Source organism: Apium graveolens, chromosome 7 (genome assembly GCF_009905375.1).
Source record: "Apium graveolens cultivar Ventura chromosome 7, ASM990537v1, whole genome shotgun sequence".
Classification (NCBI taxonomy): Eukaryota; Viridiplantae; Streptophyta; class Magnoliopsida; order Apiales; family Apiaceae; genus Apium; species Apium graveolens.
Window position 1 is genome coordinate 259,252,706 of NC_133653.1, and position 72,089 is coordinate 259,324,794.

At 35.1% G+C, this 72,089-nt stretch overlaps 2 protein-coding genes and 2 long non-coding RNA genes across 5 annotated transcripts; 3 read left to right on the top strand and 1 right to left on the bottom strand.

Moving 5' to 3' along the window:
• The first annotated feature begins 5,637 nt into the window (after positions 1–5,637).
• On the top strand, positions 5,638–44,478 carry LOC141671794 (uncharacterized). The gene is made up of 3 exons (XR_012555249.1): positions 5,638–5,677; positions 26,264–26,357; positions 44,421–44,478. It is a non-coding gene; the product is annotated as an uncharacterized LOC141671794 (long non-coding RNA).
• LOC141672804 (uncharacterized) lies at positions 17,352–20,088 on the top strand. Of its 2 annotated transcripts, XR_012555710.1 has the most exons (4): positions 17,352–18,549; positions 18,805–19,379; positions 19,677–19,882; positions 19,969–20,088. It is a non-coding gene; the product is annotated as an uncharacterized LOC141672804 (long non-coding RNA). The 2 variants fall into 2 exon arrangements; XR_012555709.1 differs by having other exon boundaries at positions 19,677–20,048.
• Positions 44,479–50,288: 5,810 nt separating the features above from the next.
• On the bottom strand, positions 50,289–52,809 carry LOC141674757 (uncharacterized). Its single transcript, XM_074481456.1, has 3 exons — positions 51,758–52,809; positions 51,289–51,613; positions 50,289–50,939 (listed from the first exon to the last, which is right to left on the bottom strand). Exons 1-3 carry the CDS (start codon positions 52,807–52,809, stop codon positions 50,289–50,291), a joined length of 2,028 nt encoding a protein of 675 aa, XP_074337557.1.
• A 5,222-nt stretch (positions 52,810–58,031) lies between these two features.
• LOC141674758 (uncharacterized) lies at positions 58,032–59,959 on the top strand. Its single transcript, XM_074481457.1, has 3 exons — positions 58,032–58,139; positions 58,719–58,760; positions 59,561–59,959. Exons 1-3 carry the CDS (start codon positions 58,032–58,034, stop codon positions 59,957–59,959), a joined length of 549 nt encoding a protein of 182 aa, XP_074337558.1.
• The last annotated feature ends 12,130 nt before the right edge of the window (positions 59,960–72,089 follow it).

Genomic DNA, 72,089 nt, shown 5'->3' on the forward strand with positions numbered 1-72,089 from the left:
ATCTGTGCATCGAACGGGTTAGAGACTAGTATATATATAGGAGTTACTCTAATAGAAACCAATTTTGGAATAGAAACTAGAAATCAAATAATATTTTATTTTAAATTATTTTGAAATATATCATAAATGGTATGCAAATCGATCATTGAGAGATGAAGAAAAATACAGTGAAGTCGGATTTTAAAACAAATTACCGTTTGACGTTAAAAATCAAATTAAAAATGGAGAAAAAAGGCTGAGATTGTGTGTGGCAGGGTGTAGATTAGTTGGGTGTGGTTCTTTTAGGGGGCCATTAGGTTAGATTGATCTAATGGCTTAGATTAGTTTCTAATTTCTATTTTAAGTTTAGGTTCTAATTGATCATTTGCCTATTATATATATGTGTGTGCTTACACTTATAAAATAACACTGATTTCCGATTGGTAACCCATGAACTCCCTAAAATGATACGACCAAGTTTTTTTGGAGTGAATATCACAAGTGCGTGTAATAACCTCACACAGAACATATAATGTAATTTCTATATCAATAATTATAATCTTTTGGATCCTATATATAATAATATTAGCACTTCCTTATCAAATAATACAAATTTTTTCTAATATCGTAATCTGGTAATATTATAATAAAATAGATAATTTGTTTTAGAAAACTTCTAAATATTAGGCTTGCAGAGTCTTTTGTTTTGCTTCCAAATAGTTTCAAGAATTTTAGAAATATGTCTAGTATTATTAGGAGTATACAGAGTCTTTTGTTTTGCTTCCAAATAGTTTCAAGAATTTTAGAAATATGTCTAGTACTAATAGGAGTATACGAGTCTTTTGTTTTGCTTCCAAATAGTTTCTTCGAGACTTTACACATATGTCTAGTACTAGTAGGAGTATATTTATCACATATTTTGACGAATAAATGTGTCGACACTTACAAAATGAGGCGCATCTTGATGGAAAAGCTATGGACTCCCCAAAATGATACGACCAAGTTTTATGGGGTGAATATCATATATGACCATGTTAGTAATCTTTCGAACTAAAAAATGCAACCAAGGAGAAATTTATCAATAAACCATTTTTTAGCAATATCATTGACTTTATTGGTATAGAACATATGAAATACATGTAGCTTAACTTGTTTATTGCATAACCCCAAGATAATTTATCTTCAATCATCCATGGTGGATATACATAGTTTCTACCACTATATGTCTCTTTGAAAGAATATTTTGGTTGAGGAACATGACAATTAAATATTATGTCTAACAATAATATTGTGAGTACTTGATTGTTTTGTACATGGTACAAAAAACACTTCATTCCTTGAACTGATTACTTTAATATTTATCCTCTTCATATCATGTTTAACTATATGTGCCATATGGATAAAATACTTTATAAGAAACATCTACTTTTATTTTTAGTTTTCTTGTGGTCTCAATCCCCGATCCTTAACTTCTTATTTATTGAGGTCTAATTATAGGATTCTTGCTTAGCAAAAATAAATCCACGGGAGAAGAATTTATGATTATCCCTCCTAAACCCGAGCCTGTCGCTTAAATGCGGTTACCTTGGTTCACGTGGTTTGCAGACTATTACGTGAACCCGTGGGGTTTATCCAGTGTGCACCCGAAGGGTAGCGACTGCGGGTTACCTAAGATAAAAAATAAAAATAAATTATAGGATGCTTGATAAGTGCTTGAAAAATTTTCGAATAACTTATTTTCGGCTGACAATAAGGTTTTTGGCAGGGTTGGAAAATATATTTTGTGAAGGTAACAACTTTTTCGGGAGAGGTAGTTACATGGGAATAAAGGTGAGGTAACTGTCAGCGAAGTAATGGATTCACCATTGATTATGTAGCAAAAATAGTGGCTCTGATACCAATTGACGGGGATGCTGATTTATAGAAAATATGATTTATGATATTAAAACTTTCGCAAGGTTTTTTTCCATTTAAATCAATATTTTTTCTTAAAAATAAAATTTTAAAGAATTACAATAATAAAAAGCTCCAAATTGAATTTGAATAAATTAATTTAACTTTTACTTCAAAAGATGATTTTTAAAATCACAAGATGATAAGTAGCATCCTTGCCAACCGGTCCCGAGATGTTCACTGGCAGCTCTACTCAACTTATATTTGTAAATCACCTTTTTGTTGATTCTTAATTTTATATGAAACTTGTTGACAACTTTTTTTTAAGGAAAACGACAATGTTGTGGATGAAAATATTAAAAGTTTTACTTTTTACCTTTTTTGCGAATAAAGTTAGCGGGTGATTGAGAATGTATTAACTCTGGTAGTTGTTTAATATTGAAGATTTTTATCATTTAATTGTGGTAGCTTGTTAGTATCAAGAACTACAAATTGATTAAATGTATTTTTTTAATAATTATGATTAGAATCAAGGATTTCATATATAAAATGAAATGTAATCTTAATAATTTTTAGACTTTGATCAACTCTTTAAATTAATTTTTTCGCTAAAATGAATTGTTATCCAAACAATGTTCGTCATGCATTAGGAAAATCCTTGGTTTAGTTGTTTAGCACCTGTTTTCACGTGAACCTTCTTTTTTGTTATTTTTTCCATGTTCAATTTTTAATCCTTTTTTGGCATTTAATAGCATAGACTTTCAAAACATAACTACATAAAATTCTAATACTGTTTATGATACAGTTATATCTTTTACCCCTCACCAACTTTTAAATAATAAATTGACAAAACAAGATGACCTCAAAATAATACCTAATAATACTGCATCCTCAATTGCAGAAAAGTTAGTGTTCCTTTTTTCATTCCCTTCATTTCTACTCTTCCGCACAACAAAGTGAGTCGATTTTTCTGTGGCCATGTCTTCAAAATGTCTTTGGTGAGTATTGTTTCACTTTGTTTTATGTTCTTTTTGATATTCGATGACTTATTTCTCTGAATGGTGCCTGTTCGTTTATGTGACACCATAGAATTACGTTGAAATGTAAAGACTAGATCGTTTCTAAATTTCTACATATACAATTTTTTGATTTCAATCTTTTAATGTTTAGTCCTGAATTGATTATAATCTAAAAATACCTAATTGGTAGCATTTGTTTCGTTCGTAAGCGCTGTACGAAAATTGTTAATCCACCCTTGGCTACCAATATCCAAATTATGTTTCTTTATAAATTTATCTAGATCTATATAGAATATATATGGTAAAATGTTTAAAAGGAACAAGTTAATATGGTTTGAGCATGTAGTCGACAATTGACATATATTACTTATATGATTATTGTCAAAATGCAATTAAATTGCTCCAAAAGTTTAACTGTCATGTAAATATATAATATTACAAAAACATAGCAAAACTAATTTTAACCCTGTGATTTGACAGGATTTTGCCCTCTTGATATATGAAAAACAATGAGATTAAGAAGGTAGTACGTTGAGGGAAATAATTAACGTGCCTATGTTGTTTTTGATGAATAATTACGAATCTTGTTTTTCGAAATTCTTGCCGAATTATTTTGTCTTATTGATTATTTTCTTACGAAAATATATAAAGTAACCTCTCTTTATCTTTGTAGTTTTTGCATATATGTGTATTAATTTAATAATAGCAATAATAATAATAATAATAACAATTTTAATTTATTTGTATTATTATATTAATATTAATATTTACTGCTACAGGTGTGATGCAAGAATCATTTCGTGGTTGTTAGGGCTAGAATTCAATATATAGTAGTGACAACCTCCTTACTAGTTACTAGGTTATCATGTATATTTTTATAGACATTTAATACGAACTACCAAAATATCAGTAACTCCAAAAATCTAACTCAAAATATAAGGTTTAGCTTGTTCTTTCAAGCTTGATCGGAGAATTCCCTTTTTAATGTTCAGAGTTGGATACTAACATTATTAAGGTATCTGGTATTTACTTGGAGAAAGATTCTGAGCAGTATGAATGTTTTGTAAGCATATACATGTTTTGGAGTACCAAATCAGTATTGCTAATTTGAAAGTCCACGCTGGAAGATTAATTTGTGTCTGTTTTCTTTTCAGCACATCAAGCGCCCTGTGTTCTGGATGCCAGAATTTGATGGGAAAAGGTTTAAACAATGGACCCCTAAATTTTGTTCCAGGAAATTGTGCGAAGCGGTTGATCCAGTATCACCAGTTGCATCTTAGTGCTAATGTAAAACTTCTTTTTTTTGAGTTGGTCTTCATCTGCATAGGTCATATTTACTTTACAGGCTAGCATAGCGTCCCAGAGGGAACTTGTTTGAGATTTTTTTGCACCCAGTGCCAAAAGGAGATGGTGCTTCTCAAGATGCAAGAATCGCCCTAAACAGGCTGCTCCTTTTGCTCAGGTTGGTGCTATTAAATTTTACCTGTATATTGATTAAAGTAAAAATGGTAAAAGAAATTAAGAATTGTTATACATAACATTCCATGTTGACTGAACAACATTTTAAATTATTTGATAAATTTTGTTGCAAGTATATTTTGCAATATTCTTCTTGTGTGACTAGTTCATCTTAAAAAGGCACTCTCTGGCATATATATTTATTGACTAGTTATTCTTAAAAAACCCTCCGGAAAATCTATATTGCTAATTATATTTTACCATGATTGTTGGAAGTGGAGTTCAAATGTTTACAATCATGGACTCTTAAAATAGCTGGAATACGGCATGTAATGAGTCTCACTACACTTCTAACTAGGCGATCTTGTGTTGTTTATGTCTTTTGTCTTAATACATTGTTTTTACTTGATTAACAGAGGGCGTGGCAGTGTCAAGTATGTAAGCACAAGCCATGTTGTGGTTATGGTATGTCATCTAATTTATTTCTCTGCTGTTTCAGATCTTTTTTCTTTTGTCCTGTGTTTCGACTTTTTATTCTTTGAGATGTTAAATTGGAAGATTCTACCTATATTTTGTTATATTATTCTATGATATATTAGTGTATCTAGAAGTTTATAACAGATTATTAGATGCTATCAGTTTTATGAATAGCCTGTTTTCCATTTGTATTTCATTTCTTGTTTACAAATTATTATAAACCTTAGCTCATTTTTTTCCAGCTACGTAATTTTTTTATTTGTGTACTTTCAGAAGTTACAGCTGAAACGCTGCCTGCACTATCCAAAATTGGTTTTGAAACTGGTATCCTGAAAGAGTTTTTCAGCTTTGACATGCCTAGCGAACACCAGACATTGTCTCGTGAAATTGTTGTTCATTCCTACAATGCAACGGTGGAGGCTGTGTATCAAAATTTGGGTGTAGTTCACGATGGTCAGCTTTGCGTTATTTTTACTCCAGATCTTAAGGTTAGGCTTACAAATCTGATGGTAATATAATTTGTGGCAAGATTTTGCTACAGTCAGGCTAAAACTTTTACAATTTAATGGGCAAGATCTCGTCGTGGGACTTTTGTATTCGCAATATTGAGCAATTTATATCTGGAAATACCTTGCTACCTCAGGTAATATACTGACCGTACTTAATAACATCATGCCTCAAAGTATATTGTTTTATGAGTGCACAATATATTTTTATATAATAAAAAAGGAAACTCTATTTTATCCTTTCCAGGTTGACAGGCTTCGGGTTTTGTCCTGCGAATATAAGCATGCTGCTGAAAATGATTCATCCTACTTGCAATCTAGTACATTGAAAAGATATTCTGATGCGTAAGTATGCTTCATATTTCCTACAGTCATCGGTCATGATTGTATAGTTAGCTCAATCTACTTTATAGTGGCCATTCAGCCATCTTGGTCTTCTATGTTAATTATCAATAATTGTTATATATACATATATAATTGGATGTGAATTTAGGTACACAATCCAAATAAAGCAGAAATTTGGTCTATGCACCGAGCTTTTTTATTCTGTTACAATTGATTTTTTTTTTTTTCTGTTTGTATAGTTTCATGTGAGGCAGTGTTACTTTCCAAGTCAACGTAATGTATGAATCACTAGTTACATTCACCATTCCAAAACTCCTGATCATTATAATATGATCTTCCCAGCTGGTTCTTATAAGTTGTGTCTTAACATTTATGAATCGGAGTACAGGGATGAACACTCAGATCCAAAACTCCAGATTAATATTCCTAGATGGCTTATATATAATGTGTCCTAACGTTTATGAACAGCAGTGTAGGAATGAATAATTTTTTCTTTACGATCTGAACTTGTTCGAATCTTGTATTTCAATCTCTGTAATTACAGCCAACAGGATTGTGTATGTTACTCGGACTCTTCATCTTACCTTCAAGTACACGTGTCGGACACTCGACACTCGGATATGGACAATCGAATTTGGACCCTTATTTTAGAATAAAAAAATGTATATTTTTCAAAATATGTCGAGTCCGATACTTGAACACGTATCGAGGTCAGACACTTCTATTAAATTAGTAATAACATAGAGCTATGATGTGCCTATTAACCACCTTAACTTTAGTTGAACACCTGAAGTACTCAACCTAAACAAAGAAATACCTCAAGATATATAAATCGTTTATTTCTGGCGGGCTTGGAAACTCCCCCGGCCCCCGCCTCCCCTTCCCAAAGGAAAAAAAGAAGATCCACCTTTGAGCAAAGAACACAGTATCATTATGTCACCTGGAATTAGATGGATTACATCCTTAGCTCCATTCTAAGGTTGATATGTAGTCAATAAGATCGGGCTATAAATGTTTAGTGCAATTTTTTCATAAAGTGACTGGACTTGCGAATTAGTGTAATAATGTGACCTTTATATAAGCCAATACATAACAGACATATCTTTTCTCCTAAAAGCACTACAATTGTAATCCAAAAATTTTCTAAAGATTTGGTCAACAGCAATCAATTATTAAAATATATATTTGAATTAAATGACGTATCATAATTCTAACAAGTGTGTTTTATATGGATGATGGCTTGTAAGAAAGGGACTCCATCATCATGAGAGCAGCACCTTACAATCTCTGACTACTTTGTCCAACCAAATGTTCTTTTCTGTAATTTTTGGTTTCACCGAGAAGTACAAAGCTCTATTCTTTCATGCTAACTAAAGTCTATCACAGGTGTCATGTATTTAAATACAGGAATAGTTGATGAAATCCATTTGCATGTATAGAAGAATTTCACACCAAACACTTTATCTGCCCTCAAATTTTCAGGTTAGCAAAAGAAGCTTACAAATTTGAAAGCGCCTTGAACTTGCCTCAAGTTACTGATGTTGGCTTTACAAGAAGATACGTGCCATATATGGAGGTATTATGATATTTGGGATAATTAAGTTTTTACAAGAACTTTTTCTTTTTGCAGCTTATTTAACAAAAATACTTTTTTTTGTACAAATAGTCTTTATATTTGTTCTCTGAAAACCCTCAATTATTTATCTGATCAAATCAATCTCGGCTCTTTATCTGAATTTATAAATGCATCAAATGAACAGACTGCAAAACTTGTGATGCTTTGAAGTACTATATTCAGTTTACTTTAAAATATATAATCTATTTCAGTTTGTTTGCAATACTTCACTTTTGAAATCATGTTAATTTTTATGCAACACTTTGCATTAAAAAAGTTTTATACGTTATAACTTGTGTGTTTATAACATAGTGGGTACCTAAATGTTATTGTGGTATTATCAAATAAATACAAAAAAATACCTCCGTAGGCTAAAGATTAAACTAAGAAACAACTGGCAAGGTCTTCTTAGTATGTATTGCTAAAATTGTTGCAAACATGTTGATGGTGAATTGGAGGAATGTATTTACATAATTGTTAATCCTTGTTATCTTTCTCCATTGTATAGATGTCAGAAGTGGTCAACTTAAGGTGGGACTTGATTGATCACAATTGTGCAGCAGGGATAAATTCAAGAAGTAAGTTTAATTCATTATTTATTTTTCTTTATCTTTTGTTACCTTGCTTTTGAGCTTTCTTCTTCAGGTTTTGTTTTAAACCTTCAAATTCTATTTATAATGAAAAACTGGACATATTTATCACGGAACCAAACTAATTCCTTAATCTGATTCAGTAGCTAGACGATAACTGTTGCAAGTCCGTTGTTCTATATTTGTGCCTATTGAGTATTGACATAGTTGACTGGGATGCACATGTGTATGGATCTGTAGATGGACGAATCCTTAGAGGTTTATTGGTTAAGGTTTTAATAATATTCAAAAAATAATCAAGGCAGGTTGTTTATTACAGCCATTCCTTGGGAATTAATATATAATATTAAGTGAAGAAACTAAGCATTCATCTACGATGGTCTGTCCTGCTTGCAAATTTTTTCTGAAGCTATTTGTGTACGACGCACACATGGTCACATGCTCACAACCAACATTTAACATAATCTGTAACAACTTTAAACAAATGACGTACGAATAATATTTTAATCAGTGATATGTATATGAAAGATGTTTCAAGTTTTCACAAATAGAGCTAAACTTGTTGATTTAATTTTTTTAATAAAATGATGTAGGACAACTCTAGTCATGATGGATTAATAAACTAAAAATGATAACGATGATACAATTTAGGCGGATGAACAGCATAATAGTCGTTATCCCAAGGGTTTCCGAAAAACAAAATGGAGAAGAGACCCAATTTAGGATTCAAAGATATTCGAGTAATCAAGTCTTATATAATATACCCTTGTGCTTACATAGGAAAGAAAAAACCTTATAAAAGAATTATGGAACAAGGCTTGATGACATTTAGGCTTATTATATGCTCATGGGCACACCACGGAAAAACGGTATTATATAACCTACTACATTTTGATAAACTACTGGCCCATATCTGAAAAAATTAAAGTTACGTGTTTGTCAGGCTTGATGGATATATGCTTATTTTTTTATTTGTAAAAGTTTGAAAATTGTAATATGAATTTATACCTCTTTTTTCATATTCAGTTCACTGATACAGTTTATTAGACAAGTTTTCGAGAAATCATTTTTAGCCGATGCTGGCTATTGATATGCCTTCCTAGAAACTATATGCGGTAACAGGTTTCCTCAACTATTATTTAGATTTCCGTTACAGACCATATTAATTTCCCTTTAGAAACATTGTCTGAGGAACTTTTTTCACAAATAAATATGTACATATGTAGTTATGCTAGATATTAATTAGATATCAGAGATATTAATAGAATTATTTTAGATATATGTCAAGTTGGACTTTTCAAAGTTTAAATTCCATGAAATATGCTCTTATTAAATATTAAAGTAAAAATAAGTTTGGAAAAAAAATTCTAATGTATTTTGGAGTTCTAGCTCGAATTCTCTATACTTGAGGCATGTAGGTTTGTTGTGTACTTCCTAGCAACCCTAATGATTTTTGTATTAATTTCAATAGGTGCTCTGAAGTTGCATTTGAATCATAATAATAAGAATATTATATTACCTAAGTAATGAAAAGGAAAACAAATAATAATCAGATTATAAGAGGGTTATTTCAAATAAAAATTGATAAATATTGGATAAATGTTATGATCGGTAGCTATACTGGTAGGCGCAAAATGAAAAGAGAAGTAAAAAGGAGAAGGCATCTTGTTACTTCACCCTGTTTTTGGTCAATGACTTTCACATCTGTTCTTGTGTTTCAGCTAGTCCGGCCATACTTGGTATGGTAGTTCGAGCAGTGAAGATGGGGAGGCCTAATATGCACACAGAGTGGAGTAGCCTACTGGTGCATTCTAGAAGATAACCGTAAATTTAGCACCGAATCGGGGCATAACTTGTGCATGTTCTTCATCTCGGATTCCATCATACTCAGCAATTTGACTTGGTGTTTATGTTAAAAAACATCAAAGTACTTTTTAATAGTTTTTTCCCTGTTCCCCTATTCCTATGTGAAAGCATCTTCTGTTCAGCTGGAGGTTCAATATTAAGACGGTATTTGTTTTTTGTGGTTACAGTGGTTTGTATTTTTGCATCATATAGCTTGCCTGTTTTTGTGATTTAATTTTAATCCTTTTTACATCATGCTGCTACTAATCATGACCTAGCTAAGCATAATATTTCAAAAACTACTAGCACCAAAAGTGATATAAATGAAGCTGAAGGTTCTGAGTTCACTTATAATATGTTCTGTGGCTGTGTTCTGCTGTGCTGCACATTTTGGTATGCATATTGAAGCCTGTTCTTTGCTTATATGCATTTTGACGCTCGTTCTTTGGTTTGTGCTTTCCTACAAATTTCTTTCGTTGTACTTTTCCACGGATATATTCAGTAGCTAAGGGGATATATATAGGCGGTGCCAATAGAACGATGACATGTTTTTTGCAACATCGGCGTGTTTGTTATTCTGAATTGGAAAAGCAGCTCAAAAAATAAAGAAGGGGATGGAAACACTTAATTAAGCACTTAATTAAGTCAGCGAAGGGAACATTTAAAAATCATTCATGTTATCATCATTTCATGTAAACATGTGTTCTCACAATAAATTTCGTCAATTTCGAAAGGAACGATTAATTTATAGAAAATTTTTACCACGCAAAAGCTAAAAAATGGTTAGGCATTCATATTCATCAGTATGTGGTGTTTTTTTAAATTCTCCGTTTTACTCCTAGATTCAGGAGTTCAGTTCTCTCGTGTGAAAGAAGGCTAGACAGAGATGTGCTAGAAGAACCCACACGTACTTTTTACTCTTCCTTGTAAGCATTACCACACATTGTTTACCGAGTGGGATTCTGATGTTTCTCCAGACATGGCGGTACTGAATTCCCAAATCTCATTAAAGCATTTTTGATTTGGTGGCGCCTTTCATTCTTTAGAGGATCGGAATCTAGTGCAGTAGAACCTGGACAGATAAATACTTTAATTCGCTATCTATCCGAAGAACCTAGGTGCCCTACCTATTTATTGCAAAGTGGTTGTCAGAGTCTTGTATGCTCTAAGTAGCTTATTTATGCTCCTAGCTCCCTTTCGGCTATAGAATAAGAGTTGCGTGGTCGGTGTGTCACTGGGTCGGTGGGGAAACCCCTAGGAATTCACATCAGAAACTTAGTAAAGTAATAACCACATAAGGAGGCTACAATGAATTTTGATTGCGCATATTATCACTTTTTTTTTCCGAGGGCGTTAACTGCTAAACATAAGAGAGAGGAGACATTGTTATCAGTGAAAGAAGCGTGGGAATGGTTCAGCTAAATTTTTTTCAGTGACTGGTCCAGTGATTGTTCAGATTAATGAGAATCGTCCAGCTACATGAAAATTTAACCAAACAATCAGAATAGTAAAATATTAATTCGTCCAGTTCAGGAGGAATCATTCTTCAGTAAACAAATGGACCCTTAGCAAATACAAGTGTTGGACATTACTAGTTTTGGGATTCACAATTTTAAAAACCAGATGCAGAGGATTGTTTTTTACTTTAGTTTTGAACAAGGAAAATGAAAACATTGTATTTTATGTTGGAATATAAGCTAGAACATTCCAGAAAAATTATTTAATTCCTTACATGAATGTGAAGTCACAGATACATGATTCTGGTGCATGAACCTTAGTTTACATATTCCTAGATAATTAAGTGTTCTATGTACTAGTTCGGTGAATCTATATCTATGTAATCCTATAAATTGTAATATACAATTACTCAATCATATTAAGAAATTCTAGAGAACAAATTTCTTCTCTTTGCATTTTATTATTCCCATCATTTTATTGATTAATAATAAGTATTACATTTAATCTTATAATAAAAATTAATAATAATATCCAACATAACCACTTCCTTTTTTTTTCTTTATTGTTTGCTTCTCATTTTTTGAACAATAAGCTTTTTCATTTTTCTTATTTTTGTCAAATATTCAGATTCTAATAAAGAAAAATTATTTTGTACACATCCTTGACCAGTGGACTGGATCGAATAAACATTTTGGATACTGCGACAACCATTATTAGAAGTAGTAGTTGCTATTTTCTTGCCATGTCCCTGGCAATTAGTTTGAGTATTAAACGTTGTATTTCCATTCTGTAAGAGTTATCATCTGAATGCATTTTGTTTTTCTCAGTTTTAGAACAAACACTTGTGTAGAATTACCCTAGTTTATTTTTCTTGTGCCAACATTTGGTATCAGAGCGATATCACCAGTACATGACCAAGTACATGTCCAAGTCTGCGACCTCAAAACCTATAGAACACACAAGCATGGACACACCCAAATTGAAAGAAGGATCACTAGGACTCAGTTATCCAATGTTGACACGGACCAACTACACTGCCTGGTCGGTAAAAATGAAAGCCTTTATGGAAGCACAAGGAGTATGGGGGGCCATTGAAGCAGATGATGTGAAGGAGAAAGGTGAAAAATTAGAACCATGCCTGGACAAGATAGCACTTGCAGCCATATATCAGGGAATACCTGAGGATATGCTGTTGACGGTGGCCGAAAAAAGGATCGCCAAGGAGGCATGAGAAGCCATCAAAACTATGAGCATTGGTGCTGACCGAGTGAAGCAAGCCAAAGTGCAAAATTTGAGAGCTGAGTTGGATCTGTTATCTATGGGGGAGACAAAATTATTAAATGACTTTTGTATGAAGTTGTATGGATTGGTAACCAACATTCGAGTGTTGGGAGAAACCGTGGATGAGACAAGTGTGGTCAAGAAATTGTTGAGAGCCGTCCATTCGAAGTATGTGACAATTGCAAGCACAATTGAACAGTTTGGAAATATGGAAGAGATGATGGTGGAAGACATCGTAGCTCGATTGAAGGCTCACGATGAGAGAACAACAGGAGTAGTTGAAGACAAAGGGGGCAAATTGTTGATGACGGAAGACGAGTGGCTAAGGAGTGAGTCACCTGATGGAAAGTTGTTGTTAACCCGTGAAGAATGGGTGAAGCGAGCAAATAGGGGAGGTAGTGATCAGAGATTCAGACGAGAGTCAAGTGGTGGCATTCGTGGGGGACGCGATCGTAGTAAAATGAGGTCTTTCAATTGCAATATACTTGGACACTTTGCATATGAGTGTCGAAAACCTCGCCGTGACAAGGAGCAGAAAAATGAACAGAAATCAGAGGCAAACTTGACGCAATATGAGGGAGATGAACCTGCATTACTCTTAACTGAATGTAGAGAGGAAGAGAGGAAGAGAATAATGTAGTGTTGCTTAATGAAGGGAGTATAACGCCACAGCTCAAGCCAGAAACTTAGAAGAAAGCAGAATCCAGCCTCTGGTATCTGGATAATGGAGCAAGTAACCACATGACGGGGTTACGCTCCAAGTTCTATGAGTTGGATGAAGCAGTGACAAGACGTGTAAAATTTGGAGATGAGTCAGTTGTACACATAAAAGGGAAGGGCTCAATGGCTTTTAAGTGCAAGAACGGAGAGAAACATATATTACGCGAAGTTTACTACATTCCGTCACTTTGCAGCAATATTATAAGCTTGGCACAACTCTCAGAGGAGGGAAATAAGGTGGTTCTCAACGGTGAATATTTATGGGTGTATGATGTGAAAGAAAGATTGTTGATGATACTACAAAGGTCTGCAAATCGTTTATACAAGGTGTTGCCAGAGGACAATGCACGTGTGTGTTTGAGCGCTAAGGTGGAGGAAGATTCTTGGCTTTGGCACTCCCGTTTGGGATATGTCAACTTTAAAGAAAGATACAAATGGGGAAATCTTGAAGCATAAGGCACGACTTGTAGCAAAGGGCTATGTGCAGAAATATGGGGTTGATTTTGAAGAAGTATTCACTCCGGTTACATGTTTAGAGACAGTACGGTTGCTCCTTGCTCTTGCTGCAAAGAATGGTTGGGGAGTACACCATTTAGACGTGAAATCGGCATTTCTCAATGGAGAAATTCAGGAGGAGGTGTACGTCACACAGCCACAGGGGTTCGAAAATAAAGGTGAGGAACATGAAGTGTATAAACTGTGTAAGGCATTGTATGGCCTTCGTCAAGCACCTCGAGCTTGGTACTCACGCTTGAATAAGTGTCTTACTAGCCTGGATTTTTTGAAATGCCCTTATGAACATGCAGTTTACGTAAGGCGTGGATAAAGTGAGTCGTTGATAGTTGGAGTTTATGTTGACGATTTGCTTATCACTGGAACTAGCAAGTCAAAGGAGATGAGCAGAATCTTTGACATGATAGACTTGGGAAAGCTGTCACATTACTTGGGGATCGAAGTTAAGCAAGAAGGTGATTGTATCGAGCTATGACAGACAACATATGTAAAACGATTGTTGGAGAAGGCTGGTATGAGGGATTGCAACCCTGTCAAATACCCTGTGGAGCCCAGAATCCAGATTGATAAAGATGCAAAAGGGAGGGCTGTAGAGTCTGCAGCATACAGAAGCGTGATAGGAGGATTGAGATACCTGATACACACCCGACCAGACATCTCATTTGCTGTTGGAGTGGTGAGTCGCTACATGGAAATGCCAACTGTTATGCATCAAGGAGCTGTGAAGAGAATACTCCGTTATGTGCAAGGTACGTTGGATTATGGGATTGAATATTGTCGAGGGACTGGGAATTATTTGCTTGCAGGATACTCGGATAACGACCTAAATGGTAACTAAGATGATCGAAAGAGCACAGGAGGGGTTGTTTTCTATTTAAATCAAAGCTTGATTACTTGGGTATCACAGAAACAAAGATGTGTTGCTCTCTTATCATGCGAAGCTGAGTTCATGGAAGCTACCGGGGCTGCTTGTCAAGGCATATGGCTGCGTAATTTGCTTGGGGAGATAACTGATAAGAAGCCTGGACCAGTAGTAATCTATGTGGACAATAAGTCAGCTATCGACTTAGCTAAAAATCATGTCTTTCATGGTAGAAGCAAGCATATAGATATACGCTATCACTTTATTCGCGAATGTATTGAACGTGGTGAGATTGTTATTCGACATGTAGCATCAGAGGAGCAGAGAGCTGATATACTTACAAAGGCATTTCCAGTAATTAAGTTTGAGAAGATGCGGACTTTGTTGGGTGTGAAGAATCTACAGAAGAATGTTTAGATTAAGAGGGAATATGTTGGATATTAATCTAAACATATTTATTTAAATAAAGTATTTATGTAGTTTTCTTTTAATTAAATACATGACCCAGTCATGCAGCAGTAGAGTAGTTTTAGGAGTCTGTTTGAAGTAGTAGTAGTGGGTGGTTATTAGAAGTAGTAGTTGCTATTTTCTTGCCATGTCCCTGGTAGTTAGTTTGAGTATTAAACGTTGTATTTCCATTCTGTAAGAGTTATCATCTGAATGCATTTTGTTTTTCTCAGTTTTAGAACAAACACTTGTGTAGAATTACCCTAGTTTATTTTTCTTGTGCCAATAAAGTGTTAGATATAAGGTTTGATTGGGATGTGTTTTTGATTGGTGATCGATTTAACACATTTGTTTGATTGATACCACTTAGATGAGTGCTACTTGCTAGGGTTCTGAACAATATTTCCAAAAAACAATCTCACACAACTCAAATAATATAACTTTAGTATAAATAGACAATAATAACTTGTTGACTCCATTAATTATATGTTATCCTAATAAAGTAAATAATGTAAATGTTGGATTTTAAGAACCTTTTATATTGCTTCCAAATAGGTTCCTAGGCCTTCTAAGTAGATATCTAGCTCTGCCACATGTATTCACCAATATATATATATCTATCTATACTATACTCGTATTATAGGCAGAACACCCTCTATTTTGTAGTTGGTTGGTTGTTTGGTACAGTTGTTTGGTACGGTAAATAACAACCGTCAGATCTAAAGACATAAAGACATATAGATGGGAACAGTTGAATATAATAATAAAATAATATTATATTAATATTTAAATTGCTCTGATAGGTTGAGGGTTCGAATTCCGTCAACAGCGTATTACGTTAAAATGTAAATACTAGATCGTTTCTAAATTTCTACATATACAATTTTTTGATTTCAATCTTTTTATGTTTAGTCCTGAATTTGATTATAATCTAAAAATACCTAATTGGTAGCATTTGTTTCGTTCGTAAGCGCTATACGAAAATTGTTAATCCACCCTTGGCTACCAATATCAAAATTATGTTTCTTTATAAATTTATCTAGATCTATATAGAATATATATGGTAAAATATTTAAAAGGAACAAGTTAATATGGTTTGAGCATGTAGTCGACAAGTGACATATATTACTTATATGATTATTTTTAAAATACAATTAAATGGCTCCAAAAGTTTAACTGTCATGTAAATATATAATATTACAAAAACATAGTAAAAATAATTTTAACCCTGTGATTTGACAGGATTTTGCCCTCTTGGTATATGAAAAACAATGAGATTAAGAAGGTAGTATGTTGAGCGGAATAATTAACGTGCCTCTGTTGTTTTTGATGAATAATTACGAATCTTGTTTTTAAATTTCTTGCCAAGTTATTTTGTCTTATTGATTATTTTCTTATGAAAATATATAAAGTAACCTCTCTTTATCTTTGTAGTTTTTGCATATATGGGTATTAATTTAATAATAATAGCAATAATAATAATAATATTATTAATAATAATAATAATAACAATTTTGTTGCAAAATAAAGGTGTTCTTATGAATATTGTAATGTGAACTGAGTAAAATCAAAAAGATGCTGGAACTACTTCTATTATGCCAAATGAATAATGCAGACTAAATAGAAAGCAAACAAACGTGAGAGTTAAAAACAAGGCTCCTCAACAACTACGCTCCTAAAATAGATGAACCACTAACCATTTATTTCCCCTACCTCTCCTAAACTTATGCTACTGTTGCAAGACTGAGTCCACAAACAAATTGCAAACGGTAATAAACCTAAACACCAACAAATAAATACAAGTTTAGATTAAAAGTTCCAACATATTCCCCCGTAATCTAAACTTGTTAAGATAGATTCTTCACACCAAGGTTCCGCATTTTCTCGAATTTGAACGCTGCAAGAGACTTTGTCAAAACATCTGCACGTTGCTTCTCTGAACAGATATGCTTCACTTCGATTTTCTCCCTTCTCAACACACTCTCTAATAAAATGATAGCGTATATCTATATGCTTGCTCCTACCGTGAAAAACCGGATCTTGGCTAGATCAATGGCTGATTTATTATTTATATAGATTGTTACTGGACCAAGAAGCTCGCCTGTATTTTTGATAATAGATTCTTCAACCAAATAGCCTGACACGCTGCAGCAGTCACTGCCATAAACCTCAGCCTCACACGAACTAAGAGCTACGCATTTCTGTTTTTGAGAGACCCATGTTACCAGACTATCGTTTAGATAGAAAGCCATTCCTCCTGTACTCTTACGATCCACAACATTCCCCACCAAGTCGCTGTCTGTGTATCCCGTTAGTATGTCATTCCACTATCCTTCGTGTACACCAGCCCATAGTTCAGAGTTTTTTTACGTAACGTAACACGCGCTTTGCAGCATTCAGATGCATAGAGGTAGGTTTCTCCATGAATCTACTCATAATACCTACCGAGTAGGCGATATCAGGCCTAGTGTGAACCAAATAGGGTAAACCACCAATCAAACTTTTGTAAAACGTTGCATCAACCTCCTTTCCTCCCTGATCTTTGGTGATGACTTCTTTTGGATCCATTGGATGCTTAACTGGATTGCACTCTGCCAACCCAGCCTTTTCTAGTATCTTTTCGCGTATGCCTGCTGCTTCAACTCGATGTGACCTTTGTTCTGCTTTACCTCGATGCCCAGGTAGTGTGACAAAAGTCCCAGGTCACTCATATCAAATCTTTGACTCATCTGTGCTTTAAACTCCTCTATGATGGCCTTTCTAGTCCCCGTAATTAGCAAGTCATGGACATACACTGCGATTATCAAAACATCATCCCCAATTTTCTTAGTATAAACAGCATGTTCATGAGGGCACCTAATGAAACCAAGCTCCTCCAAACATTTGTTCAACTTTGAGTACCAGGCCCTTGGTGCCTGATGTAATCCGTACAATGCTTTGTGCAATCTGTAGAGTAAGTGTTCCTTCCCCCATTTTACAAATCCTTCTGGCTGTGCTACGTATACCTCTTCCTCTATTTCACCATTTAAAAACGCTGAGGGCCTGGTACAAAAAGCAGCACAAAAAATAAAGAAGGGGATGTAACCTCTTACTTAAGTGAGCGGAGGGAATATTTCAAAATCATTCATGTTTTCATTATTTAACGTAAATATGTGTTCTCACAATAAATTTGTCCATTTCGAAAGGAAGTGTGGTAATTTATAGAAAATTTTTACCATGCAAAAGCTAAAAAATTGTTGGGCATTCATATTTCATTAGTAGGTGGTGTTTTTTAAATTCTCGGTTTTACTCCTAGATTCAGGAGTTCAGTTCTCTCGTGGCTACGTACGTGTGAAAGAAGGCTAGACAGAGATGTGCTAGAAGAACCCACACGTACTCCATACTCTTCCTTGTAAGCATTACCACACATTGTTTACGGAGTGGGATTCTGATGTTTCTCCAGACATGGTGGTACTGAATTCCCAAATCTGAGTAAATCATTTTGGATTGGGTGGGGCCTTTCATTCTTTAGAGGATCGGAATCTAGTGCAGTTGAGTCCAGGTGATGGTTGTGGTGATTTTCTAATTCTAGTTCAGTGTGTAATATTACAATGTAGTTTATTTGATATCAATCTGGAACCTACCATAGAAGTTAAAGAGAGATTAGTAGATATGTTGAAGTTTTACCCCGGTTAAAATATCTCTGAGCTGACACATCATTTCTTTGGAAGCAGGACAACTTAGAAGAAGGGTTGATTTTCTTTTGATTATGTGTACTTTGAATGTTTATAATCAATATAATATGTATCATCTGCAGGTGCAGGAGAGAGCATTAGGTGAGATTATTCATTCTGAACAATGTAATCAAGTTATTGCTGGGATTAAGCTGTAGCTCGACGAAGTCCAAGGCAGAGGGTAGATAGCAGATATGGATTCATAACTCTTCCTTAGTGGCTAACTCTCCCCTTTTTAGGTCCTGGATCGCCCTCTCCTATGAGCTTTTCTAATCCCGTTGATCTCGAGATGAGGTGGCCGAGTCCTGTTGACCTTGTCTGCATTGACATTGCCTTCTTTCTTGTATCTTGTAGACCGCTCAGCCTAAGGCTAAAGGATAAAATGTGCTATAAAAGAAGAAAGTCAATTACCGGGGTGAACCATATGGCCCCAAAAAGAACCGCCGTAATCGCTTCAACCTGGACAGAAAATACTTTAAGTCGCTATCTATCCCAAGAACCTAGGTGCCCTACCTATTTATTGCAAAGTAGCTGTCAGAGTCTTGTACTAGGCGATCCTCTGTTGTTTATGTCTTTTGTCTTAATACATTGTTTTCACTTCATTAACAGAGGGCGTGGCAGTGTCAAGTATGTAAGCACAAGCCAGGTTGTGGTTATGGTATGTCATCTAATTTATTTCTCTTCTGTTTTAGATCTTTTTTCTTTTGTCCTGTGTTTCGACTTTTTATTATTTGAGATGTTAAATTGGAAGATTCTACCTATATTTTGTTATATTATTCTATGATATATTAGTGTATCTAGAAGTTTATAACAGATTATTAGATGCTATCAGTTTTATGAATAGCCTGTTTTTCATTTGTATTTCATTTCTTGTTTACAAATTACTATAAACCTTAGCTCATTTTTTCAAGTTACATAATTTTTTATTTGTAATTTTTTATTTGTGTACTTTCAGAAGTTACAGCTGAAACGCTGCCTGCACTATCCAAAATTGGTTTTGAAACTGGTATCCTGAAAGAGTTTTTTAGCTTTGACATGCCTAGCGAACACCAGACATTGTCTGGTGAAATTGTTGTTCATTCCTATAATACAACGGTGGAGGCTGTGTATCAAAATTTGCGTGTAGTTCAACTTTGCGTTGTTTTTACTCCAGATCTTAAGGTTAGGCTTACAAATCTGATGGTAATATAATTTGTGACAAGATTTTGCTGCAGTCAGGCTAAAACTTTTACAATTTAATGGGCTAGATCTCGTCGTGGGACTTTTGTATTCGCAATATTGAGCAATTTATATCCGGAAATACCTTGCTACCTCAGGTGATATACTGACCGTACTTAATAACATCATGCCTCAAAATATATTGTTTTATGAGTGCACAATATATTTATATATAATAAAAAAGGAAACTCTATTTTATCCTTTCCAGGTTGACACTACAAGAATTTAGGCCATTTACGACGGTTTTTTTGAACTGAAATCGTCGTAATTGAGGCATTTACGACGAAAATATTTCGTCGCTTTTGCTCGAGTAGTAAGTTTATTTTCGTCAAAAAATAAAATTTCGTCACAAAATAAAATTTCGTTGGAAGTTCAATTTTTCGTCACAAAATAAAATTTCGTCGCAAGTTAGGAATTGAAACCTATTTACGACGGAATATGTGATGAACAACCGTCGTAAATAACCCAGTAATCCAAAAATATTAAAAACATTAATATGCTTTTTTTTCAGGTTTCTAGGCATTTTTGGCTTTTAAATTAATTGATTAATCTCTCTAATATCACATAATTTGCATACAATTGCAGTGCAAATCAACACCAATTTTAAATATAAAAATTTTATAACAAACAATTCACTTGATTAAATCAAAATACAAAAAAATATCATTGTTTACATAAATACAGTTCACAAGCGTTAGGTGGTCACCAAAATGAACACAAGCTAGAAAGGACCTTGCTGATTCTAAGCATTAGGTTTCAACTTTACATACAAGACCCAAACCCCACTTCCTCATCTCCCCAAAACACCCCGACACATCAACCACCCCTCAAATTCTACACAAACCCAAAAATCATTATAGAAAAACAAACCCCATCTCATTGAGGAATTTCATCAAGCATGTTCCGAGCAATATCAGAAACCCTCATTTTACAATAATAATTGATCAAACAGAAGTCGAAAAAGCACGATAGCAAACCCCAATTTCAAAGCCACACAATGCAGCTGACCACCGACGTCGACCTTGCTGTGCCGGTCGTTCGCGGGAGGTCTCTTCACTGGTGCATGGACGACGACTCGCTGTTGTGTGCCGATAACTGCGCCTGTGAGTCCATCGGAGTTTGACATGGTGAGTCAGTTTTAGAAAGCGAAAGTGCGGGGTTTTAGAGAGAGGGGTTGGTGAAAAATCAGAGAGAATGATTGAGGAGAATGGTGGAGGCAGATGAGGGAAAATTGTGTTTCAATTGTCACCTTACAACCGTTTAGATACCTCCTCGCTCTTAGTGATCAAGGGTGTGGATTGATTACAAAATAGCAATCCAAGTAACATGTTGCTGTCAAATGAGATATTGCCATGTGTCCAACATACAAGCCTAACTATTTATATATTTTTTTAGTGTTTTTCTTTGCAATTATGCTATTTTTTTCTATGAATGTATTAATAACTAATCGTTGTTTTCTTACTTTGTGTAAAGATTTGTTATTGTAAACTTATTGATTCATGCGGAAGCAAAAGTTTTGTTAGGGAAGGTGTATAATATCACGTTTACGGAGATTTTAAATTGAGTGTATGGGTAAATATAGCTCCTAATAATACATATTTTTTTGTTTACTTAGATGTTATTTCGGGTTTATATTTAAAGTAGTTTAAATCTCGTACGATGCACGGGTTCCGTTAATATTTAAATTTTTTATTTATTCAGTTATATAATAATTTAAAAATAATTATATAAATATTTAATAATTATAAATTTATAATTAAAATTATAGGATAACTCTGATCGTACTTTAGCAGGATAAGTTAGTAGTCTAGTGGATATATAACATTATTTATTTATTTATTTATTAATAATAGGATAAATTGTGGTCGTATTGTAGTTAGATAAGTAGACTATATTTCGTAGTTTAATAATTTAGTAGTATAAAAAATATATAATACTATTTTCTTATTATTTTAATAACCAAAATTAAAAAACTAATTTTATTTGGTTTGTCATTTTTACAGTCAAGTATGAGTTTGACTAGTATAGCTAACTATTATTTAATCATGAATCAGTGTTTCGATTATTTTAAAAATATTTTTCGATCCAACCATATGGATGTCAATAGATATATATATTAGTGATATAACAAAAATTTTATATCAATATAATTTTATTTTGTTTGCAATTTTTATAGTTAAACATGAGTGTGACTAGTACAACTAACTAGTGTTTAATCATAAATTGATGTTTCGATTATTTTAATAATATTTTTCACGATCCAACCGTATGGATGTAAATAGATATATATTAGTGATATAACCATAATTTCATATCAAAATAATTTTATTTGGTTTGCTATTTTAACAGTAAAGGATGAGTTTGACTAGTACAACTAACTAGTGTTTAGTTCTGAATTAGTGTTTCAATTATTTTAAAAATATTTTTCCACGATCCAACCGTATAAATGTCAATAGATATATATATATATATATTAGTGATATAACCAAAATTTCATATCAAAATAATTTTATTTGGTTTGCAATTTTTACAGTCAAACATGAGTTTGACTAGTACAGCTAACTAGTGTTTAATCTTGAATTGATGTTTCGATTATTTTAAAAATATTTTTCCACGATCCAACCGTATGAATGTCAATAGATATATGTATATAAGTGATATAACAAAAATTTCATATCAAAATAATTTTATTTGATTTGTCATTTTAACAGTCAAGCATCAGTTTGACTTGTACAGCTAACTAGTGTTTAATCCTAAATTGGTATTTCGATTATTTTAAAAATATTTTTCAACGATCCAACCGTATGGATTTCAATATATATATATATAGGGGTGAGTTCTATGGAGTCCACCTTTTTATCGGAGTCCTCGGAGTCCATCTACGTTCTGCAAATAAAATATATTGTAAAACGTGTTATTTTGCAAAACATGTTACACAAATAGCATAACTTCAACAAAATCATGCAAATCTCATATATTTACGGTACAATATGTATGTTCTGTAATATGTTCTGCAACATGAACATTTATGTTCTGCAAACTAAACATGTTTTGTAGAATATATATTTTTGCAATGTTCTGCTTGTAAAATGTATGCAATCTACAAGATTTTTGATAGAATAGTGATGTTTGTCGAAAAATAATATGTTTTGCAATATTTTAAGCTATATTTTACTTGCAGAACATATATGGACTCCGAGGACTCCAATTAAAGGTGGACTCCATAGAACTTTACTCTATATGTATATATATATATATATATATATATATCACATATATAAAAAAAAATTCTATAAAAATAAATTTATTTGGTTTGTCAATTCAAGTATCAGTTTGACTTGAGCATCTAACTAGTGTTTATTCCTGAATTTGTGTTTTGATTATTTTAAAAATATTTTTTAACGATCCAACCGTATGGATTTCAATAGATATATATATTAGTGATATAACCAAAATTTCATATCAACATAATTTTATTTAGTTTTCCATTTTAACAATCAAGCATCAGTTTGACTAGTACATCTAACTAGTATTCAATCATTAATTGGTGTTTTGATTATTTTAAATATATTTTTCAATGATCCACCCGTATGGATGTCAATAGATATATATATTAGTGATATAACCAAAATTTCATATCAAAATAATTTTATTTGGTTTGCCATTTTAACGGTCAAGCATCAGTTTGACTTGTATTGCTAACTAGTGTTTAACCCTGAATTGGTGCTTCGATTATTTTAAAAATATTTTTCAACGATCCAACTGTATGAATTTCAATATATATATATATTAGTGATATAACCAAAATTTCTATCAAAATAAATTTATTTCGTGTGCCATTTTAACAGTCAAGTATGAGTTCGACTAGTACAACTAACGGGTAATTAGTTCTGAAATTGTGTTTCGATTATTTAAAAACAATCATCGATCCAACCGTATGGATGACAATATATATATATATAATAGTGATAATCAATGTGTCATATTAAATTATTTTATTAAAATATTTAATTTTTTTTCTGAAATTCTTGAAATGTTACCCAAACAAATAAATGATGACATTAATATGGTTGGATCATGAATTAATATTTTTAAAAATTGAAATTAGCAAAAATCATGTGCTAATTTTCGACGGAATCTATCATAAATTATTATCTGCAAAAAATTTAAGAAAAGTCAAATTTACCACCAAAATTTTGGGGAAAAAGTTAAATTTCCCTTTTTGATAACTTACGACGAATTTTAATTTCCGTCGTAAATTAGATGTTCAAATATTTTCCGTGACAAATATTTTGTCGTAAATTTATGTGAAATATTTTTTTTGTTCAATTTCAAGTTAAAATTTTAATAAAAATATTTAACTTACGACGAAATGTTCAAATCGTCGCAATTTTAAATAAATCTTATTTTCCCGCCAAAAATTTGGGGAAAAAGTTAAATTTCCCACTTTGATAACTTACGACGAATTTTAATTTCCGTCGTAAATTTTAATAAAAATAATTAACTTACGACGAAATGTTTATATCGTCGCAACTTCAAATAATTTTCATTTTTGTTTAATCGTATTGTGCATAATTTTATTAATAAAATACTAAACTTACGACGGTTTTGAGTTTCGTCATAAATAATTACGACGTTTTACTTTTTTCCGTCGTAAGTTGAGCGCACATTTTTTTCCGTCGTAAGTTGACCGTCGTATTTGACCTATTTTGTTGTAGTGTGACAGGCTTCGGTTTTTGTCCTGCGAATATAAGAATGCTGCTGAAAATGATTCATCCTACTTGCAATCTAGTACATTGAAAAGGTATTCTGATGCGTAAGTATTCTTCATATTTCCTACAGTCATCATTGTATAGTTAGCTCAATCTACTTTATAGTGGCCATTCAGCCATCTTGGTCTTCTATGTTAATTATCAATAATTGTTATATATACATATATAATTGGATGTGAATTTAGGTACACAATCCAAATAAAGCAGAAATTTGGTCTGTGCACCGAGCTTTTTTATTCTGTTAAAATTGAATTGCTTTTTTTTGTTTTTTTCTGTTTGTATAGCTTCATGTGAGGCAAAGTTACTTTCCAAGTCAACGTAATGTATGAATCACTAGTTACATTCACCATCCCAAAACTCATCATCATTATAATATGATCTTCCCAGCTGGTTCTTATAAGTTGTGTCTTAACATTTATGAATCGGAGTACAGGGATGAACACTCAGATCCAAAACTCCAGATTAATATTCCTAGATGGCTTATATATAATGTGTCCTAACGTTTATGAACCACAGTGTAGGAATGAATAATTTTTTCTTTACGATCTGAACTTGTTCGAATCTTGTATTTCAATCTCAACAGGATTGTGTATGTTACTCGGACTCTTCATCTTACCTTCAAGTACCCGTGTCGGACACTCGACACTCGGACATGGACATTCGGATTTGGACACTTATTTTAGAATAAAAAAATGTATATTTTTCAAAATATGTCGAGTCCGATACTTGGACACGTATCCAGTTCGGACACTTCTATTAAATTAGTAATAACATAGAGCTATGATGTGCCTATTATCACCTTAACTTTAGTTGAACACCTCAAGTACTCAACCTAAACAAAGAAACAACCTCAAGATATATAAATCGTTTATTTCTGGCGGGCTTGGAAACTCCCCCGGCCCCCGCCTCCCCCCCAAAGGAAGAAAGAAGATCCACCTTTGAGCAAAGAACACAGTATCATTATGTCACCTGGAATTAGATGGATTACATCCTTAGCTCCATTCTAAGGTTGATATGTAGTCAATAAGATCGTGCTATAAATGTTTAGTGCAATTTTTTCACAAAGTGGCTGGACTTGCGAATTAGTGTAATAATGTGGCCTTTATATAAGCCAATACATAACAGACATATCTTTTCTCCTAAAAGCAGTACAACTGTAATCCAAAATTTTTCTAAAGATTTGGTCAACAGCCATCAATTATTAAAATATATTTGAAATAAATGAAGTATCATAATTCTAACAAGTGTGTTTTATATGAATGATGGCTTGTAAGAAAGGGACTCCATCATCATGAGAGCAGCACCTTCACCGTGGCCAGATCAAAATTTTGTTAAATCATAATTATCCATACAATCTCTGACTACTTTATCCAACCAAATGTTCTTTTCTGTAATTTTTGGTTTCACCGAGAAGTACAAAGCTCTATTCTTTAATGCTAACTAAAGTCCATCACAGGTGTCATGTATTTAAATACAGGAACAGTTGATGAAATCCATTTGCATGTATAGAAGAATTTCACACCAAACACTTTATCTGCCCTCAAATTTTCAGGTTAGCAGAAGAAGCTTACAAATTTTAAAGCGCCTTGAACTTGCCTCAAGTTACTGATGTAGGCTTTACAAGAAGATACGTGCGATATATGGAGGTATTATGATTTTTGGGATAATTTAGTTTATTTAACAAAAATACTTCTTTAGTACAAATAGTCTTTTTGTAGCTTATTTAACAAAAATACTTCTTTAGTACAAATAGTCTTTATATTTATTTTCTGAAAACCTTCAATTATTTATCTGATCAAATCAATCTCGGCTCTTTATCTGAATTTATAAATGCATCAATGAACAGATTGCAAAACTTGTGATGCTTTGAAGTACTATGTTCAATTTACTTTAAAATATATAATCTATTCCAGTTTGTTTGCAACACTTCACTTTGAAATCATGTTAATTTTTTTTGTAGCACTTTGCATTAAAAAAGTTTTATACGTTATAACTTGTGTGTTTATAACATAGTCGGTACCTAAATGTTATTGTGGTATTATCAAATAAATACAAAAAATACCTCCGTAGGCTAAAGATTAAACTAAGAAACAACTGGCAAGGTCTTCTTAGTATGTATTGCTAAAATTGTTGCAAACATGTTGATGGTGAATTGGAGGAATGTATTACATAATTGTTAATCCTTGTTATCTTTCTCCATTGTATAGAGGTCAGAAGTGGTCAACTTAAGGTGGGACTTGATTGATCACAATCATGCAACAGGGATGAATTCAAGAAGTAAGTTTAATTCATTATTTATTTTTCTATATCTTTTGTTACCTTGCTTTTGAGCTTTCTTCTTCAGATTTTGTTTTAAGCCATCAAATTCTATTTATAATGAAAAACTGGACATATTTATCACGGAACCAAACTAATTCCTTAATCTGATTCAGTAGCTAGACGATAACTGTTGCAAGTCCGTTGTTCTATATTTTTGCCTATTGAGTATTGACATAGTTGACTGGGATGCACATGTGTATGGATCTGTAGATGGACTAATCCTTAGAGGTTTATTGGTTAAGGTTTTAATAATATTCAAAAAATAATCAAGGCAGGTTGTTTATCACAGCCATTCCTTAGGAATTAATATATTATATTAAGTGAAGAAACTAAGCATTCATCTACGATGGTCTGTCCTGCTTGCAAATTGTTTCTGAAGCTATTTGTGTACGACGCACACATGGTCACATGCTCACAACCAACATTTAACATAATCTGTAACTACTTTAAACAAATGACGTACGAATAATATTTTAATCAGTGATATGTATATGAAAGATGTGTCAAGTTTTCACAAATAGAGCTAAACTTGTTGATTTAATTTTTTAATAAAATGATGTAGGACAACTCTAGTTATGATGGATTAATAAACTAAAAATGATAACGATGATACAATTTAGGCGGATGAACAGCATAACAACCGTTATCCCAAGGGTTTCCGAACAACAAAATGGAGAAGAGACCCAATTTAGGATTCAAAGATATTTGAGTAATCAAGTCTTATATAATATACCCTTGTGCTTACATAGGAAAGAAAAAACCTTATAAAAGAATTATGGAACAAGGCTGGATGACATTTAGCCTTATTATATGCTCATGGCACACCATGGAAAAACCGTATTATATAACCTACTACATTTTGATAAACTACTGGCCCACATCTCAAAGAAATAAATAAATAGACTCATTTCTTTACTATATATTATCAAACTTTATGCTGATAAAAATTAAAGTTACGTGTTTGTCAGGCTTGATGGATATATGCTTATTTTTTTATTTGTAAAAGTTTGAAAATTGTAATATGAATTTATACCTCTTTTTTCATGTTCACTTCACTGATACAGTTTATTAGACAAGTTTCCGAGAAATCATTTTTAGCCAATGCTGGCTATTGATATGCCTTCCTAGAAACTATATGTGGTAACAGGTTTCCTCAACTATTATTTAGACTTCCGTTACAGACCATATTGATTTTCCTTTAGAAACATTGTCTAAGGAACTTTTTTCACAAATAAATATGTACATATGTAGATATTAATTAGAATTATTTTTGGATATATGTCAAGTTTGACTTTTCAAAGTTTAAATTCCATGAAATATGCTCTTATTAATTACTAAAGTAAAATAAGTTTGGAAAAAAATTTCTAATGTATTTTGGAGTTCTAGCTCGAATTCTCTATACTTGAGGCATGTTGGTTTGTTGTGTACTTCCTAGCAACCCTAGTGATTTTTGTATTAATTTCAATAGGTGCTCTGAAGTTGCATTTGAATCATAATAATAAGAATATTATATTACTTAAGTAATGAAATGGAAAACAAATAATAATCAGATTATAAGAGGGTTATTTCAAATAAAAATTGATAAATATTGGATAAATGTTATGATCGGTAGCTATACTGGTAGGCGCAAAATGAAAAGAGAAGTAAAAAAGAGAATGCATCTTGTTACTTCACCCTGTTTTTGGTCAATGGCTTTCACATCTGTTCTTGTGTTTCAGCTAGTCCGACCATACTTGGTAGTTCGAGCAGTGAAGATGGGGAGGCCTAATATACACACAGAGTGGAGTAGCCTACTGGTGCATTCTAGAAGATAACCATAAATTTAGCACCGAATCGGGGCATAACTTGTGCATGTTCTTCATCTCGGATTCCATCGTACTCAGCAATTTGACTTGGTGTTTATGTTAAAAAACATCAAAGTACTTTTTAATAGTTTTTTTCCCCTGTTCCCCTATTCCTATGTGAAAGCATCTTCTGTTCAGCTGGAGGTTCAATATTAAGACGATATTTGTTTTTTGTGGTTACAGTGGTTTGTATTTTTGCATCATATAGCTTGCCTGTTTTTGTGATTTAATTTTAATCCTTTTTACATGATGCTGCTACTAATCATGACCTAGCTAAGCATAATATTTCAAAAATACTAGCACCAAAAGTGATATAAATGAAGCCGAAGGTTCTGAGTTCACTTATAATATGTTCTGTGGCTGTGTTCTGCTGTGCTGCACATTTTGGTATGCATATTGAAGCCTGTTCTTTGCTTATATGCATTTTTATTCTCGTTCTTTGGTTTCTGCTTTCCTACAAATTTTTTTCGTTGTACTTTTCCACGGATATATTCACTAGCTAAGGGGATATATATAGGCGATGCCAATAGAACGATGACATGTTTTTTGCGCCATCATGGCATTTCCGGCGTGATTGTTATTCTCAATTGGAAAAGCAGCTCAAAAAATAAAGAAGGGGATGGAAACACTTAATTAAGCACTTAATTAAGTCAGCGAAGGGAACATTTAAAAATCATTCATGTTATCATTATTTAATGTAAACATGTGTTCTCAAAATAAATTTCGTCAATTTCGAAAGGAACGATTAATTTATAGAAAATTTTTACCACGCAAAAGCTAAAAAATGGTTAGGCATTCATATTCATCAGTATGTGGTGTTTTTTTAAATTCTCGGTTTTACTCCGAGATTCAGGAGTTCAGTTATCTCGTGGCTACGAACGTGTGAAAGAAGGCTAGACAGAGGCTACAATGAATTTTGATTGCACATATTATCACTTTTTTTTGCGAGGGTGTTAACTGCTAAACATAAGAGAGAGGAGACATTGTTATCAGTGAAAGAAGCGTGGGAATGGTTCAGCTAAATTTTTTCAGTGACTGGTCCAGTGATTGTTCAGATAAATAAGAATGGTCCAGCTACATGCAAATTTAACCAAACAATCAGAATAGTAAAATATTAATTGGTCCAGTTCAGGAGGAATCATTCTTCAGTAAACAAACGGACCCTTAGCAAATACAAGTGTTGGACACTACTAGTTGTGGGATTCACAATTTTAAAAACCAGATGCAGAAGGATTGTTTTTTACTTTAGTTTTGAACAAGGAAAATGAAAACATTGTATTTTATTGATTAATAATAAGTATTACATTTAATCTTATAATAAAAATTAACAATAATACCCAACATAACCACTTCCTTTTTCTTTCTTTATTGTTTGCTTCTCATTTTTTGAACAATAAGCTTTTTCATTTTTCTTATTTTTGTCAAATATTCAGATTCTAATAAAGAAAAATTATTTTGTACACATCCTTGACCAGTGGACTGGATCGAATAAACATTTTGGATACTGCGACAACCAGGTAATACACAGAATGCGCTATTCTTCTGTCTTCTATGTCTGCTCAACCCATGATCATGAACCTATATATATCATGTTATATCAGGGTGACGGGGCCTAAAGGTTTTGAAGAGAAGGATGATAACAATGAGGAAATTATGGGAGGAGGCTTATCACTTGTCGCATGCAAGCATAACAACTCGGCTTCTCCCCTGATCTGTATGTATATCTTTTCTATGATTGTCATTTAGGATTACTTGTTTATATATTAGTGATGTGGCTCAAATGCCATATTCAGGGTTTGATTTTTTTTTACGTATGTTAAGTGTGTTGGATATTAATCTAAACATTTTGGATACTGCCACAACCATTATTAGAAGTAGTAGTTGCTATTTTCTTGCCATGTCCCTGGCAATTAGTTTGAGTATTAAACGTTGTATTTCCATTCTGTAAGAGTTATCATCTGAATGCATTTTGTTTTTCTCAGTTTTAGAACAAACACTTGTGTAGAATTACCCTAGTTTATTTTTCTTGTGCCAACATTTGGTATCAGAGCGATATCACCAGTACATGACCAAGTACATGTCCAAGTCTGCGACCTCAAAACCTACAGAACACACAAGCATGGACACACCCAAATAGAAAGAAGGATCACTAGGACTCAGTTATCCAATGTTGACACGGACCAACTACACTGCCTGGTCGGTAAAAATGAAAGCCTTTATGGAAGCACAAGGAGTATGGGGGGCGATTGAAACAGATGATGTGAAGGAGAAAAGTGTAAAATTAGAACCATGCCTGGACAAGATAGCACTTGCAGCCATATATCAGGGAATACCTGAGCATATGCTGCTGACGGTGGCCGAAAAAAGGACGGCCAAGGAGGCATGAGAAGCCATCAAAACTATGAGCATTGGTGCTGAGCGAGTGAAGCAAGCCAAAGTGCAAAATTTGAGAGCTGAGTTGGATCTGTTATCTATGGGGGAGACAAAATTATTAAATGACTTTTGTATGAAGTTGTATGGATTGGTAACCAACATTCGAGTGTTGGGAGAAACCGTGGATGAGACAAGTGTGGTCAAGAAATTGTTGAGAGCCGTCCATTCGAAGTATGTGACAATTACAAGCACAATTGAACAGTTTGGAAATATGGAAGAGATGATGGTGGAAGACATCGTAGGTCCATTGGAGGCTCACGATGAGAGAACAAGAGGAGTAGTTGAAGACAAAGGGGGCAAATTATTGATGACGGAAGAAGAGTGGCTAAGGAGTGAGTCACCTGATGGAAAGTTGTTGTTAACCCGTGAAGAATGGGTGAAGCCAGCAAATAGGGGAGGTAGTGATCAGAGATTCAGACGAGAGTCAAGTGGTGGCATTCGTGGGGGACGCGATCATAGTAAAATGAGGTGTTTCAATTGCAATATACTCGGACACTTTGCATATGAGTGTTGAAAACCTCGCCGTGACAAGGAGCAGAAAAATGAACAGAAATCAGAGGCAAACTTGACGCAATATGAGGGAGATGAACCTGCATTACTCTTAACTGAATGTAGAGAGGAAGAGAATAATGTAGTGTTGCTTAATGAAGGAGTATAACGCCACAGCTCAAGCCAGAAACCGAGAAGAAAGCAGAATCCAGCCTCTGGTATCTGGATAATGGAGCAAGTAACCACATGACGGGGTTACGCTCCAAGTTCTATGAGTTGGATAAAGCAGTGACCGGACGTGTAAAATTTGGAGATGGGTCAGTTGTACATATAAAAGGGAAGGGCTCAATGGCTTTTAAGTGCAAGAACGGAGAGAAACATATATTACGCGAAGTTTACTACATTCCGTCACCTTGCAGCAATATTATAAGCTTGGGACAACTCTGAGAGGAGGGAAATAAGGTGGTTCTCAACGGTGAATATTTATGGGTGTATGATGTGAATGAAAGATTGTTGATGAAAGTACAAAGGTCTGCAAATCGTTTATACAAGGTGTTGCCAGAGGACAATGCACGTGTGTGTTTGAGCGCTAAGGTGGAGGAAGATTCTTGGCTTTGGCACTCCCGTTTGGGACATGTCAACTTTCAGACGATGAGCATGATATCGAGGGAGGAGATGGTTCACGGTATACCAAAATTGATGCAGCCAAAAGGCATATGTGAGGGATGCCTAATGTCTAAGCAAGCCAGGAAACCGTTTCCTCACCAGGCGAATTTTGCAGTAAAGAAGGTACTAGAGCTTATATATGGAGACATTTGCGGACCTATCACACCTGAAACATGTGCAGGAAATAGGTACTTTCTTCTTCTAGTTGATGATTTCAGTCGAAAGATGTGGGTGTATATGCTAAAATGAAAAGGTGAAGCACTCGAGGCCTTCAAGAAATTCAAGGTACTTGTTGAAAATGAAACAGAGCAAATGGTGAAAGTGTTACGAACGGATCGAGGTGAAGAATTCTGTTCAAATGAATTCAAAAATTCTGTAAAGAAAATGGCATAATACGGCATTATACAACTCCCTACACCCCACAGCAAAACGGGGTAGTAAAGAGAAGGAACCGCACTGTGATTGCAATGGCCAGGAGTATCTTAGCAGGGATGAGTCTACCTTTGAAATTATGGGGGGAAGCTGTGAGTACTCGATATATGTTCTAAATCATTTACCTACAAAGATTCTACATGGGAGAACTCCCTATGAGGCGTGGACAGGTAAGAAACTGGATCTCAGCTACCTTAAAATCTTTGGTTGTGTTGCTTTTATGAAATTACCTTCAATTCACACGACTAAGCTTGATAATCGAAGTAAGGCGGCGGTATACCTTGGAAAGGAGCCTGGAACAAAAGGGTATCGTTTATACGATCCAAACAATGGTTCGTTATGTGTTAGCAGAGATGTGACTTTCAATGAGAGGAAATCTTGGGAGTGGGAATAATATGATGGAGAAACAGGTACATTCAGTGTGACATGAATTTTTAGTAACACCACAGAAGAAGCTGACACTACTGAGACTGAAATGACAACACCAGTTCAGTCACACAGTATGAACTCAGAGAACAGGCCTGGTAGCAGCATAGAACAAAGCACAAGATCATACACGGATAGTGAATCAAGGCGATTCAGGTTGATCAATGATATTTATGCGAATAGTGAAAGAATAGAACTTGATGACCTGTGTGTTTCAAACAAGCAGCAAGCGAAAGTAAGTGGAATGAAGTGATGCAAAGTGAAATACATTCGATCGAGAAAAACCAGACCTGGATATTAACTGATCCACCTAAAGGACACAAGCCAATTGGTCTTAAGTGGGTTTACAAGTTAAAGAAAGATACAAATGGGGAAATCTTGAAGCATAAGGCACGACTTGTGGCAAAGGGCTATGTGCAGAAATATGGGGTTGATTTTGAAGAAGTATTCACTCCGGTTACATGTTTAGAGACAGTACGGTTGCTCCTTGCTCTTGCTGCAAAGAATGGTTGGGGAGTACACCATTAAGACGTGAAATCGGCATTTCTCAATGGAGAAATTCAGGAGGAGGTGTACGTCACAGAGCCACAGGGGTTCGAAAATAAAGGTGAGGAACATAAAGTGTATAAACTGTGTAAGGCATTGTATGGCCTTCGTCAAGCACCTCGAGCTTGGTACTCACGCTTGAATAAGTGTCTTACTAGCCTTGGTTTTTCGAAATGCCCTTATGAACATGCAGTTTATGTAAGGCGTGAATAAAGTGAGTCGTTGATAATTGGAGTTTATGTTGATGATTTGCTTATCACTGGAACTAGCAAGTCAAAGGAGATGAGCAGAATCTTTGACATGATAGACTTGGGAAAGCTGTCACATTACTTGGGGATCGAAGTTAAGTAAGAAGGTGATTGTATCGAGCTATGACAGACAGCATATGTAAAACGATTTTTGGAGAAGGCTGGTATGAGGGATTGCAACCCTGTCAAATACCCTATGGAGCCCAGAATCCAGATTGATAAAGATGCAAAAGGGAGGGCTGTAGAGTCTGCAGCATACAGAAGCGTGATAGGGAGATTGAGATACCTGGTACACACCCGACCAGACATCTCATTTGTTGTTGGAGTGGTGAGTCGCTTCATGGAAATGCCAACTGTTATGCATCAAGGAGCTGTGAAGAAAATACTCCGTTATGTGCAAGGTACGTTGGATTATGGGATTGAATATTGTCGAGGGACTGGGAAATATTTGCTTGCAGGATACTCCGATAACGACCTAGATGGTAACTAAGATGATCGAAAGAGCACAGGAGGGGTTGTTTTCTATTTAAATCAAAGCTTGATTACTTTGGTATCACATAAACAAAGATGGCAGCTACCGGGGCTGCTTGTCAAGGCATATGGCTGCATAATTTGCTTAGGGAGATAACTGATGAGAAGCCTGGACCCGTAGTAATCTATGTGGACAATAAGTCAGCTATAGACTTAGCTAAAAATCATGTCTTTCATGGTAGAAGCAAGCATATAGATATACGCTATCACTTTATTCGCCAATGTATTGAACGTGGTGAGATTGTTATTCCACATGTAGCATCAGAGGAGCAGAGAGCTGATATACTTACAAAGGCATTGTCAGTGGTTAAGTTTGAGAAGATGCGGACTTTGTTGGGTGTGAAGAATCTACAGAAGAATGTTTAGATTAAGAGGGAATATGTTGGATATTAATCTAAACATATTTATTTAAATAAAGTATTTATGTAGTTTTCTTTTAATTAAATACATGACCCAGTCATGCAGCAGTAGAGTAGTTTTAGGAGTCTGTTTAAGTAGTAGTAGTGGGTGGTTATTAGAAGTAGTAGCTATTTTCTTGCCATGTCCCTGGCAATTAGTTTGAGTATTAAACGTTGTATTTCCATTCTTTAAGAGTTATCATCTAAATGCATTTTGTTTTTCTCAGTTTTAGAACAAACACTTGTGTAGAATTACCCTAGTTTATTTTTGTTGTGCCAATAAAGTGTTAGATATAAGGTTTGATTGGGATGGGTTTTGATTGGTGATCGATTTAACACATTTGTTTGATTGATACCACTTAGATGAGTGCTACTTGCTAGGGTTCTCAACAATATTTCCAAAAAACAATCTCACACAACTCAAATAATATAACTTTAGTATAAATAGACAATAATAACTTGTTGACTCCATTATAGAATAAAATTAAACAAAACTTGAAGAAGATAATATAATTATATGTTATCCTAATAAAGTAAATAATGTAAATGTTGGATTTTGAGAACCTTTTATATTGCTTCCAAATAGGTTCCTAGGCCTTCTAAGTAGATATCTAGCTCTGCCACATGTATTCACCAATATATATATATATCTATCTATACTATACTCAACACCCTCTATTTTTTAGTTGGTTGGTTGTTTGGTACAGTTGTTTGGTACGGTAAATAACAACCGTCAGATCTAAAGACATAAAGATATATAGATGGGAACAGTTGAATATAATAATATAATAATATTATATTAATATTTAAATTGCTCTCATAGGTTGAGGGTTCGAATTCCGTCAACAGCGTATTACGTTGAAATGTAAATACTAGATCGTTTCTAAATTTCTACATATACAATTTTTTGATTTCAATCTTTTTATGTTTAGTCGTGAATTGATTATAATCTAAAAATACCTAATTGGTAGCATTTGTTTCGTTCGTAAGCGCTATACGAAAATTGTTAATCCACCGTTGGCTACCAACATCCAAATTATGTTTCTTTATAAATTTATCTAGATCTATATATAATATATATGGTAAAATGTTTAAAAGGAACAAGTTAATATGGTTTGAGCATGTAGTCGACAAGTGACATATATTACTTATATGATTAGTTTTAAAATGCAATTAAATGGCTCCAAAAGTTTAACTGTCATGTAAATATATAATAATACAAAAACATAGAAAAATAATTTTAACCCTTTGATTTGACAGGATTTTGCCCTCTTGGTATATGAAAAACAATGAGATTAAGAAGGTAGTACGTTGAGCGAAATAATTAACGTGCCTCTGTTGTTTTTGATGAATAATTACGAATCTTGTTTTTTAAATTTCTTGCCAAGTTATTTGGTCTTATTGATTATTTTCTTATGAAAATATATAAAGTGACCTCTCTTTATCTTTGTAGTTTTTGGATATATGTGTATTAATTTAATAATAATAGCAATAATAATAATAATATTAATAATAATAATAATAATAATAATTTTGTTGCAAACTAAAGCTGTTCTTATGAATATTGTAATATAAACTGAGTAAAATCAAAAAGATGCTGGAACTACTTCTATTATGCCAAATGAATAATACAGACTAAATAGAAAGCAAACAAACGTGAGAGTTAAAACAAGGCTCCTCGACAACTACGCTCCTAAAATAGATGAACCACTAACCATTTATTTCCCCTACCTCTCCTAAACTTATGCTATTGTTGCATGACTGAGTCCACAGACAAACTGCAAACGGTAATAAACCTAAACACCAACAAATAAATACAAGTTTAGATTAAAAGTTCCAACATATTCCCCCGTAATCTAAACTTGTTAAGATAGATTCTTCACACCAAGGTTCCGCATTTTCTCGAATTTGAACGCTGCAAGAGACTTTGTCAAAACATCTGCACGTTGCTTCTCCGAACAGATATGCTTCACTTCGATTTCTCCTTTCTCAACACAGTCTCTAATAAAATGATAGCGTATATCTATATGCTTGCTCCTACCGTGAAAAACCGGATTCTTGGCTAGATCAATGGCTGATTTATTATCTATATAGATTGTTACTGGACCAAGAAGCTCGCCTGTATTTTTGATAATAGATTCTTCAACTAAATAGCCTGACACGCTGCAGTAGTCGCTGCCATAAACTCAGCCTCACACGAACTAAGAGCTACGCATCTCTGTTTTTGAGAAACCCATGTTACCGTACTATCGTTTAGATAGAAAGCCATTCCTCATGTACTCTTACGATCCACAACATTCCCCACCAAGTCGCTGTCTGTGTATCCCGTTAGTATGTCATTTCCACTATCCTTCGTGTACACCAGCCCATAGTTCAGAGTTTCTTTTACGTAACGTAACACGCGCTTTGCAGCATTCAGATGCATAGAGGTAGGTTTCTCTATGAATCTACTGATAATACCTACCGAGTAAGCGATATCAGGCCTAGTGTGAACCAAATAGCGTAAACCACCAATCAAACTTTTGTAAAATGTTGCATCAACCTCCTTTCCTCCTTGATCTTTGGTGATGACATCCTTTGGATCCATTGGATGCTTAACTAGATTGCACTCTGCCAACCCAGCCTTTTCTAGTATCTTTTTCGCGTATGCCTCCTGGTTCAACACGATATGACCTTTGTTCTGCTTTACCTCGATGCCCAGGTAGTGTGACAAAAGTCCCAGGTCACTCATATCAAATCTTTGACTCATCTGTGCTTTAAACTCCTCTATGATGGCCTTTCTAGTCCCCGTATTTAGCAAGTCATGGACATACACTACGATTATCAAAACATCATCCCCAATTTTCTTAGTATAAACAGCATGTTCATGAGGGCACCTACTGAAACCAAGCTCCTCCAAACATTTGTTCAACTTCGAGTACCAGGCCCTTGGTGCCTGTCGTAATCCGTACAATGCTTTGTGCAATCTGTAGACTAAGTGTTCCTTCCCCCTTTTTACAAATCTTTCTGGCTGTGCTACGTATACCTCTTCCTCTATTTCACCATTTAAAAATGTTGTTTTTACATCAAGGTGGTGCACCTCCCAGCTATTTTTTGCAGCAAGAGCGAGAAGTAAACGCACTGTCTCCAATCGAGTTACGGGGGCGAATATTTCTTCGAAATCAATTCCCCTTCTCTGCACGTAGCCCTTCGCAACAATCCTTGCCTTATACTTCACTATATTTCCTACTGCATCTCTCTTCAGTTTAAAAACCCACTTCAAATTTATCGCCTTATGTCCATTTAGTAGAGCTGTCAAACTCCATGTTCTATTCTGCTCAACTGAATCTATTTCCCTTTCCATGGCCTGTTTCCACAAACAATTTTTTGATGCCTGAGTGTAGTTTTCAGGTTCATCTGCAGCCACAAGGAACAACTCATCTTCATTCAGTTCCATATGTTCAGCATCATATACTTCCGCAAGAGACTTATACCTTTTAGGTGTACTGCTACAGCTTGTCCCAGACTCTGTACTTGACGAGTTTTGTGTGTGTGAGGACTCTATTGATGTATCAGAATTCGAGACGTGCCCTGACTCTTCTGGGTTATCAATATCACTTCCAACTGTATCATCCTCTCCCGTTGTTTCGTCATTCTGCACTGTATCAATGCCCAATCCCGAAATAACAAACTTTACTTTATCTGCAATTTCAGTCTCAAATTCGTAAGCCCAAGCCCATGATTTTTTCTCTTCAAAAACAACGTCTCTGCTTATGTTCAGTTTCTTACTCACTAGGTCATACAATCTATATGCTTTTGTCCCAGGCTCCTTACCCAGGTGTATTACAGCCTTGCTCCTGTCATCCAACTTCTTCATGTTCACAGTTGGAATCTTCATATGAGCTACACAACCAATGACACGTATATGCCCTACATATGGTTTCTCACCTGACCATGCTTCATACGGTGTGACTCCAGATACAGCTCGTGTGGGCAACCGATTCAGCAAATAGATTGCATGTCGTATGGCCTCTCCCCAAAACTGACTTGGCATATTCATCTCCTTGAGCAAACTTCATGCCATTTCAATCATTGTCCTGTTACGTCGCTCAACCACCCCATTTTGTTGAGGTGAGTAGGGCGCCGTAAAGTGCCTATTTATGTCATTTTCTTCACAAAAATTCAAGAACTCTTTTGAACAGAACTCACCACCTCGATCCGTCCTGAATGTTTTGATCTTCCTTTCATCTCCGTCCTCTACCAGTGCTTTGAACCGTTTAAAAGTTTCAAATGTTTCACTCTTTTCTTTCAACAAGTAAGCCCACATTACACGACTATAATCATCAACCAATAAGAATACATACCTATTTCCAGCCATCATCGACAAATCACCATGTACCAACTCCAACACTTTGCTTGCACTATAATTTGTATGAGTTGGGAATGTTTTTCTCACATGCTTAGACATTAAACACCCTGTGCACACGCCCTTTAATTGTTGTAACTTTCGTAGTCCTTGCACCATCTGCTTCGTCACCAGCTCTTGCATAGCTTTGAAGTTTAAGTGACCGAACTTGGAGTGCCACAACCACTCTCGACTACAATCTTCTGTGAGCAAACAGTCGACTTCACCAGTGTTAATTATGATTTTATATAGCCTGTTCACAGATCTCTTAAACTTCATAAACAGGGTTCCTTTTGTATCTCGTACCCACAAATAATCCCCACACATAGAGATCTTGTATCCTTCTTCAGCCATCTGACCAAGGCTAATGATATTGCTACAAAGTGCTGGTATATAGTATACATCATGAAGCATACGTTCACTGCCATTCTTGCATCTCATTTGCACCGAGCCCTTTCCTTTTATCTCCACCAATGACCCATCACTAAACTTCACCTGCCTTATTATTTCTTCATTCAACTCCTTAAATTTCGACTTTTATCCGGTCATGTGATTGCTTGCACCGTTATCTAGGTACCATAAGTTTGACACCACTTCATTATCACACTTATTTTGACTCAATCTCGGATTTACTTTCTCTTCATTTATCAGCATGACATTCTTCATTCTTTTATCACTTTCTGCCAACAAGAGTGCGGGTGCATCATCTAGTACTTGAGCAATATTCACCTCCTCCCTTTGTTCTTTGTCTCGTTTTGTTTTTTTTATACTCTATTGCGAAGTGATCATACCCAAGGCAATTCTAACAACAAACTTTGCTCTTGTCACTATTGCTATAAAACGAGTCCTTTCCTCTAAATTTCTCTGAGCTCCCTTCATTTCTATTCGACCTTTTGATCCACTCCTCCCTAGTGAGCAACAGTTTACTTTCCTCCTAGTCTTTCTTTCTCCACTCCTCTTCAGTGAGAAGTAACTGGGTTGTGGCTCCATTGCTTTCAATTTGTCCATGTAACCTCTCCTCATGTGCTTTCAATGAGCCAATGACTTCTTCAATGCTCATTTGTTCGAGATCACGAAACTGCTCAATAGCAGATGTAATTTGTAAGAACTTTTGTGGCATAGCTCTTAGCACCTTCTTAACGACATATGCCTCCGTCATCTCATCACCCAAAGTGCGTATATTCGTCACTAAGCCATTGAGCTTCAGACAGAAATCATCCAGAGATTCTCCCTCCTTCATACTCATAGCCTCAAACTCTGACCTTAGAGTTTGAATTCTCGCCGTTTTCACCTACTCTGCTCCCTGACACAGCACCTTTACTGCTTCCCAGGCCTCCTTCGAGGTTTCTTTCTCCGCTATGGACAGAAGTATATCTTCAAGAATTCCCTGATAGATAACGGCCAACGCGATCTTATCCTTCTTCTTATCGACTGCAGTTTTCGGGTCCTTGGACGACACTGCTTCCCATATCCCATGAGCTTCCATACATGCCTTTGTCTTTAAGGCCCACACTGTGTAGTTCCCCCTCGTTAACATGGGATAACTCAACCCAACTGCATTCTCCTTGCTTTTCTCGGTTTCCATCGTCCTTGGTCTGGTCATACACTTTGGCATGAACCAGATATGTGAGGCTCTGATACCAAAATGTTGCAAACTAAAGCTGTTCTTTTGAATATTGTAATGTGAACGGAGTAAAATCAAAAAGATGCTGGAACTACTTCTATTATGCCAAATGAATAATACAGACTAAATAGAAAGCAAACAAACGTGAGAGCTAAAAACAAGGCTCCTTAACAACTACGCTCCTAAAATAGATGAACCACTAACCATTTATTTCCCCTACCTCTCCTAAATTTATGCTACTGTTGCATAACTGAGTCCACAGACAAACTGCAAACGATAATAAACCTAAACACCAACAAATAAATACAAGTTTAGATTAAAAGTTCCAACAAATTTTAATTTATTTGCAATATTATATTAATATTAATATTTACTGCTACAGGTGTGATGCAAGAATCATTTCGTAGTTGTTAGGGCTAGAATTCAATATATAGTAGTGACAACCTCCATACTAGTTACTAGCTTATCATGTATATTTTTATAGACATTTAATACGAACAACCAAAAAACAGTCGTATATATTTGGTAATTATCTTATAAATAAACCCTCTCAGCTCTTATTGTATATAGTTATTATATTGTTAACTATTTTTATGTAGGAGAATGGTTTATTGGTTTTGGTTTTGTTGGTAATTTATGTTCCTCGGTATGGACTGATGTATAAGCTAAAACTCTTTTATATATTTTTTCGGTAGAAATATCAGTAACTGCAAAAATCTAACTCAAAATATAAGGTTTAGCTTGTTCTTTCAAGCTTGATCGGAGAATTCCCTTTTTAATGTTCAGAGTTGGATACTAACATTATTAAGGTATCTGGTATTTACTTGGAGAAAGATTCTGAGCAGTATGAATGTTTTGTAAGCATATACAAGTTTGGAGTACCAAATCAGTATTGCTAATTTGAAAGTCCAGGCTGGAAGATTAATTTGTATGTGTTTTCTTTTCAGCACATCAAGCGCCCTGTGTTCTGGATGCCAGAATTTGATGGGAAAAGGTTTAAACAATGGACCCCTGAATTTTGTTCCAGGAAATTGTGCGAAGCGGTTGATCCAGTATCACCAGTTGCATCTTAATGCTAATGTAGAACTTCTTTTTTTTGAGTTGGTCTTCATGAGCATAGGTCACATTTACTTATTGTATTCATGATTTTATTCATAGGGTCCCAGAGGGTACTTGTTTCAGATTTTTTTGCACCCAGTGCCAAAAGGAGATGGTACTTCTCACAATGCAAGAATCGCCCTAAAGGCTGCTCCTTTTGCTCAGGTTGGTGCTATTAAATTTTACCTGTATATTGTTTAAATTAAAAATGGTAAAAGAAATTAAGAATTGTTATACATAACATTCGATGTTGACTGGACAACATTTTAGATTATTTGATAAATTTTGTTGCAAGTATATTTTGCAATATTCTTCTTGTGTGACTAGTTCATCTTAAAAAGGCACTCTCTGGCATATATATTTATTGACTAGTTATTCTTAAAAAAGCCTCTAGAAAATCTATATTGCTAATTATAGTTTACCATTATTGTTGGAAGTGGAGTTCAAATGTTTACAATCCTGGACACTTAAAATAGCTGGAATACGGCATGTAATGAGTCTCACTACAGTTCAAACCACGCGATTCTGGGTTGTTTATGTATTTTGTCTTAAAACATTGTTTTTACTTCTTTAGCGTGGCAGTGTCAAGTCTGTAAGCAGAAGCCGGGTTGGGGTTAAGGTATATCATCTTATTTATTTCTCTACTGATCTTCTGTCTTTTGTCCTGTGTTTCAAATTTCTATTTTTTGAGATGTTAAATTGGAAGATTCTACCTATATTTTGTTATATTATTCTATGATATAATTAGTGTATCTAGAAGTTTATAACATATTATTAGATGCTATCAGTTTTATGAATAGTCTATTTTCCATTTGTATTTCAATTCTTCTTTACAAATTACTATAAACCTTAGCTCATTTTTTTCCCAGCTATGTAATTTTTCTTTCGTGTACTTTTAGAAGGTACAGCTGAAACGCTTCCTGCACTATCCAAAATTGGTTTTGAAACTGGTATCGTGAAAGAGTTTCTCAACTTTGATATGCCTAGCGAACACCAGACATTTCAGGTGAAATTGTTGTTCATTCCTATAATGCAACGGTGGAGGCTGTCTATCAAAATTTGCGTGTAGTTCACGATGGTCAAATTTGCGTTGTTTTTACTCCAGATCTTAAGGTTAGGCTTACAAATCTGATGGTAATGTAATTTGTGGCAAGATTTTGCTGCAGTCAGGCTAAAACTTTTACAATTTAATGTGTGGGACTTTTGTATTCGGAATATTGAGCAATTTATATATGGAAATACCTTGCTACCTCAGGTGATACACTGACCGTACTTAATCACATCATGCCTCAAAGTATACTGTTTTATGAGTGCACTATATATATATAAAATAAAAAAGGAAACTCAATGTTATCCTTTCCAGGTTGACAGGCTTCGGTTTTTGTCCTGCGAATATAAGCATACTGTTGAGAATGATTCATCCTACTTGCAATCTAGTACATCAAAAAGATATTCTGATGCGTAAGTATTCTTCATATTTCCTACAGTAATCATTGTATAAATTAGCTCAATCTATTTTATGATGGCCATTCAGCCATCTTGGTCTTCTATGTTAGTTATCAATAATTTTTATTTATACATATATAATTGGATGTGAATTTAGGTACACAATCCAAATAAAGCAGAAATTTGGTCTGTGCACCGAGCTTTTTTATTCTGGTACAATTGAATTGCTTTCTTTTATCTGTTTGTATAATTTCATGTGAGATAGTGTTACTTTCCAAGTCAACATAATGTATGAATCACTAGTAACATTCACCATCCAAAAACTCCTGATCACTTTTAATATGATCTTCCCAGCTGGTTCATATAAGTTGTGTCTTAACGTTTATGAATCATAGTACAGGGATGGACACACACTCCAGAACTCCAGATTAATATTCCTAGCTGGCTTATATATAATGTGTCCTAACGTTTATGAACTGCAGTATAGGAATGAATAATTTTTTCTTTACGATCTGAACATTTTTGAATATTGTATTTCAATCTCTGTAATTACAGCCAACAGGATTGTGTATATTTCTCAGGCTCTTCATCTTACCTTCAAGTACCCGTGTTGGACACTCCACAATTGGACATGTACACTCGGATTTGGACACTTATTTTAGAATAAATACCAAAAATACCTCCGTCGCCTAAAGATGAAACTAAGAACAACTGGCAAGGTCTTCTTAGTATGTATTGCTAAAATTGTTGCAAACATGTTGATGGTGAATTGGAGTAATGTATTTACATAATTGTTAATCCTTGTTATCTTTCTCCATTGTATAGATGTCAGAAGTGGTCAACTTAAGGTGGGACTTGATTGATCACAATTATGCAGCAGGGATGAATTCAAGAAGTAAGTTTAATTTATTATTTATTTTTCTTTGTCTTTTGTTACCATGCTTTTGAGCTTTCTTCTTCAGGTTTTGTTTTATGCCTTCAAATTCTATTTATAATGAAAAACTGGACATATTTATCACAGAACCAAACTAATTCCTTAATCTGATTTAGTAGCTAGACGATAACTGTTGCAAGTCCGTTGTTCTATATTTGTGCCTATTGAGTATTGACATAGTTGACTGGGATGCATATATGTATGGATCTATAGATGGACTAATCCTTAGAGGTTTATTAGTTAAGGTTTTAATAATATTCAAAATAATCAAGGCAGGTTGTTTATCATAGCTATTCCTTAGGAATTAATATATTATATTAAGTGAAGAAACTAAGAATTCATCTACGAAGGTCTGTCCTGCTTGCAAATTTTTTCTGAAGCTATTTGTGTACGACACACACATGGTCACATGCTCACAACCAACATTTACCATAATCTGTAACTACGTGAAACAAATGACATATGAATAATATTTTGATCAGTGATATGTATATGAAAGATGTGTCAAGTTTTCACAAATAGAGCTAAAATTGTTGATTTAATTTTTTTTATTAAAATGATGTAGGACAACTCTAGTTATGATGGATATATAAACTAAAAATGATAACGATGATAGAATTTAGGCGGATGAACAGCTAGCATAACAGCCGTTATCCCAAGGGTTTCTGAACAACAAAATGCAGAAGAGACCCAATTTAGGATTCAAAGATATTCGAGTAATCAAGTCTTATATAATATTCCCTTGTGCTTATATAGGGAAGAAAAAACCTAATAAAAGAATTATGGAACAAGGTTTGATGACATTTAGGCTTATTATATAGGGTTTGTCTAGCGTGTGCCCATGGGCACATACTAAAGGCACATGCTAAGAACTACAACTTATAAAATTTGGAGTATTTTGATTGGTGGAGTTGTTGAAAATGCAGGGTACCGGTCCATCATTATTAAGAAGCGTTGGCCAATCAAAACAAGCTAAAATCACAAAAGTTTGTGCTTATTGTATGCCCATGGGCACACCACAGAAAAACCGTATTATATAACCTACTACATTTTGATAAACTACTAGCGCACATCTGGAACAAATAAATAATTACACTTATTTCTTTACTATATATTATCAAACTTTATGCTCATAAAAATTAAAGTTACGTGTTTGTCAGGCTTGATGGATATATGCTTATTTTTTTTTATTTGTAAAAGTTTGGAAATTGTAATTTGAATTTATACCTTTTTTTTCATGTTCAGTTCACTGATCACTGATACAGTTTATTAGACAAGTTTCCGAGAAATCATTTTTAGCCAATGCTGGCAATTGATATGCCTTCCTAGAAACTATATGCGGTAACAAGTTTCCTAAACTATTATTTAGACTTCCGTTACAGACCATATTGATTTTCCTTTAGAAACATTGTCTAAGGATTTTTTTCCACAATTAAATATGTACATATGTAGTAATGCTAGATATTAATTAGATATCAGAGATATTAATAGGATTATTTTGGATATATGTCAAGTTGGACTTTTCAAAGTTTAAATTCCATGAAATATGCTCTTATTAAATATTAAAGTAAAAGTAAGTTTGGAAAAAGATTTCTAATGTATTTTGGAGTTCTAGCTCGAATTCTCTATACTTGAGGCATGTTGGTTTGTTGTGTACTTCCTAGCAACCCTAATGATTTTTGTATTAATTTCAATAGGTGCTCTGAACTTGCATTTGAATCATAATAATAAGAATAATATATTACTTAAGTAATGAATAGGAAAATAAATAATAATAAGATTATCAGAGGGTTATTTCAAATAAAAATTTATAAATATTGGGGAAATGTTATGATCGGTAGCTATACTGGTAGGCGCAAAAGAAAAGAGAAGTAAAAAGGAGATGGCTTCTCGTTACTTCACCCTGTTTTTGGTCAATGACTTTTACATATGTTCCTGTGTTTCAGCTAGTCCTGCCATACTTGGTAGTTCGAGCAGTGAAGATGGGGATGCCTAATATGCACACAGAGTGGAGTAGCCCACTGGTGCAATCTGGAAGATAACCGTAAATTTAGCACCAAATGGGGACATAACTTGTACATGTTCTTCATCTCGGACATCATACATCAGCAATTTGACCTGGTGTTTATGTTGAAGAACATCAAAGTATTTTTTCAATAGTTTTTTCCCCTGTTCCCCTATTTCTATGTGAAAGCATCTTCTGTTCAGCTGGAGGTTCAATATTAAGACGATATATGTTTTTTGTGGTTACAGTGTGGTTTGTATTTTTGCATCAAATAGCTTGCCTGTTGTTATTTAATTTTTTTTTACATCATGCTGCTACTATTCATGACCTAGCTAAGCATAATATTTCAAAATACTACTAGCACCAAAAGTGATATAAATGCAGCCGAAGGTTCTGAGTTCACTTATAATATGTTCTGTGGCTGTGTTCTGCTGTGCTGCACATTTTGGTATGCATATTGAAGCTTGTTCTTTGCTTATATGCATTTTGACGCTTGTTCTTTGGTTTGTGGTTTACTACGAATTTCTTTCGTTGTACTTTTCCACAGATATATTCACTAGCTAAGGGGATATATGTAGGCGGTGCCAATAGAACGATGGCATTTTTTTTGCGCCATCATGGCATTTCTGGCGAGTTTGTTATTCTGAATTGGAACTCAGAAAGCAGCTCAAAAAATAAAGAAGGGGATGTAACCTCTTAATTAAGTCAGCGGAGGGAATATTTCAAAATCATTCATGTTTTCATTATTTAACGTAAATATGTGTTCTCACAATAAATTTGTCCATTTCGAAAGGAAGTGTGGTAATTTATAGAAAATTTTTATCATGCAAAAGCTAAAAAATTGTTGGGCATTCATATTTCATTAGTAGGTGGTGTTTTTTAAATTCTCGGTTTTACTCCTAGATTCAGGAGTTCAGTTCTCTCGTGGCTACGTACGTGTGAAAGAAGGCTAGACAGAGATGTGCTAGAAGAACCCACACGTACTCCATACTCTTCCTTGTAAGCATTACCACACATTGTTTACGGAGTGGGATTCTGATGTTTCTCCAGACATGGTGGTACTGAATTCCCAAATCTGAGTAAATCATTTTGGATTTGGTGGCGCCTTTCATTCTTTAGAGGATCGGAATCTAGTGCAGTTGAGTCCATGTGATGGTTGTGGTGATTTTCTAATTCTAGTTCAGTGTGTAATATTACAATGTAGTTTATTTGATATCAATCTGGAACCTACCATAGAAGTTAAAGAGAGTTTAGTAGATATGTTGAAGTTTTACCCGTTTAAAATATCTCTGAGCCGACACATCATTTCTTTGGAAGCAGGACAACTTAGAAGAATGGTTGATTTTCTTTTGATTATGTGTACTTTGAATGTTTATAATCAATATAATATGTATCATCCGCAGGTGCAGGAGACAGCATTAGGTGAGACTATTCATTCTGAACAATGTAATCAAGTTATTGCTGGGATTAAGCTGTAGCTCGACGAAGTCCAAGGCAGAGGGTAGATAGCAGATATGGATTCATAACTCTTCCTTAGTGGCTAACTCTCCCCTTTTTAGGTCCTGGATCGCCCTCTCCTATGAGCTTTTCTAATCCCGTTAATCTCGAGATGAGGTGGCCGAGTCCGGTTGACCTTGTCTGCATTGACATTGCCTTCTTTCTTGTATCTTGTAGACCGCTCAGCCTAAGGCTAAAGGATAAAATGTGCTATAAAAGAAAAAAGTCAATTACCGGGGTGAACCATATGGCCCCCAAAAGAACCGCCGTAATCGCTTCAACCTGGACAGATAAATACTTTAAGTCGCTATCTATCCCAAGAACCTAGGTGCCCTATAGGAGATCTCTATGATATAAGACTGATATATGAAAGATAGTGCATAAACAAGAATACTCTAAATGGACGCCTTGATTAGAAAAGAGCAAAATACAGAATTTAAATACACCTGTAGATAGGTGATATGCTAACAATCAGGAAACTAATTCCTAAATTATCTCCAGTGCCTATCGCTTATTCAATCATCTCCTAAACTTACTCTACCGGCCATATGACCAAATCATATACTAAGAACAGGAAATAAATCTTGCAATAAATAAAATAAATAAGCATGGTTTTAGATTAAAACCAACATTCTCCCCTTAATCTAAACTTACTTATTTAGGTTCTTAACACCCAGCAGCAACCTCATTCTTTCAAACTTCACCGTAGCCAGCGCCTTAGTCAATATATCAGCCTTTTGGAGTTCTGTGCTTATGTGCTCGACAACAATCTCCCCCCGTTCCACGCACTCACGGATGAAATGGTAACGAATATCTATGTGCTTGCTGCGTCCATGGAAAACTGGATTTTTGGCCAAATCAATGGCAGATTTATTGTCAATATAAAGCACTACTAGACCGACATCATTTCCTCTGATTTGTCCCAACAAGTTTCTCAACCAAATAGCCTGGCAAGAGGTTGCAGTTGCCGCCATGAACTCAGCCTCGCAGGAAGATAATGCGACGCACCGCTGTTTTTGTGAAACCCATGTCACTAAACTTTCATTCAAGTAGAATGCCATACCCCCGGTACTTCTTCGATCGTCTACGTGCCCGGCAAGATCACTATCTGAGTACCCACTTAGGATATTATTGTTACTATTCTTAGTGTACACCAAACCATATCCCAATGTTCCTTTGATGTACCTGAGTATTCGTTTCGCGGCATGTTGATGCTGAATGGTTGGCTTCTCCATGAATCTGCTGATTATACCCACATAATAGGCTATATCTGGCCTTGTATGAACCAAATAACGTAAACCTCCAACGATACATTTGAACTGAGTTGTGTCCACTAATTTCCCACCTTCGTCCTTTGTTAAACTCTCCTTTGGGTCCATTGGATATTTGGTAGGATTGCATTCCAACATCCCAGCCTTCTCAAGCACCTTCTTGGCATATGCAGTCTGCCTCAATTCGACATAACCAAGTCCCTGTTCCACTTCAATCCCAAGATAGTATGATAGCTTTCCCAGGTTGCTCATATCAAACCGTTTGTTCATTTGTGCTTTAAACTCCTCTATGATCGATACTTTGGTACCTGTCACAAGTAGATCATCGACGTACACACCAATTATCAACAAATCCTCCCTAATTCTCTTCGTATACACTGCATGCTCATATGGACATCGAGAGAAACCGAGTTCTTCCAAACTTCTGCTCAATTTTGCGTACAAAGCACGAGGGGCTTGACGCAAACCATATAGTGCTTTCACAAGTTTATAGACAAGATGTTCCTTCCCCTTCTTTACAAAACCCTCAGGCTGAGTAACATAAACTTCCTCTTAAATCTCCCCATTCAAGAAGGCAGATTTGATGTCCAAATGGTGAATCTCCCATGCGTTCTTAGCAGCTAGTGCCAACAGAAGTCTCACTGTCTCCAAACGAGTCACTGGCGCGAATATTTCGTCAAAATCTCTCCCTGCTGTTGGACATATCCATTCGCAACGATGCGTGCCTTATGTTTTACCACCTCTCTGTTTGTATCCTTTTTCAGTTTAATGACCCATTTCAATCTAATCGCTTTTTGGCCTGCAGGAAGCTCAGTCAACTTCCGCGTATTATTTCTTTCGACTGCATCAATCTCATTCTTCATTGCTTGTTGCCAGCTATGTTCTGTTGCTGCTTTACTATAGCTTGTGGGTTCCTCAGTTCCCATTAGCATAAGCTCATCCTCGTCCAGATCAATCTCTTCAGTTTCCTCGTACAATTCCGACACCTATCTGGTTTTTCTGGGTAGCTCGCTACTTGCTTCAGAATCTGAACTCAAGATGGAGTCTCGAGTAATTGGTGATCCATGCCCAGATGATGTTGTACCCTGAGTGGACATCGAATAATCTGCCTCACCATTGTTCAACTGTCGAGATGGTGGTGGTGTGTCAAAACCCTCCGTCTCAACCCTGTCTTCTTCAGTTTGCAAGTTACATACACTAAAACTGCCTTGATGCTCGCCAACAGTAGTCTCAATTTTCCCCCAACTGTCCCATCCTTTTTCCTCCTCAAATACTACATCACGGCTTACATGCACACTTTTGTTCTCGGGGTCATAAAGTCTGTATGCCTTCGTCTTGGGCTCCTTTCCAAGGTTGATCATCATCTTGCTTCGGTCACTCAACTTAGTTACTTGATTAGCTGGTAGCTTCATATGTGCCAAACAACCGAACACCCTGACATGACTTATATCCGGCTTTCTCTCGGCCCATGCTTCATACGGTATCACACCAGATAACGCTCTAGTAGGTAGACAATTCAGTATATACACCGAGTAGCGTACAGCTTCTGCCCAGAATGTGGATGGCATATTCTTGTCTTTGAGAAAACTTCGAGCCATTTCAACAACAGTTCTGTTCCTACTTTCGACCACACCGTTCTATTTTGGTGAATAAGGAGCAGTGAGTTGTCTAGAGATCCCTGCCTTATCACAGTACGCATCAAATAATTTTGAGTTAAACTCACCCCCTGTCCGTTCTTAGGGTTCTGATCCTTCTTTTACCTCCAGTTTCGACTTTTGCCCTGAAATTCTTGAAAGCTTCAAGTGCCTCATCTTTACTTTTCAAAAAATACACCCACATCACTCTAGTGTAGTCATCGACCAACAAGAAGAAATACTTATTTCCAGCAGTAGTAGATGGTGTTATGGGCCCACACAAGTCACCATGAACTATCTCCAAGGCCTAATTTGCAGTGTAAGTTGCATATCCTGGGAAAGGAGTTCTCACCTGTTTCGACATTAAGCACCATCTGCAAACCTCATTCTGTACTTTTATTTCAGGTATACCATATGCCATTCTTCCAGTTGACATCAGAGTTAAAGCCTTGAAGTTCACATGCCCGAGTCCGGTGTGCCAAAGCCAGGAGTTCTCGCTTGTTTTGGCTAATAAACAATCTGCACTCTCACTATATATAATAATTTTATACAAGCGATTAGTTGAACGTTTTACCTTCATTATCAGCTTTCCTTCTCTTTCGTAGACCCACAGATATTCTCCGTTTAGTACAACTCTGTCCCCTTCTTCAGCCAATTGTCCTAGACTGATTATATTGCTACACAAAGCAGGAATGTAGTATACCTTTTGTAAAAGTCTTTCTTCTCCGGTTCTTTATTTCATCAGAATTGTCCCCCTTCCTTCGATGCGCACTGTGGATCCATCACCAAATTTGACCTGTCCCTTAACACTTTGGTCTAACTGTTTGAACTTTGACAACTGGCCTGTCATGTGGTTGCTGGCCCCGTTGTCAAGGTACCAAACATTGGAATCACCTTGTTTTTCTTTGCTAACTTGATTCAGCCTGGGCGACACTTTTCCTTCGTCCACCAACAATACCTTTTCTGCCATTAGCAAAGCAGGTTCATCATCCATTCTGGCCAAATTCGCCTCCTCCTTTTGCTCCCTTTCCCGTTTTATTTTCTTACATTCCGCAGCATAGTGTTCGTACCCAAGACAGCTGAAACAGCGAACTTTGCTCTTGTCGCGTGTTCCTCGAGTAAAATCTCTCCCATTTCGACCCCTTGAACTCGTAGAGCCCTGTGTTCCACCATTTCCACTCCGTTTCAACCACTCCTCTCTCGTGAGAAATAGCTTGGTCTCGTCTATTTCCTTCTTGGACCATTCTTCTGCTCTTAAAAGTAACTGTCCCCCACTAGTATCACTCTGACCCCTGAGTCTTTCTTCATGGGCTTTAAGAGATCCAACCGTTTCCTCGACAGTTATAGTATCCAAGTCACCAAATTGTTCAATGGTAGAGTCTATTTGAAGGAATTTTCCGGGTACTGCCCTCAGCAGTTTCTTCACAATATAGGCCTCCTGCATTTCTTCTCCTAAAACTCGAATATTTGTCACCAAACTATTGAGTTTCATACAGAAGTCATCGATTACCTCTGTCTCTTTCATACTCAGCTGGGATTCAAACTCAGCCTTAAGAGTTTGTACCCTCGCCTTTTTCACTTTATCAGTACCTAGACACATGGTTTTGACAGCTACCCACGTCTCTTTTGTTGTCTTTTTCTCTGCCACAGACAACAGGATGTCCTCCGGAATGCTCTGATAAATGGCTTCCATTGCCATCTTATCTGTCTTTTCCTCGTCGGGCGTTGTTGAGTCCGCCTCCACAGCATGCCATACTCCTTGTGCTTGCAAATACACCTTCATTTTGATCGACCAGACCGTATAGTTTCCCCTGTTTAACATAGGGTAGCTTAGCCCGATCATACCATCCTTCACTTTGCTTGTCTCTGCCATAGTCCCCTTTGACATGTGCTCTGATACCAGATTATAGGAGATCTCTATGATATAAGACTGATATATGAAAGATAGTGCATAAACAAGAATACTCTAAATGGACGCCTTGATTAGAAAAGAGCAAAATACAGAACAGGAAATAAATCTTGCAATAAATAAAATAAATAAGCATGGTTTTAGATTAAAACCAACATGTCCTACCTATTTAATGCAAAGTAGCTGTCAGAGTCTTGTATGCTTTTAGTAGCTTGTGTCACTGGGTCCGTGGGGAAACCCCTAGGAATTCACATCAGAAACATAGTAAAGTAATAACACAAGGAGAATTAGTAGGAAAATTGAATATCACTTAAATAAGTATTTTAATAATTTTTGATGTTATTTTATTATAAAGAATAATAATAAGTATGGATTGGTGGTATAGATAAAATTCTAATTATTTATTATTAATGATGGTGAGATGTGCGCACTAGTTTGTTGGGTGGTGCATAATATAACAATGTATGTGGATGATAAAATAAAAAATATTAATTTTTGTCATACTATATATTTTATTAATGATTGAAGATGTTTTCATTAACGGCCTGCTCCCGAGTTTTTTAATGGGAAATAAGTAAGTGATTAGGAGGTAAATACTTTCATCCCATTTTTTGGAGTGAAAATTTTGGAGTGAAAGATTGTTAAATTTGCATTCAATAACACTTGCTTTCGCTCCTTTAAAAAACTCGGGAGCACGATTATGGAGGGAAGTGAAACAACTTTACTTACCCTCCACTTGCTTTCCTTCCTTTTTAAAACTCGGGAGCAAGGCCTAAGTCACTACATAGGCTTTTATTTGTGGAATGAGATTGCTAGTTTACAAACAACCATTTAACTCTATTAGAAGGAATCCTTTTTAGATGATGGGCTCAAAAAATAATTCATGCAAGCTGAGCCCTAAAAATAAATAATATCATACTTATGTGGATTTAAAGTTTGTTTAACAAACCCACCAAGTGGTATCAAATATTTAGTTCAACACTCCATAATAATATATCATATGGCTCCCAGTACCAGTCTGGGATAGGCAAGTGGGCTACCCCTGATGGGCTAAAGGTTGAGGCATGTGGGGCTTGGAGTATGAGAGTGGGGATTAAGCAGATGGTTGGGAGTTGCCTCAGTTGTCATACTAATTTTCATACTGATGTATGATATTTTCATTAGTATCAATTTGTATGATAAACTCCAACTATTTCCACTAGTAATGTGTAGTAAATATATAAATAAGTTGTATATTATAAATATGATTCTACCTTAAGTATAATTGACACAGATACACAATATATGGTATACATTATCCCTTTTACACAGGGTTTTATCTCATATAACTTCTCTCATCTAACTTCTCATTATTAGTAATGTGCAAATTAATTCTTTTATTTTTAAATTTTTATTTTCAGTATGAGTATAATTTTTAAATTTGTATTATGTGTTATAAAAATCTTTTATGATTTATCACTTTAAAAAATATCTAATAAAATAAATATTAACTAATTACATATTCTTTTTTAATTATATAACCGTTATCTAATATATATAATTTATTTTATAAACCTATAGTCTAAATTATGTTGACGCATAATTTTGATATTTATTTTTCAATCACATTATTAAACTAATCAAAACTAAAATTTGATATGTCATATTTATTATTTTTTACATTTTATTTAGGATGTTTATTGTTAACTAGTTTATAATAAAAATATTAAAAGTGTTATATTGCAAATTATATGACACCATATTTATTAAATAACAACGGTGCACTTATAATATGTGTATTAATTTAATAATAATAGCAATAATAATAATATTAATAATAATAATAATAATAATAATAATAATAATAATTTTGTTGCAAACTAAAGTTGTTCTTATGAATATTGTAATGTGAAGTGAGTAAAATCAAAAAGATGCTGGAACTACTTCTATTATGTCAAATGAATAATACAGACTAAATAGAAAGCAAACAAACGTGAGAGTTAAAAACAAGGCTCCTTAACAACTACGCTCCTAAAATAGATGAACCACTAACCATTTATTTCCCCTACCTCTCCTAAACTTATGCTACTGTTGCATGACTGAGTCCACAGACAAACTGCAAACGGTAATAAACTAAACACCAACAAATAAATACAAGTTTAGATTAAAAGTTCCAACATATTCCCCCGTAATCTAAACTTGTTAAGATAGATTCTTCACACCAAGGTTACGCATTTTCTCGAATTTGAACGCTGCAAGAGACTTTGTCAAAACATCTGCGCGTTGCTTCTCTGAACAGATATGCTTCACTTCGATTTCTCCCTTCTCAACACACTCTCTAATAAAATGATAGCGTATATCTATAAGCTTGCTCCTACCGTGAAAAACCGGATTCTTGGCTAGATCAATGGCTGATTTATTATCTATATAGATTGTTACTGGACCAAGAAGCTCGCCTGTATTTTTGATAATAGATTCTTCAACCAAATAGCCTGACACGCTCCAGCAGTCACTGCCATAAACTCAGCCTCACACGAACTAAGAGCTACGCATCTCTGTTTTTGAGAAACCCATGTTACCGGACTATCGTTTAGATAGAAAGCCATTCCTCCTGTACTCTTATGATCCACAACATTCCCCGCCAAGTCGCTGTCTGTGTATCCCGTTAGTATGTCGTTTCCACTATCCTTCGTGTACACCAGCCCATAGTTCAGAGTTTCTTTTACGTAACGTAACACGCGCTTTGCAGCATTCAGATGCATAGAGGTAGGTTTCTCCATGAATCTAGTGATAATACCTACCGAGTAGGCGATATCAGGCCTAGTGTGAACCAAATAGCATAAACCACCAATCAAACTTTTGTAAAATGTTGCGTCAACCTCCTTTCCTCCCTGATCTTTGGTGATGACTTCTTTTGGATCCATTGGATGCTTAACTAGATTGCACTCTGCCAACCCAGCCTTTTCTAGTATCTTTTTCGTGTATGCCTCCTGGTTAAACTCGATGTGACCTTTGTTGTGCCTTACCTCGATGCTCAGGTAGTGTGACAAAAGTCCCAGGTCACTCATATCAAATCGTTGACTCATCTGTGCTTTAAACTCCTCTATAATGGCCTTTCTAGTCCCCGTAATTAGCAAGTCATCGACATACACTGCGATTATCAAAACATCATCCCCAATTTTCTTAGTATAAACCGCATGTTCATGAGGGCACCTACTGAAACCAAGCTTCTCCAAACATTTGCTCAACTTCGAGCACCAGGCCCTTGGTGCCTGTCATAATCCGTACAATGCTTTGTGCAATCTGTAGACTAAGTGTTCCTTCTCCCTTTTTACAAATCCTTCTGGCTGTGCTACGTATACCTCTTCCTCTATTTCACCATTTAAAAATGTTGTTTTTACATCAAGGTGGTGCACCTCCCAGCTATTTTTTGCAGCAAGAGCGAGAAGTAAACGCACTGTCTCCAATCGAGTTACTGGGGCGAATATTTCTTCGAAATCAATTCCCCTTCTCTGCACGTAGCCCTTCGCAACAATCCTTGCCTTATACTTCACTACATTGCCTGCTGCCTCCCTCTTCAGTTTAAAAACCCACTTCAAATTTATCGCCTTATATCCATTTGGTAGAGTTGTCAAACTCCATGTTCTATTCTGCTCAACTGAATCTATTTCCCTTTCCATGGCCTGTTTCAACAAACAATTTTGTGATGCCTGAGTGTAGTTTTCAGGTTCATCTGCAGCCACAAGGAACAACTCATCTTCATCCAGTTCCATATGTTCAGCATCATATACTTCCGCAAGAGACTTATACCTTTTAGGTGTACTGCTACAGCTTGTCCCAGACTTTGTACTTGATGAGTTTTGTGTGTGTGAGGACTCTATTGATGTATCAGAATTCGAGACGTACCCTGACTCTTCTGGGTTATCAATATCACTTCCAACTGTATCATCCTCTCCCGTTGTTTCGTCATTCTGCAGTGTATCAATACCCAATCCCGAAACAACAAACTTTACTTTATCTGTAATTTCAGTCTCAAATTCGTAAGCCCAAGCCCATGATTTTTTCTTTTCAAAAACAACGTCCCACAGGTTTCTATAGTTATTTTATAAAATCTATTAGGGGATCTTTTCACCTTCCAAATACCACAGGTTTGAATCAGCACGTTCACCATCGTGCACAAGTTTTGGTACAACCTTTTCTTCATTTAGCAACACCATTTCTTCCCCTTGTTTACTGTGTTTGGCCAATAAGAGTGCTAGCTCGTCATCCTTGATTTGTGCCATGTTTATTTCTTACTTTTGTTCCTTTTCTCTCCGGGTTTTTCGACACTCTGCAGCGAAGTAACCATATATGTCGCGTAACCCACGTCCACCTTCCTTTCAACAATTTCTTTGGCTGGACGACCCCTCTGCACCTCCTCTGCTATTCCGTTTGATCCACTCCTCCCTAGTCAACAGAAGTTTTCCATCACTGTTTTCCCATTTTATTTGTAAAAGTTTGGAGATTGTAATATGAGTTTATACCTCTTTTTTCATCTTCAATTCATGATACAGTTTATTTGACCAGTTTCCGAGAAATTATTTTTAGCCAATGTTGGCTATTGATATTCCTTCCCATAAACTATATTGGCTATTGATATGCCTTCCTAGAAACTATATGCAGTAACAGGTTTCGACCATATTGATTTTCTTTTAGAAACATTGTCTAAGGATTTTTTTCACAAATAAATATGTACATATGTACTTATGCTAGATATTAATTAGATATCAGAGATATTAATAGGATTATTTTGGATATCTATCAAGTTGGACTTTTCAAAATTTAAATTTCATGAAATATGCTGTTATTAAATATTAAAGTAAAAATAAGTTGGGAAAAAGATTTTTAATGTATTTTGGAGTTCTAGCTCGAATTCTCTATACTCGAGGCATGTTGGTTTGTTGTGTACTTCCTAGAAACCCTATGATTTTTGTATTAATTTCAATAGGTTATCTGAAGTTGCATTTGAATCATAATAATGAAAATATTCTATTACTTAAGTAATGAAAAGGAAAACAAATAATAATCAGATTATCAGAGGGTTATTTCAAATAAAAATTGATAAATATTGGGGAAATGTTATGATCGGTAGCTATACTGGTAGGCGCAAAAAGAAAAGAGAAGTAAAAAGGAGAAGACATCTTGTTACTTCACCCTGTTTTTGGTCAATGACTTTCACATCTGTACTTGTGTTTCAGCTAGTCCAGCAATACTTGGTAGTTCGAGCAGTGAAGATGGGGAGGCCTAATATGCACACAGAGTGGAGTAGCCCACTGGTGCATTCTAGAAGATAACCGAAAATTTAGCACCAAATCGGGGCATAACTTGTGCATGTTCTTCATCTCGGATTCCATCATACTCAGCAATTTGACTTGGTGTTTATGTTAAAAACATCAAAGTACTTTTTAATAGTTTTTAATAGTTTTTAATAGTTTTTTTCCATTGTGAAAGCATCTTCTGTTCAGCTGGAGGTTCAATATTAAGACGATATATGCACACAGAGTGGAGTAGCCCACTGGTGCATTCTAGAAGATAACCGTAAATTTAGTACCAAATCGGGGCATAACTTGTGCATGTTCTTCATCTCAGATTCCATCATACTCAGCAATTTGACTTGGTGTTTATGTTAAAAAATATCAAAGTACTTTTTAATAGTTTTTTCCCCTGTTCCCCTATTCCCATGTGAAAGCCCCTAATTTAATTTGAATAAATTAATTTAACTTTTACTTCAAAAGATGATTTTTATATAATTATTGTTAAAATGCAATTAAATGGCTTCAAAAGTTTAACTGTCATGTAAATATATAATATTACAAAAACATAGTAAAAATAATTTTAACCTTGTGATTTGACAGGATTTTGCCCTTTTTGGTATGAAAAACAATGAGATTAAGAAGGTAGTACGTTGAGGGAAATAATTAACGTGCCTCTTTTGTTTTTGATGAATAATTACAGATCTTGTTTTTTAAATTTTGTTGCCAAGTTATTTTGTCTTATTGATTATTTTCGTACGAAAATATATAAAGTAAACTCTCTTTATTTTTGTAGTTTTTGCATATATGTGTATTAATTTAATAATAATAGCAATAATAATAATAATAATAATAATAATAATTTTAATTTATTTGCATTATTATATTAATATTAATATTTACTGCTATAGGTGTGATGCAAGAATCATTTAGTAGTTGTTAGGGCTAGAATTCAATGTATCCTATGTTGGGTCGTTTAATCTAAACTTGGGAAGCTCGTTTATTTATTTCTTAGTTGCTATCTTAATTAAACTATCGTGCAAAGTTTGTTTGGATCGTGTTGACGTGGTCTAAAGAACTGGAAAGGGCGTTGTTGAATAAACGTTAGTCTTTGAGATGATGTAGGACTTTAGTTGTTTAGTTGCTATTTTGTAGGACATTTACTTGCATTATTTTAGTTTAAGTATTGTAGTTCATTATCAAATAATAAAAGCTGTTCAACGCTATCTTTATCAAAATACACATACAGACACTTAAGTTGCATATCTTTGTGCCAATATTCTGGTATCAGAGCTTTGGTCGTCCAGTTGATGCCCAAGTACATGCCAAAGACACAAACGATGGAGTCGGGGAAGATTAAAGAAGGAACGATCAGCTTGAGTTATCCAATGTTGTCACGAGCAAACTACACAGCATGGGCTATGAAAATGAAAGTATATATGTAGGCCCATGGAGTTTGGGAAGCGATATCACCAAAAGATCCCAAAACGACGGTGCTTGAAGACAAGGTAGATAAAATTGCTCTCGCAGCAATATACCAGGGCATACCAGAAGATGTCCTCTTATCCATTGCAGATAAGGAAACCGCCAAGGAAGCCTGGGATGCAATTAAAGTAACGTGCCAAGGTGCGGAGCGCGTCAAAACGGTGAAAGTACAGACTCTTAAGACGGAGTTCGAGTCTATGATGATGAAGGACACAGAGATTGTAGATCATTTCAGTATGAAACTGACAGGATTGGTCACAAACATTCGGGAATTAGGAGAGGAAGTAGCTGAAAGCTACGTGGTCAAAAAATTATTGCGTGCAATTCCGTCAAAATTTTTACAATTGCCTCTACTATAGAACAATTTGGCAATCTGGACTCCATGACAGTAGAAGAAATCGTGGGCTCTCTTAAGGCCCATGAAGAACGCCTCAAAGGGCAAGTGGAAACTGGTGGAAATAAGCTATTACTCACCAGGGAGGAATGGATTGAATGAGAAAAAGATGAGAGTAAGCTGCTGCTCACAAGGGAGGAATGGGCCAAGCGTACATACAAAGGCAACAGTGAGAGCTCGCAGAGAACTCGTGGGAAAGATTACAACCGCGGCGCACGAGATAAAAGCAAGGTCCGTTGCTTCAACTGTAGTGCCTACGGGCATTATGCCGCTGAGTGCAAGAAACCGAAGCGAGACAGAGAAAGTAAAGGAAGAGGCACATATGGCACAAATATCCGATGAAGAGCCTGCACTATTATTGATTGAGAGTAATGAAACCGAGAAAGTAAGTATGTTAATCAACGAGGAACGTGTGAGGCTAAATTTGAATCAAGACGACAAGGGGAAACATGTGGAATCTAACCTATGGTATTTAGACAATGGCGCGAGTAATCACATGACTGGGGAGTACTCAAAATTTGACAAACTAGATGAAAGCATTGTGGGTCAAGTAAAATTTGGTGACGGTTCAGTTGTGCAAATCAAGGCTAAGGGTTCAATCACGTTGAGATGCAAAAATGGAGAAGACGGGAAATTAAAAGAGGTATACTACATCCCTTCTTTACGTAGTAATATAATTAGCCTCGGGCAACTTGCTGAAGAGGGGTATAACGTAATGATCAGAGGTGAGTTCTTGTGGGTTCAAGATTTACAAGGTAACCTACTTATGAAAGTTAAACGATTCATGAATAGACTGTATAAAATGATAATTTACAGTGGCGATGCAAAATGTCTGATAGCACGATGCGAAAATGAAAACTGGCTGTGGCATTCACTCCTTGGCCATGTCAATTTCAAGGCCATGAAGCTCATGTCCTCAACCAACATGGTACACGGGATGCCTTCTATCAATCAACCAGATGAAATTTGTACCGGCTGCCTTATGTCAAAACAGATCAGAAAGATGTTCCCAAATCAATCAAAGTTCTCAGCCACCATACCACTCGAATTGGTGCATGGAGATCTCTGTGGTCCAATTACACCTTGCACTCCTGGAGGTAATAAATATATTTTTGTCTTAATTGATGATTACAGTCGAGCTATATGGACTTACCTTCTGAAAAATAAAAGTGAAACTCTTAATGCCTTCAAAAGATTTCGCATGTTGGTTGAAAATAGCCCAGGAAAGAGGATACGTACTTTCAGATCGGATAATGGTGGAGAATTTACCTCAAGGGACTTTACCCAGTATTGTGAGGAGGCTGGGATTAATCGCCACTTTTATGCCCCATATTCTCCGCAGCAAAACAGAGTAGTTGAACGGCGTAACAGAACCTTGATTGAGATGTCGCGAAGCTTACTCAAGGAAAAGAATATGCCAAACTACTTCTGGGGGGAGGCAATTAGACACTCAACTTATTTACTGAATAGACTTCCTACACATACAATTACTGGCATTACCCCTTATGAAGCTTGGTCGGAGAAAAAGCATCACATAGATCATATCCGGGTGTTCGGTTGTTTGGCCCACATGAAGGAACCACATGTAAATCTAAAAAAACTCGATAACAGGAGCAGAGCTGTAATTCACCTAGTCAAGGAACCGGGCACAAAGGCGTACAGACTTTTTGATCCTGTCACAAAGAAAATTTATGTGAGTCGTGATGTCATCTTCGAAGAAATGAAAACATGGGACTGGTGCAAAGAAAATGATGTAAATACAATGAAATCTGGAAATTTCTGTGTAGTTACAAATTATCGAGAGGAAAATGCCAACAACAATTTTGAAGAAGGGACACCAAGTTTCCAAGAAGCAAAAGTGGCTGATGAAAGTACAGACAGTGACCAGATATTGAGTTCGAGTACGTCGCCTCAAAATTCAGAAACAGAAGAAAGTGGAGACATAAGTGATCATAGTGAGCCAAACCTCAGTGTAACAAACTCCAGTTCCGAGGATGAGCAACCTATGAAATTCAAAACTCTTAGTGAAATATATGATTCTACTGAACCTGTCGAGCTGGAAGATGATGAACTGTATCTCATGGGAATAGATAAGCCAACCAATTATTTTCAAGAAGCAAAAGGAGACGAGTGGAAGAAGGCAATGCAAGTCGAATGGACGCTGTTGAAAGAAATGGCACATGGGAACTAACTGAATTGCCAAAGGGACGTAAAGCTATTGATCTCAAGTGGATTTATAAATTGAAACGAGATGTTGCTGGGAACATCATAAAACACAAGGCTAGAATTGTAGCCAAAGGATACGTACAAAAGAAAGGGGTGGATTTCGATGAGGTATTCACCCCTGTTACTCGTATTGAAACGATCAGGCTACTATTAGCACTTGCAGCAAAAGAAAATTGGGAGGTACACCACCTCGATGTAAAGACTGCATTCTTGAATGGGGAAATCAACGAGGAAGTGTTCGTTAAGCAGCCTGAGGGGTATGTTAAACGTGGAAGAGAGCACCTTGTTTATAAGCTCTTGAAGGCTCTATACGGACTACGACAAGCCCCAAGAGCCTGGTACTCAAAATTAAACAAGTGTCTGGAAGGATTAGGTTTTGTCAGATGTGCCTATGAACAAACTGTGTATACAAGGCACGTGGGAAAAGAAGTGCTAATCGTAGGCGTTTATGTCGATGATTTGCTGGTAACCGGCTCAAACACTGTCCAAATTAAAGAATTCAAGGAACAGATGGCTAAAAGCTTTGATATGAGCGATATGGGAAAACTCACATATTACCTGGGCATTGAAGTGGAGCAAGGTAATGGGTACATTCAACTGAAGCAAACTGGATACGCAAAGAAGATTCTTAACAAGGCAGGAATGCTGTACTATAACTCAACTAAAATGCCAATACATCCTAAGGAGATTCTCAACAAAGATGAAGAAGGCATGCCAGTCGACTCTACTAATTTTAAAAGCATGATAGGCGGGCTGAGATATCTAGTTCAGACACGTCCTGATCTACCCTATTCAGCAGGCATTGTTAGCAGATTTATGGAGAGGCCCACACTGATGCATCAAAATGCAGTGAAACGTATCTTACGTTATGTCAAGGGAACGATGGATTTGGGTTTAGTCTACACAAAAGATGAGAAAAACAATGTGGTGATTGGGTACTCTGATAGTGACCCTGCAGGAAATGTGGAGGACAGGAAAAGTACGGGGGGCATGATTTTCTACCTCACCAAAAGTCTGATAACATGGAATTCACAGAAACAAATGTGCGTTGCCCTTTCCTCGTGCGAAGGAGAATTCACGGCGGCAACAGCAGCCTCTTGTCAAGCAGTGTGGTTAAGGAAGCTGCTGTCTCAGATTACAGGATTATATATACAACCTGTGACATTGTTTATAGATAATAAGTCAGCCATCGACTTAGCAAAAAACCCTGTTTTTCATGGTAGAAGTAAGCATATCGACATCCGGTTTCATTTCATAAGAGAATGCATTGAAAATGGGGACATAATCGTGAAGCACATATGCTCAGACGAGCAGAGGGCAGACTCGTTAACTAAGGCACTAAACGCTGTCAGATTTGAACGAATGAGAGACTTAGGGGTCATTTGTTAACCCCTGTACCATACCAAAAGTACTGGACGAGACTTGAATCACCTGTCCAGATTGTTTGATAAATTTTTATGTTAGCTTGATGAGCCAAGAATTTAGCTGGATGACTCATTCAAAAAAATATAGCTCGATGGTTCATATAACCTAGGATATAGTAAGTTTTATCAGGTGATATCAAGCCACTAGATCATAATACAAAAATATAATATATTTATTTATACTACATACGTGATTTTCTTAAAAAAAGTATAAAATTAAAATTTCATGCCATATATTAATTTTATTTAACATTTATACTTATATTTTTAGTTTAAAATATGTTTATATTCAAATAATAATGTGGATTTTAATATTAATACATTTGTCTAAAATTTGTTTAATAATTTTAAAATTAAACTTACAATTATATATTTTTCATGTTTACGACTGAAAATATTGTTTACTCTTTAAATCTTTAAGAGGATTATATTTATTCAAAATATATGTATGCTTTTATTATTAAATTTTCAAAATACGTGTAAATTGTTATTTGATTATTAAGATTAAAATGTAAATTAATTTTTACATATACGTAAGGATATGATCAACAAATATTATCGTTCAGAAATTTTGATATTTATTTACCAAACAGGATTAACAGTCCAGCATTCAGATTGTCAATCGTTCAGAATTTTAATCGTACAGAAAAACTGATTTAGATTTAACAAATGACCCCTTACTTGGAGTAAGAAGGTTTGTTAAGACAAGTTTAGATTAAGGGAGAGTTTGTTGGGTCGTTTAATCTAAACTTGGGAAGCTGGTTTATTTATTTCTTAGTTGCTATCTTAATTAAACTGTCGTGCAAAGTTTGTTTGGATCGTGTTGACGTGGTCTAAAGAACTGGAAAGGGCGTTGCTGAATAAACGTTAGTCTTTGAGATGTTGTAGGACTTGAGTTGTTTAGTTGCTATTTTGTACGACATTTACTTGCATTGTTTTAGTTTAAGTATTGTAGTTCATTATCAAATAAAAAAAGCTGTTCAACGCTATCTTTATCAAAATACACATACAGACACTTAAGTTGCATATCTTTGTGCCAATATCCTATAGTGACAACCTCCTTACTAGTTACTAGTTTATCTTGTATATTTTTCTAGGCATTTAATACAAACAACCAAAAAACCCTCGTATATATTTGCTAATTATCTTATAAATAAACCCTCTCTCCTCTTATTGTATATAGTTATTATATTGTTAATTATTTTTATGTAGGAGAATGGTTTCTTGGTTTTGGTTTTGTTGGTAATTTATGATCCTAGGTATGGAATGATGTATAAGCTAAAACTCTTTTATAGAATTTTTTCGGTAGGTAACTCTAAAAATCTAACTCAAAATATAAGGTTTAGCTTGTTCTTTCAAGCTTGATAGGAGAATTTCCTTTTTAATATTCAGAGTAGGATACTAACATTATTAAGGTATCTGGTATTTACTTGGAGAAAGCTTCTGAGCAGTTTAAAATGTTTTGTAATCATATACAAGTTTTGGAGTACCAAATCAATATTGCTAATTTGAAAGTCCAGGCCGGAAGATTAATTTGTATGTGTTTTCTTTTCAGCACATCAAGCTCCCTGTGTTCTGGATGCCAGAATTTCATGGGAAAAGGTTTAAATAATGGACCCCAGAATTTTGTTCCAGGAAATTGTGCGAAGCGGTTGATCCAGTATCACCAGTTGCATCTTAATGCTAATGTAAAACTTCAAGTTTTTTGAGTTGGTCTTCATCAGCATAGGGCACATTTACTCATTGTATTCATGATTTTATTTATTACAGGCTACCATAGAGTCCCAGAGGGAACTTGTTTCAGATTTTTTTGCACCCAGTGCCAAAAGGAGATGGTGCTTCTCACAATGCAAGAATCGCCCTAAACAGGCTGCTCTTTTTGCTCCGGTTGGTGCTATTAAATTTTACGTGTATATTGATTAAAGCAAAAATGATAAAAGAAATTAAGAATTGTTATAGTAAACATATAGACAAACGCTACCATTATATTCGAGAATGTGTTGAGAGAAATTGGTGGAGGCTGTCTATCAAAATTTGTGTGTCGTTCACGATGGTCAGATTTGCGTTGTTAAGGTTAGGCTTACAAATATGATGGTAATGTAATTTGTGCCAAAATTTTGCTGCAGTCAGGCTAAAACTTTTACAATTTAATGTGTGGGACTTTTGTATTCGCAATATTGAGTAATTTATATATGGCAATACCTTGCTACCTCAGGTGATACACTGACCGTACTTAATCACATCAAGCCTCAAAGTATATTGTTTTATGCGTGCACTATATATATAAAATAAAAAAGGAAACTCAATGTTATCCTTTCCAGGTTGACAGGCTTCGGTTTTTGTCCTGCGAATATAAGCATACTGTTGAGAATGATTCATCCTACTTGCAATCTAGTACATCAAAAAGATATTCTGATGCGTAAGTATTCTTCATATTTCCTACAGTATAAATTAGCTCAATCTATTTTATGATGGCCATTGAGCCATCTTGGTCTTCTATGTTAGTTATCAATAATTTTTATATATACATATATAATTGGATGTGAATTTAGGTACACAACCCAAATAAAGTAGAAATTTGGTTTGTGCACCGAGCTTTTTAATTGTGTTACAATTGAATTGCTTTCTTTTATCTGTTTGTATAATTTCATGTGAGATAGTGTTACTTTCCAAGTCAACATAATGTATGAATCACTAGTAACATTCACCATCCAAAAACTCCTGATCACTTTTAATATGATCTTCCCAGCTGGTTCATATAAGTTGTGTCTTAACGTTTATGAATCATAGTACAGGGATGGATTATATATGATGTGTCCTAACCTTTATGAACTGCAGTATAGGAATGAATAATTTTTTCTTTACGATCTGAACTTTTTCGAATCTTGTATTTCAATCTCTGTAATTACAGCCAACAGGATTGTGTATATTACTCGGGCTCTTCATTTTACCTTCAAGTACCCGTGTTGGACACTCGACAATTGGACATGTACACTCGGATTTGGACACTTATTTTACAATAAAAACATGTATATTTTTCAAAATATGTGGAGTCCAATACTTGACACGTATCCATGTCGAACACTTCTTGCTGAGTCCGAGTAAATGCATTGATTCCTGCAGATATTTTTTACAGGAGGGTCCCAAGTTAAATTATAATTGTACATAAGTTTTTCTATTCTTAACTCGTACAATTATCATCTTCAACTGATGTTTGGTATGAAAATGTTAACATTCACTATTAAATTAGTAATAACATAGAGATATGATGTGCCTATTGACCACCTTAACTTTAGTTGAAAACCGAAGTACTCAACCTAAACAAAGAAACACCTCAAGATATATAAATCGTTTATTTCTGCCGGGCTTGGAAACTCTCCCCAGCTCCCGCCTCCCCTCCCCCCCCAAAGGAAAAAAGAAGATCCACCTTTGAGCAAAGAACACAGTATCATTATGTCACCTGAAATAAGATGGATTACATCCTTAGCTCCATTCTAAGATCGTGCTATAAATGTTATCTCCAATTTTTTCACAAAGTGGCTGGACTTGCCAATTAGTGTAATAATGTGGCCTTTGTATAAGCGAACAGACATACCTTTTCTCCTAAAAGCCCTACAACTATAATCCAAAAATATTCTAAAGATATGGCCAACATCAATCAATTATTAAAATATATTTGAATTAAATAATGTATCATAATTCTAACAAGTGTGTTTTATGGATGTTGGTTTGTAGGAAAGGGAACCCATCATCATGAGAGCAGCACCTTCACCGTGGCAAGATCAAAATTTTGTTAAATCATAATTATCCGTACAATCTCTGACTACTTTGTGCAACCAAATGTTCTTTTCTGTAATTTTTGGTTTCACCCAGAAGTACAAAGCTCTATTCTTTCATGCTAACTAAAGTCTATCACAGGTGTCATGTATTTAAATACAGGAAGAGTTGATGACATCCATTTGCATGTATAGAAGAATTTCACACCAAACACTTTATCTGCTGTCAAATTTTCAGGTTAGCAGAAGAAGCTTACAATTTTCAAAGCGTCTTGAACTTGCCCTTGATGTAGGGTTTACAAGAAGATACGTGCCATGTACCGAGGTATTATGATTTTAGGGATAATTAAGTTTTTACAAGAAGCAGCTTATTTAACAAACATATTTCTTTTGTATAAATAGTCTTTATATTTATTTTCTCAAAATCCTCAATTATTTATCTGATCAAATCTCGGCTCTTTATCTGAATTTAAAATGCATCAAATAAACAGACTGCAAAACTTGTGATGCTTTGAAGTACTATGTTCAGTTTACTTTTAAATATATAATCTATTCTAGTTTATTTGCAACACTTCACTTTTGAAATCATATTAATTTTTCTATAGCACTTTGCATTAAAAAAGTTTTATACTTATAACTTGTGTGTTTATAACATGAGGGGTACCTAATTGTTATTATGGTATTATCAAATAAATACAAAAACTACCTCCGTCAGCTAAAGATGAAACTAAGAACAACTGGCAAGGTCTTCTTAGTATGCTAAAATTGTTGGAACCATGTTGATGGTGAATTGGAGTAATGTATTTACATAATTGTTAATCCTTGTTATCTTTCTCCATTGTATAGATGTCAGAAGTGGTCAACTTAAGGTGGGACTTGATTCATCACAATTATGCAGCAGGGATGAATTCAAGAAGTAAGTTTAATTTATTATTTATTTTTCTTTGTCTTTTGTTACCTTGCTTTTGAGCTTTCTTCTTCAGGTTTTGTTTTAAGCCTTCAAATTCTATTTATAATGAAAAACTGGACATATTTATCACAGAACCAAACTAATTCCTTAATCTGATTCAGTAGCTAGACGATAATTGTTGCAAGTCCGATGTTCTATATTTGTGCCTATTGAGTATTGACATAGTTGACTGGGATACACATGTGTATGGATCTATATAGATGGACTTATCCTTAGAGGTTTATTAGTTAAGGTTTTAATAATATTCAAAATAATCAAGGCAGGTTGTTTATCATAGCCATTCCTTAGGAATTAGTATATTATATTAAGTGAAGAAACTAAGCATTCATCTACGAAGGTCTGTCCTGCTTGCAAATTTTTTCTGAAGCTATTTGTGTAAGACACACACATGGTCACATGCTCACAACCAACATTTACCATAATGTGTAACTACTTGAAACAAATGACGTATGAATAATATTTTAATCAGTGATATGTATATGAAAGATGTGTCAAGTTTTCACAAATAGAGCTAAAATTGTTGATTTAATTTTTTTAATTAAAATGATGTAGGACAACTCTAGTTATGATGGATATATAAACTAAAAATGATAACGATGATAGATTTAGGCGGATGAACAGCTAGCATAACAGCCGTTATCCCAAGGGTTTCCCAACAACAAAATGCAGAAGAGACCCAATTTAGGATTCAAAGATATTCGAGTAAGTTTGGAAAAAGATTTCTAATGTATTTTGGAGTTCTAGCTCGAATTCTCTATACTTGAGGCATGTTGGTTTGTTGTGTACTTCCTACCAACCCTAATGATTTTTGTATTAATTTCAATAGGTGCTCTCAACTTGCATTGGAATCATAATAATAAGAATAATATATTACTTAAGTAATGAATAGGAAAATAAATAATAATCAAATTATCAGAGGATTATTTCAAATAAAAATTTATAAATATTGGGGAAATGTTATGATCGGTAGCTATACTGGTAGGCGCAAAAGAAAAGAGAAGTAAAAAGGAGAAGGCATCTCGTTACTTCACCCTGTTTGTGGTCAATGACTTTTACATCTGTTCCCGTGTTTCAGCTAGTCCGGCCATACTTGGTAGTTCGAGCAGTGAAGATGGGGAGGCCTAATATGCACACATAGTGAAGTAGCCCACTGGTGCAATATGGAAGATAACCGTAAATTTAGCACCAAATGGGGACATAACTTGTACATGTTCTTCATCTCGGACATCATACATGAGCAATTTGACTTGGTGTTTATGTTGAAGAACATCAAAGTATTTTTTCAATAGTTTTTTCCCCTGTTCCCCTATTTCTATGTGAAAGCATCTTCTGTTGAGCTGGAAGTTCAATATTAAGACGAAATATGTTTTTTGTGGTTACAGTGTGGTTTGTATTTTTGCATCAAATAGCTTGCCTGTTGTTATTTAATTTTTTTGTTTTTTTACATCATGCTGCTACTAATCATGACCTAGCTAAGCATAATATTTCAAAATACTACTGGCACCAAAAGTGATATAAATGCAGCCGAAGGTTCTGAGTTCACTTATAATATGTTCTGTGGCTGTGTTCTGTTGTGCTGCACATTTTGGTATGCATATTGAAGCCTGTTCTTTGCTTATATGCATTTTGACGCTTGTTCTTTGGTTTGTGGTTTACTACCAATTTCTTTGGTTGTACTTTTCCACACATATATTCACTAGCTAAGGGGATATTTGTAGGTGGTGCCAATAGAACGATGACATTTTTTTTTGTCCCATCATGGCATTTCTGGCGTGTTTGTTATTCCGAATTGGAACTCAGAAACCAGCTCAAAAAATAAAGAAGGGGATGTAAACTCTTAATTAAGTCAGCGGAGGGAATATTTCAAAATCATTCATGTTTTCATTATTTAACCTAAATATGTGTTCTCACAATAAATTTGTCCATTTCGAAAGGAAGTGTGGTAATTTATAGAAAAATTTTACCATGCAAAAGCTAAAAAATTGTTGGGCATTCATATTTCATTAGTAGGTGGTGTTTTTTAAATTCTCGGTTTTACTCCTAGATTCAGGAGTTCAGTTCTCTCGTGGCTACGTACGTGTCAAAGAAGGCTAGACAGAGATGTGCTAGAACCCACACGTACTCCATACTCTTCCTTGTAAGCATTACCACACATTGTTTACGGAGTGGGATTCTGATGTTTCTCCAGACATGGTACTGAATTCCCAAATCTGAGTTAATCATTTTGGATTTGGTGGCGCCTTTCATTCTTTAGAGGATCGGAATCTAGTGCAGTTGAGTCCAGGTGATGGTTGTGGTGATTTTCTAATTCTAGTTCAGTGTGTAATATTACAGTGTAGTTTATTTGATATCAATCTGGAACCTACCATAGAAGTTAAAGAGAGATTAGTAGATATGTTGAAGTTTTACTGGTTAAAATATCTCTGAGCCGACACATCATTTCTTTGGAAGCAGGACAACTTAGAAGAAGGGTTAATTTTCATTTGATTATGTGTACTTGGAACGTTTATAATCAATATAATATGTATCATCTGCAGGTGCAAGAGAGAGCATTAGGTGTGATTATTCATTCTGAACAATGTAATCAAGTTATTGCTGGGATTAAGCTGTAGCTCGACGAAGTCCAAGGCAGTAGGTAGATAGCAAATATGGGATAATAACTCTTCCTTATAGTGGCTAACTCTCCCCTTTTTAGGTCCTGGATCGCCCTCTCCTATGAGATTTTCTAATCCCAATGATCTCGAGATGAGGTGGCCGAGTCCGGTTTACCAAGTCTCCATTGACATTGCCTTCTTTCTTGTATCTTGTAGACTGCTCAGCCTAAGGCTAAAATATTAGATGTGCTATAAAAGAAGAAAGTCAATTACCTGGGTGAACCATATGGCCCCCAAAAGAATCGCCGTAATCGCTTCAACCTGGACAGATAAATACTTTAAGTCGCTATCTATCCGAAGAACCTAGGTGCCCTACCTATTTATTGCAAAGTAGCTGTCAGAGTCTTGTATGCTTTTAGTAGCTTGTGTCACTGGGTCCGTGGGGAAACCCCTAGGAATTCACATCAGAAACATAGTAAAGTAATAACACAAGGAGAATTAGTAGGAAAATTGAATATCACTTAAATAAGTATTTTAATAATTTTTGATGTTATTTTATTATAAAGACTAATAATAAGTATGGGTTGGTAGTACAGATAAAATTTTAATTATTTATTATTAATGATGGTGAGATGTGCACTCTATTTTGTTTGGTGGTGCATAATATAACAATGTATGTGGAAGATAAAATAAAAAATATTAATTTTTGTCATACTATATATTTTATTAATGATTGAAGATGTTTTCATTAAGTCACTACATAGGCTTTTATTTGTGGAATGAGATTGCTAGTTTACAAACAACCATTTAACTCTATTAGAAGGATGCTTTTTTAGATGATGGGCTCAAAAAAAATTTCATGCAGGCTGGGCCCTAAAAATAAATAATATCATACTTATGTGGATTTAAAATTTGTTTAACAAACCCACCAAGTGGTATCAAATATTTAGTTCAACACTCCATAATAATCTCTCATATTGCTCCAGTACGGGTCTGGGATAGGCAAGTGGGCTACCCCTGATGGGCTAAAGGCCGAGATATGTGGGGCTTGGAGTATGAGAGTGGGGATTAAGCAGATTGTTGGGAGTTGCCTTAGTTGTCATAC

Bases quoted from the DNA above. Each gene is read 5' to 3' on its own strand.
- LOC141674757 (XM_074481456.1), bottom strand. From the start codon at position 52,809: ATGGCAGAGACAAGCAAAGTGAAGGATGGTATGATCGGGCTAAGCTAC. The intron at 51,614-51,757 runs GTTAGACCAAAG...TGCTTTGTGTAG, and splicing joins CAGTTGTCAAAGTTCAAACA to CAATATAATCAGTCTAGGAC. The intron at 50,940-51,288 runs GTGAGAACTCCT...TCACCAAAATAG, and splicing joins GGTGCTTAATGTCGAAACAG to AACGGTGTGGTCGAAAGTAG.
- LOC141674758 (XM_074481457.1), top strand. From the start codon at position 58,032: ATGACTTTCACATCTGTACTTGTGTTTCAGCTAGTCCAGCAATACTTG. The intron at 58,140-58,718 runs GTGCATTCTAGA...GTGATTTGACAG, and splicing joins CAGAGTGGAGTAGCCCACTG to GATTTTGCCCTTTTTGGTAT. The intron at 58,761-59,560 runs GTAGTACGTTGA...GTATATATGTAG, and splicing joins AAAACAATGAGATTAAGAAG to GCCCATGGAGTTTGGGAAGC.